General features: G+C 41.6%; 6 protein-coding genes and 2 pseudogenes across 10 annotated transcripts; 5 read left to right on the top strand and 3 right to left on the bottom strand.

Annotated features, from left to right (window-relative positions):
- Positions 1–3,932: 3,932 nt before the first annotated feature.
- Positions 3,933–5,286, bottom strand: LOC133883340 (AT-hook motif nuclear-localized protein 27-like). The gene has a single exon (XM_062322636.1). It carries the CDS (start codon positions 5,138–5,140, stop codon positions 4,331–4,333), a length of 810 nt encoding a protein of 269 aa, XP_062178620.1. The 5' UTR covers positions 5,141–5,286; the 3' UTR covers positions 3,933–4,330.
- A 6,893-nt stretch (positions 5,287–12,179) lies between these two features.
- Positions 12,180–14,354, top strand: LOC133883680 (cinnamoyl-CoA reductase 1-like). Of its 2 annotated transcripts, none has more exons than XM_062323056.1 (4): positions 12,180–12,302; positions 12,805–12,964; positions 13,087–13,276; positions 13,739–14,354. In XM_062323056.1, the coding sequence occupies exons 2-4, from the start codon at positions 12,916–12,918 to the stop codon at positions 13,869–13,871; spliced, it is 372 nt and encodes a 123-aa protein (XP_062179040.1). In that variant the 5' UTR covers positions 12,180–12,302; positions 12,805–12,915; the 3' UTR covers positions 13,872–14,354. The 2 variants fall into 2 exon arrangements, with proteins under 2 accessions (XP_062179040.1, XP_062179041.1); XM_062323057.1 differs by having other exon boundaries at positions 12,180–12,355; positions 12,860–12,964.
- Positions 14,355–14,528: 174 nt separating this feature from the next.
- On the top strand, positions 14,529–16,785 carry LOC133883678 (cinnamoyl-CoA reductase 1-like). The gene is made up of 6 exons (XM_062323055.1): positions 14,529–14,819; positions 14,926–15,095; positions 15,201–15,383; positions 15,938–16,100; positions 16,184–16,370; positions 16,452–16,785. The coding sequence occupies exons 1-6, from the start codon at positions 14,684–14,686 to the stop codon at positions 16,582–16,584; spliced, it is 972 nt and encodes a 323-aa protein (XP_062179039.1). The 5' UTR covers positions 14,529–14,683; the 3' UTR covers positions 16,585–16,785.
- On the top strand, positions 16,716–19,378 carry LOC133931126 (cinnamoyl-CoA reductase 1-like; annotated as a pseudogene).
- A 22,830-nt stretch (positions 19,379–42,208) lies between these two features.
- On the top strand, positions 42,209–46,132 carry LOC133883303 (uncharacterized). The gene is made up of 8 exons (XM_062322584.1): positions 42,209–42,656; positions 43,178–43,301; positions 44,416–44,542; positions 44,757–44,793; positions 44,889–45,114; positions 45,236–45,355; positions 45,430–45,525; positions 45,641–46,132. The coding sequence occupies exons 1-6, from the start codon at positions 42,420–42,422 to the stop codon at positions 45,322–45,324; spliced, it is 840 nt and encodes a 279-aa protein (XP_062178568.1). The 5' UTR covers positions 42,209–42,419; the 3' UTR covers positions 45,325–45,355; positions 45,430–45,525; positions 45,641–46,132.
- Positions 46,133–46,680: 548 nt separating this feature from the next.
- LOC133931125 (brefeldin A-inhibited guanine nucleotide-exchange protein 1-like) lies at positions 46,681–50,909 on the bottom strand (annotated as a pseudogene).
- Positions 50,910–53,863: 2,954 nt separating this feature from the next.
- On the bottom strand, positions 53,864–55,966 carry LOC133883301 (bZIP transcription factor 50-like). Its single transcript, XM_062322583.1, has 3 exons — positions 55,427–55,966; positions 54,691–54,911; positions 53,864–54,441 (listed from the first exon to the last, which is right to left on the bottom strand). Exons 1-3 carry the CDS (start codon positions 55,858–55,860, stop codon positions 54,194–54,196), a joined length of 903 nt encoding a protein of 300 aa, XP_062178567.1. The 5' UTR covers positions 55,861–55,966; the 3' UTR covers positions 53,864–54,193.
- A 3,695-nt stretch (positions 55,967–59,661) lies between these two features.
- On the top strand, positions 59,662–69,984 carry LOC133883300 (cell division cycle protein 27 homolog B-like). 4 transcript variants are annotated; one of them, XM_062322580.1, is made up of 16 exons: positions 59,662–59,992; positions 60,815–60,887; positions 61,073–61,182; positions 62,655–62,701; positions 62,791–62,888; positions 63,371–63,669; positions 64,149–64,295; positions 64,788–64,920; positions 66,478–66,689; positions 66,774–66,839; positions 67,340–67,459; positions 67,537–67,613; positions 68,020–68,139; positions 68,264–68,483; positions 68,598–68,879; positions 69,104–69,984. In XM_062322580.1, exons 1-16 carry the CDS (start codon positions 59,888–59,890, stop codon positions 69,155–69,157), a joined length of 2,163 nt encoding a protein of 720 aa, XP_062178564.1. In that variant the 5' UTR covers positions 59,662–59,887; the 3' UTR covers positions 69,158–69,984. The 4 variants fall into 4 exon arrangements, with proteins under 4 accessions (XP_062178564.1, XP_062178563.1, XP_062178565.1 ...); XM_062322579.1 differs by having other exon boundaries at positions 59,664–59,992; positions 64,788–65,028; positions 69,104–69,982; XM_062322581.1 differs by lacking the exons at positions 59,662–59,992; positions 60,815–60,887 and adding an exon at positions 61,260–61,343 and having other exon boundaries at positions 64,788–65,028; positions 69,104–69,982.
- Positions 69,985–70,302: the final 318 nt, after the last annotated feature.

Here is a 70,302-nt window from a genome sequence, read left to right as displayed (position 1 = left end):
TATAATTGTGCTGAACCACTCTTGAGGCTACCCAGTGGGTCGAATACTTCGGCTTGTATGCATGAACATAAAAGCTGCATCCAGAAGTTCTGCACTTGACACTGTACTTTCATAGATTTGAGATAGCAACAAATACCTCTCTGTGTGATGTCATTGCTCACCGTGCCATTGCATCCTTCATTTCAGACCGATTGGGGAACACCTAATTTAGGTGAATCATACTTGAACCATATTCCAAGGAGAGTCATGGTTATCTATAACTTGCATCCTCGCTTTGTCATGCAAGTTCCATTCTTCTAGGATAACAATATTAGAGCAGTCATCGTCTTCATCATCCTCATCATCACTATCATCTTCATCTATATTTACAGATTCTAATAAAGCTTCTTCCTCATGAATTGTGTTACGGTCTACATTCTCGAGCTCAGCAATGATTTCTTCAATTTCCTCCCCTTATCAGCCTGACCCTCATCAACCTCTGCCACCCGCCTATGTACAACAACCTCTTCCTCAGTCATCTGCATTTGTTCAACTTCCTCCGTCGACACTGCATGCCTACGTGTATCCTCTTCTTTCACTGGTGTTGCTGCACTGCTACTATCATCTGTTTCTCTTGGACATGGTTGCATCCGAATATTGAACTCAGTCCGACATCACTTGCATCACTCTAACTATTTCAACCACTTGTACATCTGATACACCGATTTTAACTTCCAACAAACTAGATTTAATGTACGAGTCCACATGCATTGCACCGTAACAGAATAAATCTGAGGGTCAAGCTGAAAGTATTGGGTGAACCACATTTTCATTTCCTTCATCCTTGTAACCTCAGGGTTTAGGTGCTCAAGGATGGTAAATGGAAAATTGCTCAAATCAACACCTGATAGACCGTTACGGGTTTAACCATTTTCATATAATACTCTAAGATTTATAGAGTTTAACATAATTGTCACTAAAAATATATCAATTAGAAATAAAAATAAATTACATTCATACATTACAACTACCTTAAAATTAACTAACGCAATGGTCATACCGACCCATCGTTTCTGGTCCTACAATGAAAAGTACTATAGTCTTTGTTGCCTAAAATCTAATCCATATTACTGTCCTAAATCTACAACGAAAATATCATTATTAAATAAACATATTACTAGCACCAACAAATTTAATATAATTAATTTGCAACGGCTTATTAATTAATATCATTTGATATTAGGAGTCTTGCGAATTTTTAAAAACATAATATTCATTGAATTTTAAAATTTTAACATAAATATTTGGTGTTGCATTTCTTTTTAGATCCTCTTTGTTTTATTGTTTTCTGTTGCAAATCACTAGTTCTAAGTTAAAAATAATTCAATAAATATTGTACTTTAGTGTAACGTATAATAATACAATCTTATAATATAATTTTACATATATCATCGTAACTAGAGTACCGATATCTAATTTTTACATGCACATATATTTTATTTTCTTAACCTAATATAAAATAATGTAATACAAAGATTTCTACCTAAAATAAACATTTACAAACGACAAATGATTTTTCTACTCCCTAATTCAATCTAAATACACATAGATCGATACACATACATCTAAAAACACAATTATAAAGAAAAGCTTTACCTCAATGATTTTTCTTCATCTTTCCCTTTTCCTTGTTCCTCCTTCTCCTACCTCTCTCCTTCTTCCTCCTCCCTTCTTCATCTTTTCTCTTCTCTCTTCTCCTCTCTGTTGGTGTTCGCCCCCTCTGCTCGCTCGCGCGACTCACAGAAGGCAAATGAGGCGGTGCAGCCATGCGGGCGCAGGGGCGGGGTGATAGAAGGGGCCTGGATTTTTTGCCGTCCCGTTTGACGAAAATTGCCTCCAAACTGCAGCCAAACACCCACAAGCCTTCTGTTGGCAGCACGTCACCTATTTTTATCATACAGTTTGACGAAAATAATGTTTTCGTCGTACGGTAGGATGGAAACATGTTTCTCCCAAACCGTTAGACGAATAGTTATTATTTTTAAATTTTTCTCATTTTCGATAATATTTCCGTAATATCCGTACATAAAAATAATATTAAAAAAATCGAGTCTCGTCGCTGCACAGCACGGAGCGCAGTAGAGCACGATGATGGCTGTACCAAGACTCGTACTTGGAAAAGAACAAAGAAGCGATGCTTGCAAGCAAAAGAGTTGCTTGCAAGCAAAAGGAGGAAGTGAAATCGTGAGAGATCGATAAAGCTGCAGGATCCTGCAGTCAATCTGGGTCCCTGCGGGATCAAATCTTACGGACACTTCTCCCCTCCCTACAGCAGACCAGCACTGCACTGGCCTATCTTCTCTGCTCTGGTCTTCCCCATGCACGGCTAGCTCAGCCAGCCTCCCAAAGAAGAGAGACACACACAGAAGACAGCAAGACAAAACCAGACACCATAACTGCTGTGGCTTCCTTTCTTGTGTCTAGGGCACAGTCGGTTCCTTGTAGTTTAACCCACCAATGGCATCTTCGGCCAGTTCCTTGCTTTCTTTCGCCCTCCTCGAATCACTCATCAGAATTCTTAGGCTTTTTTGTGGTTCGATCGGTAGATTTTGCCATCTACGGGGCACCTCTGTCTTTACTTTAAGATACTGTTTGTGTACTGTAAAGTTACAGAACACAGTGACCCAGGTAAACAATGGCAGTGGCAAGCTGTTGTTTCTTTACAAAGCATTCAGGCTATGGTGCTTTACAATGGAGCGAAATGAGAGTACCTGGAAAGAACATTCCAGCTTGGAGAGCAGCTCTGGGTGGTGAGGTTGAATGCCTACACTTGTTACCAACCAAGTTCAGCTCAGTTCACAAGTATCAAGCTTTATTGGTTGTTAGTTAAAAAAAACACTATTGGTTTGAAACATAGACATCAAGATAAAAAGGGGGACAAAGAGAGGAGAAAATACATGGTACACACTGGTGGCGAATCTGGTATCAACTATACCGAGGGTGCTAAAAAAAGGATAAGTACTTGGTAGTAGTATCATGCAAGGCGAGAACAAGAGAGGCAAATGCATACTGACCATTGAGGCATTGAAAAATGGAATACATGTTCCATTGGTTTCATCGAGTGACAATAAATTTGATCACCAATTAAGCCCTCTTTAGAGCAAAAGGAAAATGAGAAAAATTCAAGGGAATTAAATCTTATAGAAAAATGTCCTATGAAGCGCTTCTGAGCAAAGGTATGAGACAACATTCTAATGAAATTTAATTTATTGAAATGTGCCATTCCTTCCAAAAAAAAATCAGATGAATTCTAACATAATGTCCAAATCTATGGGGAAAACAATTCAATTATCTATTCTAATTCCTGTTATTCCGTATGATTTTTTAAGCCCAGTCCAATGAAATGTTCAATTCTCTCTTCTAATTCCTCATGGTCATTGCTGTGTTTACAATTTTTTATTCTGTGCTTGCATTTCTACTGGATCCATCCAAATGGTAATTTCTATGTTTACAATCTTTTGTTTTATGCATGTATTTGTGCTAGATCCATCTGTCATTTTCTATTTTTACGCTTTCTTTTACATTTCTGCGTTCAAAAGAGACTATAATGTGAGCTATGAAGGTTCGATGGATACAAACTTGTAGTAAGATACTAACTAGGATTTGGGCTAGGCAAAGTGCATACATTTTGCAAGGTCAATCACAAAGTCCACTGTACCAAGGGAAAGAACATAGGAAATATGAGATATATATCCAACAAAATAACAGGAAAATCAAATGAACTGCTTTTGAAAATTGAAACACATCACGATTTTAGATATGCATTGTGTTAAAAAAATGATTTAGAGAAGTAGATAACAAGAATGTACACTAGAAACATAAATGGGAAATTCAATATTTGCTAGAGACATAAAGCCGCACATCTTAAAAACGGAATCCCAATTTTTGTCAGTGTATTAATCAAATGTAGGCAAGTGCTACCAAAAATAAGAGAAATAAGGTGATCTAGTAAATGAGTTTCACTGATCTGCCTAAGCTAAAAATCGATCTCCAAGTACAAACCAAGCTTCTGAACAAGAACACTCACCTCGACTAACCACACAAAAACACCTGGTCTGCCTGATTTACTTCCAAGCAGCCTGCTGATCTAATGCTCAATGCATGAGAGCTTTGGTTCCTTCCGGTCATAACACTCCATTTTTCCACAAGAAAATCACAAATTGAAGGAGAAAGAAATTACAAGAGCCCAAGAAGGGCACCAATGAATCAATTGATTCAATTCCTTGCATGTTGCATGCAGTATTTGCCCAACAATTAACTTGACAAAATCTAGTTCCTTAGTGAATGTTGCTCATACCCCGCCTCCCCACGGGTATGGCGGCGAGCGGTGGTCGGCGTAGGCCGCGCCCATGGCCGGAGGTTGGGAGGGCGCCAATGGCAGCTGCGGCTGCGCCTCTTGCCCCGTGGAGGTAGCGGTGGAGAGGTCGGGCTTGACCTCGACGTCGGCGGCGTCGGGGAGGGGGAGGCGCTCGTAGACGGCGTTGGCGAATGTGGTGGCGAAGATCGTGACGGGCCCCGCGGCGACTAGGGGCCCCACAACGCAGCCGCCGACGACCTGGCCTTGGCCGGCGGAGAGCAGCACGGCGAGGCCGGACGCCTCTGGCGGGGCCGGGGGCGGCAGCACGGCGCCGGTCACGGAGAGGAGCTCGAAGCGCCCGCGCAGCGGCGTCGCCGCGCCGCGCACGGCGACGTCCCCGACCGCGCCCGACGCGCCCAGGACGCAGACCCCGCGACCCCAGCGGCGCGCGTACTCCGCGACGCACGCCGCCACGTCGGCCCCGGGGCCCACCTCGAGGACGTGCGAGTTGAGCGCGTCGGGGCTGTCGCGCGTGATGATCACCGGCGGCTTCGGCTTGTTTTTGGATCCCAGCGGCCGCCCACGCGGCCTCCGCAGCGGCACGATGGCCCCCGCTGCGCTCGGCTGCTGACCCTGCTGCTTGCCCTCCGGCGAGGCACCGGTGGCCGCGGAGGCTGGAGCCGTGGCAGCTGGCGCTGTGGTCAGCACCGACATGGACACGGCCTGCCGTTGCTGCTGCTGGTGCTGCGGCAGCGGCGGCGGGAAGTCCAGTGGCGCCTGCCACCACTTGTTGCTGCTGGCCATGCACGTACCCTCCAATCTGCCACCTGCTCTACAGTAGTTTTCCACAGCTTCTTGCCTTCCTGCCTCCTCTTCTTGGATCTTGAAGAATAGGAAAGAGAGAGAGAGATGTAGGTGAGACTGCTTGGCAGCTTTGGTACGTCCCTTCCGCTTGCACTTTGCGCTGCTGCTAGTTGTATCCATGCGCAGAGGAGAGCATGGAGCGCCTCGTGACGGCCGTACAGGTGGGGCGCAGCGAGGAGGCACGGCGCGTGTGCTGCGCGGATGCGCGACACCGTCGTCCGCGCCGAGTACGTGTCGCGCGCGGTGCAGCGCAAGCGCCCATCGGCCAATCTGTCTCCCGTAACGTTCGTCGGCCAGTCGTCGCATCTTCCGCGCCCGTTTCCTGCGACATTTCACTCCGTACTTGCGCCATGCGGGCGAGGGATAGGTTTCACACTTTCACTCTGTATCAATACTATATTCTAATGTGGCGGAATATACATATGTGTATACATATATATATATGTAATTTTCTTTTTCGATAAATTCTAGAAAAATGTCGAAATGAATATAAGTTATATTAATAAATCAGTTGAAAAAAATCTAAAATACAAAGAAAAATATCTAAAACTCAAAAAAATATGAAATAAATTTTTTTAGGTTAGTATTACTTTCACATACATGTTAAAACTATATGCATGCATAAAAGTACTATTATTTTCTCTATAATTAATTTAATATATTTAATATTAATAATTTTATAAATAAATATTGAAATGTACAAAATTTGTGAATTTAATTTTTTAAGTCTTCTTTTGTCGTGCTCTACACAGCAAAATAAAAACAAGCGCGGCGTAGACACGCCAATCAAACTAGTGGTTACTACACTCACTCGTCCAGTTTCACGTATCAGAAGATCTCTATCCACAGACAAGACCATCCAACGAAATCAGATCCCAGCCCTGAAAACTGGTTGAAGACAGTGAACGGCAAAATTCGTAGCCTCTTTAGGCTTTGTTTGGCACATGGAGAACACAATCCATTGGAGAAACAACCCAAGGGGAGATTGGGTTGATTCCCTCCCATCACCCAATCCCCTCTCACACAATTTGTTGGTCACTTGGTTCCTAACACATCATTTGGTAGTGTTGACATTAGCATGAATTTCGTACAGCACAAATACATATGTATACTGACTAATCTAATTACAAACAGGACACGACTTAATTTTTATAGTATGGATCACTCAGTGCATAACATTACAATGTCAAGAGCTTTACAAAAATAGTCTAAAAAATAATACAGTAAAAGGAAATCATCGAAAATTCAAAGAAAATTAAAAAGTTGGAAAATAAGCCCAAAAAGAAGTAAAATAGAAAACACCAACATGCAAGCGCATACATGAACACATGATAATACATGAAATACTTACATATGACTTCAAGTATTTCATGGTTCCTAAATGCAATGTGTATGACTCAAGTGTCTCAAGCGGGTGAAAAGAAAACTCTGCATGACCTAAACCCGATTATTCAATGTGCATATGTATTGAGTACATGGTCTCTCCTCATCTTCAAATTTAACAGCGCAGTTTTACAGAAATAATATCTATATCGGTCTTGAAATCAACACTACTAAATCCTGCAACTCTGCTTTCTTATCTAGGGCACCATAACTTGCAAATATGGCTGGAAATTAGGATTATTGTAAAAAAAAAAACTGTCAACCCAACCTTCAAATGATACAACCATCTACTAGTAGCAGGCATGAGCATAAAAAGGGAATTAGTTTCAACTGCAACTTCAATTCAAAATAAGCAGGCACCCGGTGCTGCCCTCTAAAAATCTTATTGAAAAGATAACATAATAATGGAGCAAGACTAAATAGAAACAGGATTATCTAATCATGGTAGATTGGGATGGTTGTCTAACCCTAACAGGAGGAGGGGAGGAGGAAGAGAGGAGGAAGGGTAAGAGAAGTACCAGCCGTCGAGGAGGAGAGTTGTCAGAATCACCTGGGAGGCGAGCATCGCACACATGACGAAAACGCGAGACGGTGAGAGCGAGCTCTTCCCATTCCCGGCCTCAACTAGGGATGCCTATTTCTCCCGTTGATTGGTGCAGATTGGGGCGGGTTTTTCCCTATCCACGCCGCAGCCAAATGCATTTATCGTCCGTGCCGAGATCAATTTTCACTTGTGTATTTTCTCCCCTGAGTGGCCGGGATTGAGCCCCAATCCCGATCATCTCTTGCCTTGCCAAACGAGGCCTTACATATGAATGGGCTCCCACAGATCTTGACGTGAACTGCTATCGTATCTTGCTAAAAACATCATACCTGGTTCACAAATTCAAAATATTTGGATTCTATGTATCAATTAGTTCAACTAAGAGTTCAAATTGTTTGAGGAGATGTGATAATGTGCTCCAATCCTTAGCACTTGATACTTCCCGTTAGAACCTTGTTTTTCTTTAATCGAGGAATGAAGATCGGGTGAGATTTACATGTCAGGTGGCTTGATTGACAAGATTGGTCTATCTGAGTTTGGAGCTAGCTAAAACAAAACTTTACTGCTGATGCTGTGTGCTAACCCACGGTATAAAAATCTGCAGTCCTACAATAGGATTATCTTGCTCACTAGTATATACCTGAGTACAAGTGGCCCTAAGCCAACTCACTGATCCAGACATATATTTTGAAGTAAGCCAGCAACATGCAGTATGCAAACCTAATGACCGAGGTTAGTATGCAGCACATTGTTCTATTGTTTCGATGATAGAATGAGTACACACAATCACACTTCATCAGAAGAGCAAGTCGGCAGCGACATGGTTGCTTTGCCATCCCCTTGGACGCCGACAAATCCGCGCGTCGTCGATGCTAATCCGGCGATCAGGCGGCAGCCTAACCGCCTACGTGCCCCGGTTAGCCGGCGTATTATATCGCCCGGAGCGGCGCCGTGCCGTGGCCCGGGGGCGAAGCCCATGTGCGCGGCGCGGTGCCAGATCAGCGGGATCATTAAGAAAAGTGCGCCGTGCCCGACAAAACTAAAGCACGCCCTGCCCTCCCTTAGAAAAGCGCGCTAAACCTTATCGTCATCAGGGCCCTAATCCTACTGCCGCCGAGGGGTTAGATTAGTGTTCCACCGCCGCGTCCATTTGCGCCGACTGGAGAGGGAGCTCCGAGCCCAGCAGCAGCATCGCTGCTGGATGATTTGCGCCTGTGAGATCTAGGCATCTGGCTAGTTGGGGTACCTGCGTGCCCGCGTGCTTGGAAAAAAAACTCTATAGAACCCTTCACAAGAAGATATATAAGAATTTGATTTATACTATCTTTTTCTTATGTAACGACTAGCACATGTAGAAGAGAAAAAAAAACACATGTCATATTAAGAGAGATAATCTTTTAAAAGACCTGATTCTATATAATTTCCTTAGAGCACAAATGAGCTTGACCGGTGTTACGGTGGATCTGAGCTAAATTGAGACCAAATCCCCGTCGACCATGCAGATCTCTGCTGAGGGGATTAACGGAATTTCAACCGTCACATCTGCAACGGTACGAAATGATCCGAATTCTAGTACCATAGTAGCACACTAGCACTAGTCGTGTGTGGATCTCTCTCTCTCACGCACATATTCAATCGAAGAAAAGTAACTGCTCATACGAGATGGTCTATTCTGCAGTTCTTTATATATGTCTTGCGTAGACTGCAAGATGAAAAACAAAATAAGACGAATAATAGCCCTGCTGCTTGTAAGCTCTCTATGATATAGTGATCCGTCTTCATGGGTCCGTGCTTTATTTTGTTGACAGTCAACTGCAGGCAGAAGGATGTATGTATATATATAAGCAAGCACAACATAGTTGTGACTACGTGGTGTGTCCCCCTTGCAAAGGAAAAGTCATTTCTTTAGGAGAAGACAATGTTGTCGTGTCTAATTGCCTATAGGAAAAGCAATCTACTGGTAGTATAATTGCTCGAAATGGCACGTCGATCTCGACAGGCCGAAATTCCCCGGGACTAATGAAGCCCATATTGGATATCAAGGTCAGTTGATATCAAGGCAGCAAAGTGCAAACCTGGGGAGGACGGATAGCGGCCCAGGGCTTTGTGAATGTTGTCCATGCAGAAGTGACGGCCTGCTAATTAGCGCGCGAGGAGGGCCCGTCACGCACGAGCCGACAGCACTCCCCACGTTAGGGTGTAAGTTTTGTATTTTTAATTTTTTTTATAAAAATTCATTGACATGATAGCGTTGTTTTCATTTAACTCACTCATAAAAACTTTAGTTTAATTTTACATCTACAAATTTAAAATATTTTTAAACATCTCTTAAATTTATATGTCATTTTAACTATCACGTAGGTGGACCATATGACCGTGATCCTATTATTGGCCTCCGTTAGCTCCTGTGCCCGCTCAGGCAACTAGAGTAGGCGCCAGCACCAGGAGCGGGATAGCTGCTGCACTAGGACAGCGATCCTCTGCGGTGGAGAAGGTAATGTATTTTACTTTTACTGTAGCAACTGAAACAGTAAAATGTGAGTAGAAGAACTGTAACATCTGATCTGATCCGTTGATTTTTATCTGATATTTGAGAAAGAGTCCTAATATATTTTATTGTAGCTCTCTGCAGTTGCTAGTTACAGTTATAAAGGATTCCGATCGGCTGCACCGGGCAGTGGCGTTGGGCCAATGGAGAAAAAGGGTAGGATGGTCCGATCTGAGGCAAAGAGAAACAAAATTAATTAAATAATAATCTAGATGGTTTGCGTACTTCTGAGGTGGCACACCCTGATGGCGGAAGAGCAAAGTCAGACTAGCATAGTACCATGATTTTAGTCCGCGGTTAGCCATTGGATTAAAAATGAATGAAGTGCTACAATAAAAACAGTCCAATATTTTTACAAACAGTACCCCACGCTACATCATTAGCCTGTAAATCACTGTTTAGCTTGTAAAGCCAGAGGAACCGATTCCTCTGATGGCATATTTAGTTGCCTGCACAAGAGTTGGTTCGTATGGGTAGATATAATGTAGGCTGTTTGGTTGTCTGGTTGTTGCTTCCATTCAGCCCATGCAAAATGCTCCTCCGAGCCTAGCTCTATGAAAACGGAAATGATTCGTGTTTTTGGCTGGCTTGGCTCAGTTAATAGTGATATTAATATATAATTAGTGAGTATTAACTTATATTAGTATATTTTAAATTGGATTAAGATTTAATATGCTAAATTAAGTATTACCGAGTGTATTTATGTAAAATAAACATTGTGTTAGCACTTGCTTTTTTATTTTCAATCTTATGCAATATATCTTTATACGACCACCAAACATAATTTTTTCTAAGTCAAACTGAACACATACAGTCAATCAAATAAATAGCACTACATACACACAGATTGACTCATTAAAGGGATGATTAGTTGCCGGTATGAATGGATCTCTATTTGGTGGATGTGTATAATCTCAGAGAGAAACGTGGTTTTGCCTGCATATATTGTTTCAGTCTAATCCGACAGATGTAATTATATGCCCGCAGTTTGACTCGGGTTCGAGCTTTCCTCCGTAACCTGTCTCCATGGATGCAGGCAAGCCAACTTGGGAATGTGGATCCACAGTTGTTAGGTTTCAGAGGTCAATCAAGCCAACTGACCATCTGCGTTTCTTGTATTTTGTTTTTTCTTTTGGAAGGGAATGTTTCTTGGAAGTTGAAAGAAGCCTTTCTTGTTCCAGATTTTGATACCCTAACAAGGTCTGTGATACCTCGTTGAGTGGAATGTATTGTCTTGAGGGGGAATCATAACAATTGGAAGATTCTAGCTTTAGTAGTTCTTTGACGTTCTAAAATTACTTGGATACAACACTCCCCCCGCGCCCCCCCCCCGGGCGAGGATACACAGGAGTAATTGCGTGTCATATCGGTCAAAGTGATAGCATGAACTGTTCATATGATCATAGCAAGCTAGGGAGAAACAACTGATGTAAAACAAAATTCACACAGGTTCTAGCCTGAACGAGATACAAGCTCAAACAACTGAAGAAAGGGTTCAGAAAGCTTCTAGCATAGTATACATGTCTTTTTCGAGAATATACAGGAAAGCTATACGTCTTTGCATTAAGGATAAGGTAAAGTTCAAATAAAAAATCCTGAAACACATAAGCAAAAAGAGGAAAAGAACACTGATAGCAGGCTTGAATAAATTCAGTGCCTGAAAAACAAAAACAGACCAAAAATTTCTTTTTGTTATGATGGACTAAAAGTTTTATTTAGTTATGATGGACCAAGAAATTTTTTATACATGGTGGTGATATATTTTGTGTGTGCTCTAGCCTCTAGGTGATAGCAAGAATGCTCATCTCAAGGTGCTGGGGAGAGGCTGCAGCTGCTCAGAGCTGATCTGTTGGACTTCAATAGTGTTGCATCAGCAGTTGATGGATGTGAGGGTCTCTTCCATGTCGTGAGCCCTGTCCCCACTGGCCGGTCTCCCAATCCTGAGGTGAATTTGTCAACAATATCTATTTCATAATTTTTTTAGAGTTTTGAGGTCAAATATGGGGGCATATCAGCACAGTGATTTACTAGAATGCAATTGATGCTATTGCTGGCTTCGCTTCCAAGCTAGCTAGAATATTACTTCACCTTCTGTGTAATTCTGATGGATCTAGTTTGATACCATGGACATTTCAGAGTCATCCTTAATGACCAATTCTAGTTCATAGGGGACATGATGAATTCATTGACTATCTACAAATATGCGTGAGATTTACAGCATTTTAAACATCCTTCAAGGATACCTGTGTTTTTCTACAAGCTTAGTTAACGACAGCAGACTTATCACTTGATTTGTCATTTGTGTTCCGTGTAGCATCTTTGTAGCTTTGCTATCTGGTCCCATGCTCATGACAACTATTGAATATTCGTTGTTTTTACCTTTGCTTAGTACTGTTATACGAATATAAGTAGAAATCAGTTAGTTTCTGGAAATAAGCATTTGTTATGGTACTGTATTCCTTTGTGCGTCTTTCGCAAAAAAAAAAAAACTGTTTTACAGGCATAGGTCATAGCTCCTGCTGTAACAGGCACGCTGAATGTGTTGAAAGCTTTCTATGAGACAAAAGTTAGGCGAGTTGTGGTGTCTTCAATTGTAGCCGTGTCCAACAATCCTAACTGGCCTAAGGGTAAGGTCTTTGATGAAGACAGCTAATCAGATGAGTACTGCAGAAAGAATGAGGTTATATAGTTTGACCCTTTACACAAGCAATTAATTATAGAATGAGGAGCAATTGTTGTCTTCAAACGCTAATATCGTTTTCTTATGAAACGAATGTAAAGTTTAAACTCCATGTTCCTTTTAGCGTATATTGGATGCTGAATTGATTAGCATAGCCTTATATCCATGATGCACTTTTTTTTATCTCCTTTGTATGGTTTTGGAACCCTTTGTTATTACTACAGGCTGAAATTTGGTTCTGACTCCAAAGTTCTTCATGCATTCTACCTCTATTTTCTCTTTGCATTTCCAGAAGTTAAGCCATGCTCAACAGAAAGTTTACGGTTTCATATAATGGTCTTCCACTAACACAGAAATTATTGCTGGTCTTGTGTTTGTTTGTGATTTAAATAACTTTGTGCTCTAGACTATCTACTTAAAAAGAAATCTTAGGAGTTGTTATTCTGCAGGATTGGTACTACCTTTCCAAAACTCTGGCAGAACGTGAGGCTTTTGCTTATGCAGCTAAGACTGGGCTGGACGTTGTAACTATTTGCCCATCACCGGTAATTGGACCCTTGATGCAATCTACAGTAAAATCGAGCAGTAAAATCCTCCTTTGTTTAAAAGGTAGGTGTTTTACATTATTATCTTAGTTTTCTCTTGGTTTACATATTATTCAATGGCTTGAGAGTACTTAATCACTTTAAGATCAAGCTTTTTCTGCGGAAATTAATACTTTTCTTTTGCAGGAGATCGTGAAACTGCTGAAAATAGACTCAGAAATCTAGTGGATGTTCGTGATGTTGCTGGTGCTCTTCTTTTCACATATGAAAAACCAGAGGCATCTGGACGATACCTCTGCAATTCACACTCAATAAAAGTATCTGATATGATAAACATATTGCAGACCTTGTACCTGACTTACGCTTATCCCAAAAAGTAAGTCCCTCAGCAAACATCTTTGTTTTGTTGTACATGTAAGCTAACAATTTGTCCTCCCCTACAATTTTTTCTGATCCAGTGTGGGAGCGGAATTTTCTATGTCCATCTATAATACATAATTAGGGTATGTCCTAACAAGAGAACGATAAATAACTTGTCACTGAGTTAGTGTACAATAAAAAATCCACTGCCTTTTCATGTCGTTAAATAATTCTTCAATGTGTTGCCTACGCACATACCATTTGGCAAGTAATAGTGTCAACTGAACAAAACATGTTGATAAGAATGTGGTGTTTAGCGCTGCATGCATCCTCAGTTCGTCACGATTTGGGCAACTTGGATTTTACTGTTCAACGATTCAAGAAACCACAGAATGCTTGTTCATCTTGTGCTTACCTTCAGTTTTACTCTCTCTTTGACTTGGGTGGAACTTTTCTTCTGTCTTCCAATGGTTTGTAGCTTTGTGGAAGTGGAAAACAACATTACCTACAGTTCGGAGAAACTTCAGAAGCTAGGGTGGACCTTCAGGTCTGTCAGAGAAACACTACGGGACAGCGTCGAATCCTACAGAGGATTCGGCATCCTGAATTGAGCATCCAACTGGGACCACTTCGTATGTTGTTACTTCCAACCTCTTCCTGGTTCTGTAAACAGTGGAGCTGAACTTCCAACATAGATTCATGTAAATAGTGAAACAGAACATGTCGGTGAAGATTCAACAAGGGAATGATGTGGGGAACAAGAGGTTCAGCACCATATTTTTTAGACTGTTTTATCTGTGTGCGTTTTGGACCAAAACAAGTAGCCCAATGCTGGCATTAAAAAGAAAAGTTTGTCCAATGCTGACGATATTATGGCTTGTGGCGTATTATCATTGCCAGAACTGTACTATTATGCACGTGTACTATCATGCACTGATGCCATACCTGAAGTAAGCAAACGCTGCGAATGATCTCTTACAGGCTGAGTGACAGACCGTACGTGCACCGCGGTGCTACAAAAACGCCAGCGGCCAGATGCGTGCGGTGTTCAATCCAAGAAAAAAGCATTCAAGAAGGGACGTTCAATGGAGGCCATGGCCAGCGCAGGGAAGAAGACGACGCGCGTGCGTGTGCACAGCGCACCTGTGCGTACAGAAATACTCTGAGCATACGATCCCACCCAGTGCTCTGCCCGGTACGCGCTATCCTCGCGCAGGATGTCAACTTGCGCAATCCGCAGCACCAGGTCGCTAGCGTTTGTCAACTCGCACAATTTGCACGAGCTCCATAGCTCCCCATCAATGTTCGGCACCACTAAACAAATCCACCAGTGATTAGAAAATTAGTAAACCAGCGGCCTTAAGATTTCCTCTCTTCTGGTGATCCAAAATCAGACGAGGGACTCGTGGATCCGGACGTAGCAATGGAAGGCGCGGGGAGGAGGAGGAGGACGACGACGGTGTGCGTGACCGGCGCGGGGGGCTTCTTGGCGTCGTGGCTCGTGCAACGCCTCCTCGCCGGCGGCCGATACACGGTCCACGGCACCGTCCGCGATCCCGGTAACTTGTTGCTCTTGACGTTGCGGCGGAATCACCTCTTCTCTCTCTCTCTCTCTCTCTTCTGGTGAACTGATGTGTGTAGTTGTGATGATCGGTTTGCGCGCAGGCGACGCCAAGAACGCGCACCTGGCGGCGATGGGCGGCGCGGCGGAGCGGCTGCGGCTGTTCAAGGCCGACCTTCTGGACCACGGCAGCGTGGCGGCGGCCGTCGCCGGCTGCGACGGCGTCTTCCACGTGGCCTCCCCCGTCCCCACCACCGCCATCACCAACCCGGAGGCACCTCACCTCACCCTTCTCTGCTGCTGCTGCTTTCTCTCTCCATGTTGCTCCTACCTTTATCTTTAAAAAAATTGTTGCTGATACTTTACCGTCGCGTTGCAGGTTGAGCTGCTTGCTCCCGCCGTGACGGGGACGATGAACGTCCTCAAGGCGTGCTCCGAGGCCAACGTCAAGAGGGTCGTCGTGGTGTCGTCTCTCTCTGCTATAATGGTGAATCCTCACTGGCCCGAGAAGGTCATGGACGAAAGTTGCTGGTCCGACATCGACTGCTGCAGAACCACCGAGGTGATAAAAAGCTCAATACCTTAATCGTTCCTCCAAGCACTAAGCAGCACACACGAATTTCACGTGAAACAGTTCAATCCCCTTAGAATTCGGGGAAATTCCCGCGCTCCAAACATGGCCTAAAAAAAATTGCGCAAAGAGTGTTATTGGATACGGACACATGTGTCGGAATCTAACTCGAATTTGGATGTTTAGTTCGGCAAAGAAAATTTTTACACTTGAAATGCAACTCAGAATCACGGGTGTCGAAATCCGACTTAATTCGGGTGTCTGATTTAGAAAAAAAATCAGATATAGGTGTCTAAGTAACACCGGTGCAAACAGCTTCTGCTAGTTGGCTGTTGCTATCGAGCAACAGTAGTAGATACTTGATAGGGATCTGAAAGGGACGCTGTTTAATTTGAGGCTGGAATTTTGTAGTTATCTCAAGTGCCAGTTTTGTACTGCAATTCTGTGATTTGAGCCAGAGTTTACCTTTTACATATCATACCTAATAAGAGGACATATGGTTTTCACACATTCTAATTTTGTCCCCCATCTTTCTCTTCTGTCAGAACTGGTATTGCCTGTCCAAAACATTAGCAGAGCTCGAGGCATTTGACTACGCCAAGAGATCTGGACTGGATGTTGTGTCACTCTGCCCGTCCCTGGTGATCGGACCCCTGCTACAACCTACACTGAACGCAAGCAGCTCGGTCATAGTTGATTGCTTCAAAGGTCTCTGCTCTCGAGTCTTACCAGTTCTGAACACATCCAAATGGGCCCCTGCCTGACGCGGTTGTTTTATGATCTCTCTGCAGGAGATCGTGAGGTGAAAAGCAAACTAAGGAGCTTCGTGGATGTTCGAGATGTCGCCGATGCTCTGCTCCTGGTGTATGAGACCCCGGAGGCGTCTGGACGGTACATTTGCAACTCACACCAGATACAAGTGTCTGATGTCGTAGACCTACTGAAGAGCTCATATCCGACTTGCAAATATGCCAACAAGTAAGCCTTGTGAAATCAGTATAAAAAAACAGTCGGTAAGCCTTGTGTCCTGATGAGCATTTTGTTCGAAACCAATGGCAGGTTTGTTCGAGTGAGCGACGAGCCTATTTTCAGCTCCAAGAAGTTGGAGACGCTGGGGTGGAAATTCAGGCCGTTTGAGGAGACACTCAGGGACAGCGTTGAATCCTACAGGGCTGCAGGCATCCTGGATTGAGCAAACAGAGTCCTGTCTTGTATGTCTGCCTTCGCATTTCGAAAATCAGAGTTGTCTTGTACATACATACTTGAGAATTGAGGTGAACAGTATTTTAGACATGAAAAGGGACCAAGCTTGTTGGTGTAAATATGGCGCTAAGGTTACTTTGCAGTTCTCCAGTTTCATAATCAAGTAATATTACTGTTGATTTTTGAAACATGTTTCTGAATTTTCCATAATCTTATTTTCTATTTTTTTAGAAAGGTGTGCGTGTCAAGATTTATAGAAGAAGTGCTAAGAAGCACGGAACTTGGATTTACCATTCAACATTTTGAGAAACCACCGAATCCTGGTTCATCTTGTTCTTCCCTTCAGTTCTACTATCTTCATTCCATTGGTTTTTGGTAACATTTCCGTCTGTACTTTGGTAATATTCACTAGATTTTTAGCGACTTTTCTAGGTAAAACTAGGAAATCAAGTAATGAAAAGGAGATTTGGGATATAGTGAACTTACAGGGGTGCAAATGCTACACAATAACCTGAAGAAGTGATCTTCAATCTTGGTTGATCTATGAAATTTTTCCTTCATTTTCCACTGTCCACGTTTTCACCAGCCTCTTCTAAGTTCGCACCCTCCCAAGTCAGAAATCTTGCGCACACCATATATTGAAAACTCAACTACATTAGAGACCCAACAAACAAATCAACAATACACTCTCGTAGAAGGAGTTAAGTTGATACAAAATCGGAGAAGTTAGAGTGCTTGATATGCTAGGGTGAAGATTCTATTAATTATTTGAACATAAATACTTTAAATGAAAAAAATATTAACTACAAACTTATAGATCTCATCGAAATTTACAAATTTCAATAAAGATCATCTCCATCTGTATTCGTATGAAAAAGTTACTAGCACGAAGATAAGCTCGTTTAGTTGCTTCATCGCCTCGTGGCTCGCGCGGCTCCTCCTCGCCAGAGGCGACTACGCCGTGCATGGGACTGTTCGGGATCCAAGTAAGGCAACTGACGCGGTCTGATCTTGTCCCCCTTGATCGACTTTGCACGATCCGTTTGCCGCAGTTGGGATCAGAGAAACTCACCGTGCGTGTAATCGATAACGCAGGTGATCTCAAGAACGCCCACCTGATGGCGCTGGACGGCGCCGGGCAGCGGCTGCGGCTGTTCAAGGCCGACGTGCTGGACTACGCCAGGGTGGCGGCCGCCGTCGCCGGCTGCGACGGCGTCTTCCATGTCGCCAGCCCCGGCCCGGCCACCAACCCCACGAACCCCGACGTATGTAACAGCTACCAGTTCAAATTCAACTGAGAACCACATATGCAGTTGCCCTCCCTCATCATGGCGTGGCCGGCCTGGTCCATGCATATGTATATGAACGTGCCATGCGTGCAGGTGGAGGTACTGGCTCCGGCGGTGACCGGGACGCAGAACGTGGTCGAGGCCAGCCGGGAGGCGAACGTCCGCCGCGTCGTGGTGTCGTCGGTTGGCGCGGTCAGCATGGACCCCAAGATCCCCGATGGCGCCGTCGTCGACACGAAGACTGCTGGTCGGACGAGGCCTTCTGCAGAACCACTGAGGTGAAGTGCATCCATGGCACTCGATCCAATCTTTTGCGGCCATAAAAATTGCTGTTTCCTTCAGCTCAATTCAGCACACCTTCAGCCGTTGATCTCTCAACCTTGACTCGCTTCAAACTCGTGAACTGTCATGTCATCAGATGTGGTATTGCCTTTCCAAAACGATGGTCGAACGCAACGTGAGGATCGAAATCCTCTGACATCTTAGTACGGTAAAATCACAGATAAACAGTACAATATAAGAAGATAAACAGTACCATAATTTTAAAAACTGTAGTATTGGTACTGTAGCATCACATTTGATCGGTCCGCCTTAAATCCAACCGTTCACGTCAGTTGGTGAAGTCGGGGATCCCATTCCCGCAACGCTCTGGCTTCTGGACGTTATCACTGTCTGTCCGCCGTCGGTTCTTGGGCCTCTGCTGCAATCCACGGTGAACACCAGCAGCTTGCGCCACGTCATGTGTTTGAAAGGTAGGTGTTTATGCATGTGTGCCTTCGCATTGCTGAACATCTACATATGCAGGATCACAGGTACAGGGCACAACTGCTTGAGATTTGATAAGCATCGATCAACCCATGCTAGCATTGCCATCGTCTTGATACGTACATTGATGCATGCGTGCTATCTTGTGCTTTGCGCAGGCGAAACCGCCGAAGAGAAGATGAGGAACATGGTGGACGTCCGCGACATCGCCGATGCTCTCATTCTGACGTACGAAACCCCGGAGGCGTCCGGTCGGCACATCTGCAGTGCGTATGCGATGAAGGTGTCTGAAGTGGTTGGCATCGTCAAGAGCTTACTTCCGGACCTGAAGCTGAACTACCCCAAGGAGTAAGAGTCTTTATGAACACATTAGTTCTATCAGATAGTGCATATTGCACGCACATGATTATATATGTATATATGGATGTTATTTGACAGAGTTTTAACTCTCAGCTCCACATCAAATTTAATATTTATAATCTAAAATAAAGTGGTTTAAGTTTATATTTTTAAACTCAAATAAAAAATAAAATAACTTATTCAAACATTTTTGATGTACCTACAAACCCTAATGATTCTGGTGATGGTCATTTGCAGGTTTGTGCAAGCTGTGGACGAAAAGGTGGTCAGCTCCAAGAAGCTGCAGACCCTGGAAGGAAATTCAGGACGGTGGAGGAGACTCTCAGGGACACCGTTGAATCGTACAAGGCTGCTGGAATCCTGAATTGAGCGTTTGAGATTTTACTCAAAGTGTAGCAAACGAAGGGGAAATGGGGGATAAAATCTCCTCGATCTAATGATGATGATGTGACAACGAAACCGTCGGGTTTGGAATGGAATTCTAAAGAAAGCCTTCCATATATACTGCATGAATTTGAAACTTACGATTCGTATCATAATCAGGTAATGAAGTGCAATTATCTTTGAATTTCAGAACAAAACCAAGCGCATCATCTGGAGTCCGTCCTCTTATACATATATGTACATTACGTCATTGCCAACAAACGCCAGGTCACAATCAAAACTCAGAAGGTACCTCTCTGAGCCCTCCCTGGGCCTTAAAATGAAGTAAAAATTGGATGTAGGAGCAGGAACAGCATTCCCACTAGAACTTGGTTCTTCCTAGCTGACAGTACTAAAAGCTTTGATGTTGTCCAATCTGCATTGTATGAAATCTGTCATAGGAAATTAGGAAATCATTCCAGGTCATCGTCTTTGATGCTATAAAGATGCAATGCTTCACCCTTAAAATTTCTCGGCCTAAACTAAATGCATTCAGCTTACCCCTTCCTTTCTCGCAAGCAAACACTCATTCAACTCCCCATTATAATCTTTGATCTTTACATGTATTTTCTTTCCTGAAGGGAGGATGCTTTTTCATTCTGGTCTCCCCTCAGAGAGAGAATGCCCGATCATCATTTGGTTGTGGCTACCACTGTTACCAAAACTATTTTTAGAAGCGGTTCATAATCCATTTTTACATACGTTTAACGTATCCACTTGTGATCGAAGGCCTATCGGTCTCTTTCTCATCTGCCTGTAGATATGTAGATTTTCACAGGCAGGCGACATAAGAACTCACATGTGGTATTCATTTCATTCAAAATTTAATATTAAGCATGTATTTTATTCCCTCTAGATTTTAACATATTTTCAAGACAGATTTCAACATAGCATATATTTTATTTCCTCTAGATTTCAACATATTTTCAAGACAAATTTCAACAACATTTGAAGCAACACAAGGTCAATATTTAATACAAATTTAATAATATTCATAAGTATAATATTTTTACATCACAAGCCAATTTACATTAAAGTTAAATACTTAACACAAGTATTATTTCATGTCCCACTCACAAAGTTTCGGATGACTAGCTAATTCACCTATGAGGTCAAAGAACATGCCACTCTTGTGAATGACAAGTGTATTATGAACCGGTATATGTCACGTTGGACGTTTTAGATATCTTCATCATTGAGCGAGGTGTGGGTACATTCGATTATCAGTGCCTGAAATAAAAACACAACTAAAAGAGCTAAAACACTACTAACAACAGAAATAGAACCAAATAAAAATGTGCAAGCGCAATTATGACTTACGTCCTCCCGGTTCGTTGTGTACCTCCCGTTTACCTTAAGAAACTGATAAACATAGTATATATAAAGAACGGTGTCAAAACCTTACTTATGGCACTTCAAATAAAAACGTAACGTATTCATTAGTTTAATAAGTCTCTTCATCATAAGATACAAGCATTAGAGGTGTGTTATTACTAAAAAGTGCGTATGAACCGTCATCGCATCCGGCTTGGCTGTATCGTGTATCCCACCCTTTCAGTATGTACCACTTGTAGTCCATATTTGAATGCCAATAAGTAATTACCAATTCATAAATGATTTATAAATTTTTATTTATGATGATTTTCTTTACCTCTGTATAACATCAATGAGATTTTGGTAGGATGATTTGGAGAGATTGACTGAGTCAAGGACCACGAGTGTGCTTGACTTAGGCATCAACATTATATAGATAAAGTGATCACTATATGAATACTTATGTTAGGTTCTTGATCGACCAATTAAGTTAAGTACTTACGTTAGGTTCTTGATATATCACATTTACTTGAAGTTGTAGGGAGCTATGATGTAGTCCTTATCTTGTATTTCTAGCATAACTCTTCCTATATAGGTTAACATATCAAGCATGTTTGATTTGGTCATTTCTCTTATGACCCTTGATTTCTTCTGGTTACTCTTCACCTTAATCTCGGGGGCACCAATCCTCAACTTTACGATCATATTGAGCTAGAAAATTCGTTGAGGATCAATAAATTCGACCGATAACTTCAACTTTTCTGTATTATTAAATTGTATTCCACAGAACAAGTAACTAGCCATTAGCTTTTATAGCATACATTGGTAGATATATGAATATATGAGTAGACTGTAGGCACTTACATGCACCACACGCTTATGAGATTGATATCGAGTTTGTCATGACGGAACAAAACGCGTATATCCTTAAAATCTACTATGAGATATGAATCTCCGCTTATAAAAATGTTAGCAGGGATAATAGCAGTGATTGTTAAGAACCACGCATGACATATCCTGATGTAACATTCGTGGAATCTTCTAATCTCTTATGGATCATCTTAGAGTTCAAACAACGGTAAAAATAGCTTGCCATTCTTATATTTCTCATAAACATACGGTGTAGGTAAGAAATTCAACTAAGATGTATTTAATATTTTTCCGATCTCTTTCGTGAGATCGCCCTTGGCTGTAGATTCCTGAGTGAATGATGCCTTTATTTTAAAGGACAGAAGCCACCTCTTCACTGGAGATATTATAGTCTTTTAGTATAGAGTAATCATGATAGAGACTCTTCGATGCTCAGATGAAAATGTCGGAGTGTCTGATGCTGGAGGCAAAGATGCTGGAGTTGTAGATACTGAAAACGGAAGTACTAGAGTAAAACATGACGTGAAGATGTCTAAGATAAGAAAGACGACTAGACGTAGGGATGAAGGTGGCTGAGATAGGGAGGCGAAGTCCAGGTCACGGCGTGACACACGCGACGCTGTCCGTGCATGCGTCTTCCTTTTATCCTTCTCCCGTCTTTCCAAGTCCCAACTGCTCCGTGGCAGGAGTTGACCGATTCCATCGCGTGTCCCCTTCAGTTTCAACTGCCTCTCAGCTCAGCTCTGCTCTGAATCACCTGAAGAAACATTTGGCAAGCGATCTCTCAGAGCAGGCTGAACTAGCTGCAATTATACAGTAGTAGCTAGCCTTGTCTAAAACGCAAATTGAACTGTTCCTTGCGAAGTTCATACGGAACAACGCATTCCAAACCGACGTAAAATCGAGATAAAAGCGGAGGAATCGGACTTATTTTACACCTAGGACTGGTAACGAACTGGGTTGTCATATGACGCTTGTCAAAGTAGGGGTGAAACTTGCCTACTTGGCGAAAAGCACCTGATTGAAGCATAAAGAAGTGTTTGAGCGAAGAAGCTTAAAGCTTTGTGGATAGTGTGATTGTGGATAAGCTTGCAACGATCATGGCACTTGGGTTGGGCCCCGTGTGTCCTCATAATTGCACCCCTTTTCATGGCAAGTAGGGAGTAGGACGGTGCGGAAAGCTTCCGGGAAGATATTCGCTTTTGTCCTTATAAGCTTAGTTTGTCCAAATTTCGATTTGAATTATTTATTAGTGTATTTGATGTATTTTAAGTTATATTTAACAATATGTGTCACTTTAAATTATATATTTTATGTTAATCTTTTATTTTACACCGTGTATAAGGATTGTGCTTTTGATTGTGCTCACGTGATGAGTAGTTCTATCCATCTCAACTCCACGGATTCAACTCGGAGGGTGAATTGCTGTTTCCAACACAAGTATTTTTCCTCTCGATTCATTCTTTACTGTATGCTTCCTATTTAGCCCTAATTTGCTAGCATCTACTCTCCATATTGGGCCTCCAAGTGCCACTGCTGGTAGATTTCGTCATCTTATATTCCTAGCTGACGTTGTTGCCTCAAGTTGCCACGTGCACAGTCGCTCCTCTCCAGCCATATGTACCTTGCTGACACATCTCCTCAAGTCACCACCTGTACTGCTGCACCACACCGATCGTGTCTACCCTGCTGTCGGTCCGACACCTATCTCTACAATGCTAGCGAACAAATAATCAGAGGATCAAATAATATAGATTGTTGACTTTTTGGATGATTAGTGGCGCCATAAACTCGGTACTATTCAACGCGATATGGAGAGACAGCTCTAACAACTTAAGCTCAAAAGGGAAGCATACAGCAAAGAATGAATCGAGAAAAAGAAAGTTTGTTCTGAAAATAACAATTCACCCAGATGAATATGTAGAGCTGAGATAGATGGAACTTCTAGTCATGTGAGCATGACCAAATGTCGATTCTTTAAATATGATGTAAATTAAAATATTAATATTAAATATATGGTTCGAAGTGAAAGTTATTATTAAAGGTAGTTCAACTTACACCAAATATACTAACACATGGTCCATAATGAAATTAAAAAAAATGAAAGCCTACTTTTCCCTGCTGCCACCGCGATGTTCTGGGGCAGTGGTTGTAGTTAATACGGACGAAACCAGGATTATAAGACAACCGGGGCCAAACAAAACCACATCATAAAATTCTATCTACGAAGTATCAGATTATGGCTTATCAGAAACCACTTATTTGCAGGTTAGTGAGCCCTTAGCCACTAATCCGAAGGAAGAAAGTTTGCTACGTAGAATTCTTTTTATACTGTAAAAGAAGTAAGAAGCATAGTCATCAGTAATATCCTCGAAAAGTATCATTGTGGCGGTTATAATGTGCTAGCCCCGTAGAATCGCGCGGACCACCTTGCTAGTTCTATCCGTTGACAAGGGCTAAATACTATATGCTCTAACAAGTTTTCACAACTTAGAGCTTTATTAGACAAAGTTTGGAGCATGAGTGGGGCCATTGCATTAGTAATTCTATGAGATAAAGAAATACTTTTGCTTGTATAGTATATACTCAATACAGTAAACGTGTATTCTATTTTAGCGACGAAAATTACTTCAGCTGCGAATTCATGAACTCCACTACAAGATTCTAAACAACAGTTCATATTGAAACGGAGCATGAAGTCAACCCTTGTGCATAATATTAATTTTAGAATGCGCGAGATTACAAGAACTGCTCAGTAGTTATTTAATGGTTTTCTTATATTAAAGGCCTGCTGCTGAATGTAAACCTCCTTTGAAAAATTGTAGAATGTGAAGTCTTGCGCAAGTGTCAATTCATTGGGAAATGAAAGAGGTGCCTCAGCAAGCTTTGTTGCGATAAAAATGGACAAAGGCGTGATGAAGATGAAACATTACATTTTTCTTCATCTGGACCATTTAGGTTCTTGCAAGCCGTGACAGTCAGTTGCATCAAAGCGACCCTTTTGAATTTAGGGTGCATATTTATGCTTGCAGCTGTTGTAGTATTTGCGATATAAGGAGCATATATATACATATTCCAGAAGACATATAATATGAGTAGAAGGAACCACAAAATAAATATATGAATATAGAAACAATGACTATCAAAATGTAATAACAGAACATAAACAATATATATCTGAATCTGAACTGAATGTCATGCTTTATTAAGGTGGCTCTCAGATCACTAATATCAGTTGGCCTCAAACCTTCAAAGATTTGTACCATAACTGATCTAATTAACATATCATCAATTAAATTAGAATATGAGATCACACCTAGATAGCATTCTTGATCTAGTGAGCTCTGAAAATGGCATACACTTGGGCAAAAGAACAGCACCTGTATAAACAGATGAATACACAACAGATGAACCAAAATGTCTATCAACAGCACAATCCAAAGATGACTGAAACATCTCAGAGACAGAAACGTTCCCATGGCATGCTGCGGTCTAAAGCAGGTCATCAAATCTCATAGCACAAACAGATCACAGCATAATGTTCCTGCCCAAGTATAGCGCTCCAGACAGTGACAGCAAAAGAATAATGCTAGATCCAAAAGACTGATAGTGATCTTGCCGAACAAGTTCAAAATCAGGTCACTGCCTAAACCAAACAGAGCATCAAGAATACATCTATTGTACTCAACATTCTAATTTAATCTCATTAAATTGGATCATCACAGAGCATGGTATAAAAGCATTCTACAGTTCAGATCAGAGAGGGAAACTCACAGAGAGAGTGATGCAAGTGAATCAGTCACAGAGGATAAGCACGGCGAGGAAGCCACTGCCCCAGAAATCCAATTCGCCGTCGTTGACGCCGATGTGGAAGACGGAGGTACAAATCCTCACCGCACCGCTGACGGCGCGTGCGGGCGAGCCTAGACAATCGCAGCACCAAAAGCTCCAAACAAAGAACTCCCTCACAATTCCTTCCTGAATCAAATCACAGCCCAAGCCCCGCACGGATGGACTAGCAGATGATTCCCAGAACCACCGAAGAAACCAGTGAAGAAGAACAGAAGTATATGGGGAAAAACTCATCCTGAGCAGAGGAGGTCGGCGCCCCCAAATAGCAGCCGCGACCAGGCGCCCTCCAGCCCCCGTTCCCGAAGGAAGCGGAGGCAGTTGCGCCGTCCGCCGCCAAAGCTCAGCAGCCGCCAGCCCCCTTCCATCACGCCCAGCTCTCCCAGGAATGCCCCGAGCATAAGAAGACCTAGGCATCTCCGATAGCCGGCCAGCCAAGGGGCTCGGCCCAAATAGAAGAGGAAGGCCCGACGGACAGAAACAAAATGAGCCCATTAAAGTTTTCAAGAAAATACAATAGCAGCTTCAGGGTAAACATTTTATTGCTCATCTATCTCGCTAAATAGTTAACTAGTTATACACCGGTACATGTAGATTTTATGGGAAACAATATATTTTTCCTATGACTCGTGATATCATCAATATAGCATTGCAAACATGGCAAATTTTCTTTACTTCAGAATTTTTTGATTGAGTAGTGCCGATAAAGAAATGTTGCAATTACGCGTACACTAATTAAGTATTGGGGAATTGCATTTTTTTTATTATATGTACGTTTAGGATCAAAACGTATACAAGTTCTGCTTTGTGCATAATATTTGTTGATCAACACTAACAATTAAAAGCAAGCTTGTAAATAGTGGCGATATGACGCTAGTGTCAAAATAGTGGCTGGCGCTAAAAGAATACAATAATATTGTAATTTATATTTTTGCTGATTTATCGCTAATTATAGCGATAAATCGTCTTGACGCAAAAACCGATATATCACCGATATATGTCAAAGTTGTATTTGGGTCAGATTTTTTGCCATTTTAGTTCAATAGAGCCCAACTCAATGGCCACATATACAAATGTGAAGTGCAGCCAGCCAGCCTAAAAACATAGCCGTCAAAAAAGCCAATCTACTTTTGCAAGGATGGAGATGATGATATTTAGATGGAGTCACTAGGGACATGTAAAATCTAGGCACCTAAGTAAGTGGTAAGTATTTCGGTGATTAATGATGACCGTATTATTATGACTAACAAATTTATTTTGAAAGGTATAAAAAATATAGTTCACAATTATTATTGGAAATTCTTGGTCCCTAAGTTGATTTTATTGGAAGATCAAATGATATGAGCATCAAGATTAAATATTTTCTAGTTCTAAGTGTTATAAGGAGATGAAGGACACTTAGAGTAGTATATGTCTCTTTTCTTAGTCTTTTGACCGTACTATAAAGAGGGCTAAGAGTAGTATCTTGACCTAATTAAGTTTAGAGTTGGTTAGATGCACACTTGTGAAGTTCTAGCACTAGGTAGTTCAGAGAAGCCACATGGTTGAGATGTCGAGAAGTTAGAGCTCAAGAAAGTTTTAATTAGACGAGCTCAGAAAAATTTATTCTCATCAGATAGTCCAGCACTCAATAAATTAAACTCATCGGAGTATTCTTGGAACAGGTTAGAGAGATGATAAGTACACTGGATGGTCTAGTGATCGAAAAGTTACTCTCACCAGACTATTTTTTATTGGAAAATCACAAGTATTACACGAGATGGTTTGGTGTTAGAGTGAAGAGAACGTCTTTGTATTTCATAGGAGATGTGCAAATTTTCAGAAGATGTAGTCATTACTGATCGGATGGTCCGACGTTCACTTAGTAACTTCAGCGGAGTAATTTTTCCAGAGAAGGTTCTCAACATCTGTTTAGCGTGGTTGCACACACGATGGATGGTCCGGCGTGTGAACCACTTCACTGGAGCATTTCAGAGTAGTAACGATTAGTGACAGCTGGAAGTGGCCAATGTCTAGAAAAGGTGCACACCAGATGGTCCGGTGGATGTGAGATAGTACGCCATTTTATCCGGTATTCACAGAAAATATGAGTTGTTGGGCAACGGCTAGATTTGGATCTCTAGCCTATAAATACCTCCTCATTTCGTCTCACTAACAACTCTTGTGAAACCAGATTAGCCTATACACTGTGTGTATCATCAAGAAGCAAGAGTGCACTAGAGTGATGTGCAAAGTTCTTAATGGAAGATTAAGGATATCATGAGTGCATAAAGAGTAGTAAGTGTGCATCTAGCTGTAGTGTGGAGCTCAAAATCGTATAAAGACTCAACAAGAGATAGTGTCACAAGAACATAAAGCTATACCAACTAAACTGAAGAATTATTGACGCATTTAAGTTCACATAGCCGAATCATGTTAAAAAGTGACCACCACATAAGCATACACTCATGGTGAGGTAAAAACATTAAAGTTAACTTCAATCTCAAACTAGACAAACAAGCATTCATGATAATAGCCTTTGCAAACACTCACATATGAAATCAAGACTTAGTTAGATCAAGTGATTAAAAGATATAACATTGAGGCACATTTTTTTTCTTTTTATCCTCAAGTTGCCCTTTATCCAAGCGAAGTGTCGCACGACTGGGTACGACAAACACCTTAAGGCCTTAAGACAATCGTATTAAATTACATTTGAGCACAAAAAACTCAATTGTTCAAGATTATTCAATTTGCACAGTATATCAAGTTTTTCATAAGATCAAGTCAAGTACTGTTTTTACGACACAAGGAACACATGTTCCACCAAAGTTCTATCATAAGCTAAACATTTAACAAAGATATACAACATTGTACAAAATTCCCTAATCCACTATCTTGAACTAAGAAGCCTAAAACACGATATTCATCAAGCTAGTCTTAACAGAAGCATTGACTAGGCCAAAGTAATCACGAACATGGTGATCAAGAATATAGCATTTTATAATCTATATGATTCATAAAATTACCAAATTTTATCTTTAGAAAAGCTATCTTACTTGAAATATTTCGTGTCAAAGCATTAAGATAAACCTAAGATTGAAAGCTTGCTCCACACAATTGTTCAACTTAGTCCAAATTCAAGTCTAGCAACAGAAAATGCTAAAGACATACAAGTCAAAACTCAACTATTATGATTATCTTACAAGATGATATGCAATGCAAATGCAATAAAAGTAATATAGAGTATATATCGCTAATCATCATTTATGGTGGGTGTCACTGATGAATGTGTTGAGGAGCTTCGCGCTGCGAGGTGACCTCCCCCTTAACCATCGTTGGTGCAATTTTGAAAGTAGCTAAAGTGGAAGTAGGGGCCGCAGGATCCTCTATCGCTGTCGAAGTGGTAGCAACCAGCTCAGGAGAAAGTATGGTAGAAGTAAGTAGTGGATCATCCTCATCATTCCCGAGAGCTGGAAGGTCACCATCTACAAAGATACTTTCACTCATCTCCCGATCACCTACACACTCAAGAACAGGGCTAGCACAAGGGGTTGATTCATCAAATGTCACATCATAGGACTCCATGATGGTGTTAGTGTCAAGATTATAAATCTTGTACAAATAACCATGAAGAGAATAGCTCAAAAAAAATTCATGGGAAGAATACGACTCGAACTTGTAAAAATTGCCACGCTTTAGGATGAATCATCAACAGCCAACTCTCAAATGTGAAACCTTCGACTTCCTCCCAAAGTGCAACTCATAAGAAGTCACATTCAAAACTGAGCGCAAGAAAATCCGATTGGAGATATAGCAAGCTGTGCTAATAGCCCTCGTCCAAAACTTTCGAGTCCTGTGCTCATCGAGCATCGTGGTAGCTATCTCCACCAAAGTGCGATTCTTTCTCTTAACTATGCTATTCTAATGAGGAACGTATGGGGTAGAAAATTGATGCTCAATTCCATGTTCAAGACAAAAAATATTAAAGAGATAGTTCTTGAACTTGGTGCCATTATCACTACGAATTTCTTTTAATGCACCAGGGAGTTCCTTGAACAATCTCAAAGCCAAGCTTAAAAAAATGTGAGAACACTTCATCCTTGCTCACAAGAAAGAAAACCCAAAAGTAGCGAGAGTAATCATCAACAATGACAAGTACATACCACTTTTTACCCATCGAATGAACCTCAGGAAGGACCAACAGTATCCATATGGAGAAGTTCTCCTGGTTGTTTAGTCATCACCAGATTGACTGGTGGGTGACATGTAGCGACCATCTTGCCATGCCGATAAGGAGCACAAATAAGGTTCTTCTCAAACTTGAGTTTGGGCAATCCTCATATCAAGTCTAGGACACTCAAACAAGAAAGCAGATAAAAAATCATGTGCCCTAGTCTTCTATGCCACATTCAAAGCTCAGAAGAAGGTTGAGCAATTAAGAATCTAGAAGAACCAACATATTCAAAAAAATTAGCTCCAAAAACTCTCCAAACTCTGAAAATCCGACAAATCAAAGCACCCGAAGAATCAAGAACTCGAGAAGTATCACGTTTGAAATGCACTTTCTAGTCCTCATCCAACAACTGAGATACAAAAAATAAATTGTATCTCAGATGCTCCACTAAAGGCACATCTTTGAGAGTGAAACTCTCATTCACCTTTAATATACCTTTGGCTTTCACCCTTATTTTTTGATCATCCTCGAAAGTGATGTACTCGTGTGTCTTCATCAAGTTGAGGCTAGAGAACCATGATGAATATCCAGTCATACGGCGCGAACAATCAAAGTCGACGAGTCACTTATTCTCCAAGCCTCCGCATGCCACCTACATATGAGAAGAATAATAGGTAGATGACTCAGTACTAGGGTAAGACAAAACCTCTTTGGAATCCAGTACTGGGTCATCTGTCCTGAAACAGTAGAAGCAAGTGCATGCAAATCAATACTATTAAGCTGAGGGTGAGTGCCATGATAGGGAAAACATGGTCCACCAAAGCGCTATAACTCAAAGCCTCTTACATGTCACGGTACTTATAGCTCCAACCCCCGACCCAACATAGTGTCATCAGAGGTTCCTGCTCTTTCAGCTTCTAGTCAGTCTTCAACAGGATCGCTCTCACCTGTTATTGATGCCACTGCCATCGAGCTCGATTTTTCCCTGTCTGACTCCGAGTCAAATTCTAGCTCTCAATTCGTGGTGCACCCTTCTTCGAAAGTGTCGACTCTTCTGTCTCCTCCAGCCCCGTGTGTTTAGATGAGTTCTTGTAGCATCTAGGCCCCTAGGTAAATGGTAAGTGTTTCAGTGATTAATGATAGTTGTATCATTGTGACTAACAAGTTTGTTTTAAAGGCTATCAAAAAAATTAACTCACAATGATAATTGGGTATTCTTGGTCTCTAAGGTGATTCTATAGACTATCATAGGATATGAGCATCAAGATTAAGTATCTTCTAGTTTTAAGTGTCACAAGGCGATGAAGGACACTTAGAGTAGTATAAATTCTATTTCTTAGTCTTTTGACCATACTATAAAGAGGGCACAAGAGTAATAGCTTAGCCTAGATGAGTCTAAGTGTCCCTCTTTATAGTATGGTCAAAAAATTATAAGGAGGTGGCTCGACTGGCTGTTGCTGAGTTGGGACTATCGGCTATTAAGAGTCCTCGAAATTGAGGGGTCCAATAGTCAAAGGTGTTGTCAATGGAGTAAACACCAGCCTCTGCGAAGTCTTGGCAGGCTGTGAGAAGACTTCGGTAGAGAAAAGTACTAGTAGTGGAAAGCCTAATATTGGAGTATACAAAAGACCGCTAACACTGCCTAGGAGAGGACTTGGAGCTGGAGCTGGTGCTCTAGGTGCAGCTGACAACTGTAGACTTGTATGCTAAAACAGGAACGAGAACATTCGAGCGTTGCTCTCTCTGTCCGACTAAAGTGCTGCTAACATAGCCTGCTGCTGCTACTAGATCGACTGCATAAGCACCATCTACTGCTCCTGCTCCTGCTGACGCAAAGAGTTGGCCTGAAGCTTTGCCTGCATCTCTGCCTGAACTACCAGCTGTTGCTGCATCTATTGAATAATGAGAGCAAGCTCGGAAGACTGAGCAACATGAGGTACAAGAGGTATTGTTTCAGGTGCTAAAGAAAGTGGAGCTGAAGTCTGCGGTGCAGCCTGAGAGGAACCTCCTACCTCGGCATCGTGAAACCTAGCAACTGGCAGGAAGTACTCCACGTCATCTCAGTCACTATCACTGTCCAGGTCAAAGAACATCTAAGGTAACTCTGCCTCGGTCTCAACTAGGGTCTGGTCCTCAGCTGCAACTCTCTCTCTCTCTCTCTCTCTCTCTCGACAACTGGGACTTGCTCCTAAGCATGAAACATAGCACACTGACCATAACGCTTATTTCAAGGAGCAGTAGGAATATACTCCCTGATGTAACTCGACGACTGCTCGTAGGCCTAAAGGAACTCCAAGAATTTGATAGAGTGAGCAAGCATATGAGATATGAAGTGGGCATACGGCTATTGTCTGGCCATAGTAATCTTGTCTCCTATGATATCCTCTATCTCACACAGTATCAAGTCTACAATGTTGAACTGCTGGTGTGTGAGACAGAGGATATCATAGCACACGGGATGAGTATTGCCATACAATAGCTGTGTGCCATTGCTGTAAGCTGGTGATTGACTCATCATATCTGATTCGTGGCAACAAACTACACCTCATGGCCATATGAATAGCCTTAGCCTCAGGTGTATGGATGTCTGGCAAACGAGGCGAATCTGGGACGAAGGGCTGCCTGAATAGAGGTCTGATCTCGTCGTCTGTAGGAAAGACACCACCAACAAGACCATGACGAGGGGAGTTGGCGTTTGGATGAACGACCTTGTGAAGGCCTTTATGACTCTCCTAGACCCCCAAAGCCTAAAGAATGTTGCTCCTATACAACCTCATATGTTCTCCCTCAAACATGAACTAAATGAAGTTGCGCTTTGGCTCAATCCACACTGTAGCATAGAAGACTCTGACTCGCTACTCAACATATATGTCCACATCTGTAAGTAGAGCTAAGAGTCCTGGGAAGATGTCAAAGAGAGGTCTCAAGTCAACTCCTCCTACAGCCAACTGCATGTAGTGCCAGTTGAGCGTCTTATGCTTGCTCAAACTGACATTCCTCCTCAAGTAAGATGCATGAAAACTCTCCTATAGAAGGGTCCAAAATCTGGGATTTACCCTCTCATCTCTGTACGGGGTAAACCACTCCTCGACTAGCACAAACCTCAGCTTCTTGATTCTTGGCGACTTGAAGGACGTCAAGTCACGTAAGTAAATCTCACCTTGTGATAGAGGTTGCTGCTCTAGCTGCTCTTAGGGATGCTCCCCCTAAGGCTCCTCCTCCTCCTCCTCCTCCTCCTCTGTCTTTGGCTCCTAATGAGCCCTCTTCCGGGTACCTGACATGTCTGAAGGCATCAAGCTTGACCCTGTGGCAGAATGAGTGCGGGTGGACCGACGCGATGAAGAGCGATCGTATCTAATATGAAATTCTCGCTGAGTATTAGATGCATATGCAACAGGAATGGCATGATCCCATTATTTCTATGCCTTTGACTTCTTTTTCTTCGGCTGCTTAACAGCTTCACTCTTGTCACAGTGCTTAGGGCCCATCTGAGAGATAGAATTGACAACTAGATGAGCAAACGCTTTGGGTTTTAAAGAAAATTGAGTGAATTGGACCCAAATTTGAATCCTAAATAAGAACTTGATATGGATTTGGATGAACATGCTATGGATTCAAATTTATGACACTAGAAATAGACCAATTTGCAAAGATTTGACTCTAGTTGCAACAAATTGATCAATTTTGGTTCGGGTTTAAGTGAATTTTGCAAGAAATCATCTAGGATTTGAATGAATTGAGCAATTTAGGCATAAATTTGATCAAAATGTCCTAAATTCATGACCTTTGAACTCAATTACAACATATTAAATGAGTTTGAGCACTGATTGAATAAAAATTTTAGAAATTTGCATGAATTTGAATTTAGGGATCGCAAATTGATGAACCAGTCGAGATTGATACTCACCATGACGATATGTAGAGAAAAACAACAGTGATGGAGTGACGACAGCGACTAGTCCACAACGGCGATGATGCTCTATGCGCTGAGCGAAGGCGCATGACGGTAGGATAGTGGTGGCCTTTGGTGGTGCGACGAGTTGCAGGGGCGAGTGGAGGAGCTTGGCGGTAGAGCTTGACGTTGACACTGGAGAGACGGAGAATTGGCAAGAGAGAGGAAATCGGATGGTGGTTTATTGAACCAGAGAAGGGAGAGGGCAGCCAAGATGAATGGTTACATGACAGGTGGGACCCATGACAAATGCGAACGTCAGAAGGTCCAGCAATAATCCATCTATAAGCCAAAAATAGCGTCGGACCAATATTTGCAGAGAGCTTGCAAACTGAGTCAAAAACCAACTTTCACACGCCGGAATGTCCGCTGATCGAAGCACTAAACGTCGGACCTTTTCAAAGCAAAAACTGACTTCTGAACACTGGATGGTCTGGTGCTGATATTTTTGTTCTCATCGGACTATTTTTCTGTCCTTCTGATTTTGCTAACATTGGCTAAGCACTAAAAGGTCTGGTGATGAACTTGAGCTAATACTGGACCAATTTCTTGGAAAACTTGCAGCCCTGGGAGAACAGAACACCAAAAGGTTTGCTGAGAAGAAGAAACTAAATGCCAGACAATCCAGTGCGGGGAAAAAGACTCCGCTGAACTAAAATCTCTTACTGAGTCCAAATTTCAACTGAACACACAACAAAAACACATATTTGGACTAGTTTGAGTGAAGACCTTGCCCTCTCAAACACTCATTTGCAAATATTTGCCCAAAAAGGTTATACCATACATAGTTTTTGCAATAGGCAATAAGAATCAAAAAGGAGGGAGAAAAATGTATGAGCCATATTACCTATGAATTAAAATATTAAGGCTTTAAATTCGCTAGGACATGACTCAATAGGCATGAATCACTAACATCTACTTAATCACACTTATAGAGGTGTATGTTCACATTGAGAGCGAACAATAATTTCAAAAAGGTGATATCCTATTTTGTGATCTCTATACCGCTAATGCACATGCAATGAAAAATAAGAGCATGAATTTAAATATGAGTGCAAGCTAATGACATGTGAATGTATAGCATAAAATAAATCTATCTTATCATATTACTTTCCTTCTCAAGCTTCTTCATGGTGAACCCAACAATATGCTTTGAGAGAAATAAGGGGACCACCATCTCAAGCAAAACTCATGTTGACCACTATCTTGAGGTATCACAAGCAACTATCATCAATACATCTATATAATAAGGTATCACATGACGTTAGAAGTATCTATCACGTTCAACTTACTTCGCAATCTACAAAATGTAGCTTTATCTAGAGGTTTTATGAAGATATCGGCTAATTGATCTTCTGACGTTACACCACTAAGAGAAATATCATTTTTAGCCACATCATCTCTAAGGAAGTGATGACGCATATCAATGTGCTTTGTGTGAGAGTGTTGAATGGGATTGTTTACAAGTTTTACGACACTCTCGTTGTTGCAAAGGAGCGGAACCTTCTCTAAATGAAAACCAAAGTCTAACAAAGTTTTCTTCATATAGGATTCGAGCACAACATGCTACAGCTGCTATATATTCGGCTTTCACTTTGGACAAAGCTACAAAATTTTGCTTCTTGGAACACCATGAAACTAGAGATCGCCCTAGCAAGTGGCACCCACCCGAAGTACTCTAGCAATCCACACGACATACGGCGAAGTCCGAATTCGAATAACCCAAGAGTAAGAAACTAGCACCTTTAAGGTACCACAAGCCTATGCTGGGTGTATGCTTTATGTATCTAAGGATCCCTTTAACCGCACTAAGACATGATTCCTTAGAATTAGCTTGAAAACAAGCGCACATGTATACACTAAACATAATATTAAGCCTAGATGTTGTAAGGTAAAGAAGTGACCCAATAACATAACGATAAAGCTTTTCGTCAAATGGTTCACTGATTTCATCCATGTTGAGATATCCATTACTAAGCATTGCAGTCTTGATTGGATTGCTATCATCTATCTTGAACTTCTTGAGAATGTCCTTTGTGTATATCTCTTAATGGATGAATGTCTCTTTTTTCAATTGCTTGATTTGAAATCCAAGAAAGTAGTTGAGCTCGCCAATCATTGACATCTCGAACTCTCTAAACATCATGTCACTAAATTTCTTGCAAAACTCTTTGTTATTTGAACCAAAGATAATATCATCAACATAAATTTGACACAAGAAAAGTTTATTGTCGATGATTTTTGTGAACAATGTAGTGTCCATCCTCCTAATACTAAATCATTGGTTGATAAGGAAGTCACGTAGGTGTTCATACCAAGCTCTTGTGGCTTGCTTGAGCTCAAAAAGTGTCTTGTGCAACCTATAGACATGATTAGGATATCTAGCATCTTCAAAACTAGACGGTTGTTCAATATAAATGAGTTCATTGATGAAGTCATTTAAGAATACACTCTTCATATCCATTTGATAAAGCTTAATGTTATGATGCGAAGTAAATGCAAAAAGAATATGGATGGCTTCAAGCCTTACCACGAGAGCAAATGTTTCGTCAAAATCCAAACATTTAACTTGTGTGAAACCTTGTGCGATAAGTCTTGCCTTATTGCATACCACCACACCATGTTCATCTTACTTGTTATAGAAGACTCACTTGGTTCTAATCATATTCTTGTCTTGATTTCTCTCTTCAAGAATCCAAACTTCATTGCGGGTGGAGTTGTTAAGTTCTTCTTGCATTGCCATCACCCAATCTAAATCCTTAAGAGTCTTATCTACATGTGTGGGTTCCAAACAACAGGCAAACAAGTAATGTTCATAAAATAAAGCATATTGATGAGAACGTGTTCTTACTCCCTTAGATGGACTCCTAATGATTAGTTCGATGGTGTTATCCTTGGAAATATACGTTTGCTTCACTTGTGGTTCTTGAGGTGTATATTGAGGTGGTCCAATATCTTGAGCTTGAGTTTGAGCTTTCTCTTGAGAGATGTGTACATCATGTGATGAAAGTGGTTAATCATCCTTCTCGTCATCTTAATCTACTTGGGGCGCCATGGAGGTGTGTGGAGTGGAAGTAGAAGGTAAATCTTCATCATCCTGTTTTAACTTGATATCTCCATTTACCACCTTATTTATTGTGTCTCTCAATGATTCATCACCTACATCATCACTGAAAATGCCTTATCCTTGGGAGCTATTAGATTCATCAAACTCCATATCACATGTTTCCTCAACAAAACCAATGACATTATTGAATACTCGATATATTTTGAAGTTAGATGCATAACCAACAAGAAAACCAATATCATAACGATGCAAACTTTCCTAGACATTCTCTTTTCTTGAAGATAAAACACATACACCTGAACACCCAAAAGTAGGAGACATTCGGCTTCCTCCCAACAAGAAGCTTGTATGACGTCTTCTTCAATAGTTGGTGGAGATAACTCGATTGAATGCATGACACGTCATGTTGATTGCTTCAGCCCAAAATTTCACCGGTGTACCATACTCATCCAATATAGCTCTTGCAAGCATGATCAATGTCTTGTTCTTCCTCTCCACCACGCTGTTTTGTTGAGGGGTGTAGGTTGATGAGAATTCATGCTTGATGCCTCTATCATCACAAAATTCTTCAACTTGAGTGCTCTCAAACTCCATCCCGCAGTCACCCCAGATCTTCACAATTGTGGCCTTAACTTCATTTTGAGCCATCTTTGCAAACTTCTTGAAGCTTCTAACAGTCTTGCTCTTGTCATCTAAAAAGGAAGTTCAAGTGTATCTTATATAATCATCAGCAATAACAAGGCAATAGAGATTACCACGAAGACTTTTATAGGTTGTTGGTCCAAAGAGGTCCATGTGTGTATTAGCTCCAAAGGTCTTGATGTAGACATCATGGACTTGCATGAATGAGATATTGAAACTTGCTTCCCCGTTTGACAAGCACTACACAACTTATCTTTCTCGAATACCACTTCCTTTAAACCAACCACCATTCCATTTCTGAACACCTTCTTGAGTTGACTCATTCCAATTTATGCAAGTCGACGATGACAAAGCTAACCTATAGATATCTTGGTGAAGAGACATGTTGTCAAGCTAGCTTCATTAGAGGAAAATTCACAAGATAGATATGTCCATATCTTGAGCTAGCTTATGATGCCATTGAAGATTAGATCATTATGCTTCTTGCTAGTTATGACAACATCAACATCACTAAATAAGCATGTGAAACCTAAGTCATATAGTTGAGTTACGGAAAGTAAATTAAAACTAAAAAACTCAACTAAAAGAAAATTAGAGATAAAGATCATTAGAGATTGACACCTTAACCAAACCTACCACATTTATCTTAGAGTTATCACCAAAGGTGACTTTGTCATGATCGCTCACTTCATCTTCTAGTGAGGTGAACATCTTTATATTGCCATTCATATATTGTGCACATCTACTATCAAGCATCAAATGCTTGCTATCGGCTTTGTAGTTCACCTACACATGATCAAACTTATGGTTTAGATACTCAAACTAGTTTAGTACCTTTGACATGAGTTATAAGACTTTGGACACCCAAAGTTACCTAAGAAGTTTGCCCTTAGCTTAACTTCTAATGAATTTAGCCATAACTTTGTTATTTTTAAGCTTATGCAATAAGAAATGATTATCATTTAAAGTAGACTTGTATTTAGAAAGCAACGTAGGGAGGAGTTTAGTATGAATTGGACACTCTCTTGTGTGGTGATCGGTGACTTCACAATATTGGCAATATGAATCAACTTCCTTGATGAAGCAATTCTTAATCTCTGATGACTTAATGATATTTTCCACCAGTTTAGGGAAGCATCTAAGGCTTCTCTTGTTGTAGTACAATGCATTCTTCTTAAGAATTTTCTTAAGCTTGTACTCCCTCTTAGTCAACCGTCTTACACATGAATTGAGATTTGCAATTTTATAGTTGAGCTCTTGCTCTCTTGTATGGTTAGTCTTAGAAGATGATATATTATCATATGAAGAGGAGCATGGTATGTTAAGAAGGTCATCATAAGAAATAGATGTATTGGCATTAACAACATCAATAGTACGCAATTCATTTAATCTAGGATCAATGACATCATAAGCTAGCTTAAGTTCTTAATATTTGCATTTCAAGTCTACATGCTTAAGTTTTAGCTTCATGTTCCTAGCCTCAAGAGACTTGCTAGATTCGACAACTTCATCATGTTTATTAAGAACATCATTGTATTTAGCAAGTGACTCATCATGACTAGAACTAAGTTTAGCATTAGTCTTTTCAAGAGATTTGATTTTAGCTTTTTTACTTCTTGATGATAATAGCATAGTCATTTATGAGTTTAGATAGATCATTAGGAGAAATATCATCATCATCATTACTATCATCTTTCTCACCACTCACCTTGTTGTTACATTTTGCCATGACAGAAATGATAGAGTATTGTTCAACATGATTAAAAGGAGATTAATCATAATAAACACACCAATCAACAACGAGCGACACTAAAGCCCCGTAATGACAATGCAGAAGATGATGACAAATAGGAAGTAGATCGCGCGAATAGTAGACGACGACGAGGAAACAGATCACGAACAGTCACGTAGAGCGTTTCCAAAAAACCTTATTCACCATCTCGCGGTTCAGGATTCCAAGGACGATGGCTTTCATAGACTTGCTCTTCTGATCACCAGTGCACGCTGACGCAGCGGGACAAAATAGTCTACCTGTGGTGGTGTAGCAAAGAGAGACACAAAACCCTAACGTGTTGTATTCTCATATGGCAGCGACTGACATATATATATATAGAGAGAATCGATTAGTACAATCGTGCCAAGATTGGTTTGTATATATATAACCGTGTTGACCATTATCCCACACCTACGTAAGACCGCACCTGCGTAAGCAATTGGACCCTATTTTAACGGATCATTCATGCAGTGTTGTGCGCTCGCGCGCCTTGTCCCGGCGAAGCGAGTGAGTGCGCGTGTGTTCCCCTGGTGCTCTCATCCACGCATACTAAGTGGGTGGAGGAGACACTTTATTTTAGATTGGTCTCTCTTCACATTTATTAGCAAGGTAGGACTACATAACTACAACTTCCTCTCACATATTGGGCTTTTAAAATTTATTTGGAATTACCAAATATAATGAGCCAAATCCATATATTGTAACAGATCATGGATCGTTTCCCTTCCCACAAAGGCTTTTCTAGTTATTTTCTTTAGAAGCAGATGAGTAAACACCCATCTACCAAGATGAGTATGTTTGGTGGAGATAGCACAAAGTCACATAAAAAACGTGTTCAATATTCGTTATGTGAGTATATACATATGATGATATAAATATGTCTTTTTCTGAGTTGTATTGTTGTTTCTAAGAAAAGTTAGAGGACACAGGCAAGGGCCACCTATCCAGCTATGATAAGGCCAATGGATACTCTTGTACCCCTTCCTTCCCTAATGAAATGCACCAAAGCACGAATCTAAACTTGTGTTCTCTAGAGAAATATAGGTCCTACCCGAATATATCCTCGTTGTCCTTGTATTTTTTATGACCATTCTTTATATCATATACTACCGATCGAAAAAATTAAGTTGGCACCAAATAAAAAACCTGTTATCAACTCATCATATATAGAAAATTGACAAGAACACAAACCACTTTCTATCCTTTGGATGGATGGAAAATCCTGGACTTTTATAAGCCACAAACGTAATAACGAAACGTGTAGTTCCACCTCATTCTAGCTATCGGATGGATCCAGTTTGGCTATAGAGCGGTTCATGAATAAATTTTAATCAATCAATTAATTATTTTGATTGAATCAAAATAAATAGTTAGTTAATTAAATTATACTAGCGTGGATCTACGGATATATATTAGTGCTTCATATCCATCTCTAATGGATAGGATTGGATGAAAAGTTCGAAACTCATAAGCTAGTTTAGCTCGTGTCTGGCTCGGCTCGGCTTGGCTTGTTCCAAAATCTAATGAGTCGAGTCAGAGTTTTAGCTCATTTAGATAACGAGCCAGCTCGTGAGCAGCTCGCAAACCAAACGAGTCAGCTCGTGAGCAGCTCGCAAGCTAAACAAACCAGGAAGCTGTCAATATAATATTGTGCAGCCCAGTAGCCTATTTGCATAACCAAATATATACCCTACTCCTAGAAACCCTAACACAATATCCTATTTCCATTCTCCCGCAGCCGTCACAATCGGTACTCGAGGGATGAGAGCTCAACCGCTCAAGGCATGGACGCGAGGGCTGCGAAGCCCAGGCGCTAAGCCGCCAGCTGCCGACGACTTGGTGAGCACTGAATCAACAACACCATCCTCCGTCGATAGTAGTCCTCAGTCCCCCATCCATAACGTCCATACCGTCGACCACTCAGATCCCTATGTACCTCAGCTGCTCGACATCATCGTAGACCTATATATATGTCATTGATAGTCCTCCATCAGCCAAACCAAACTAACTCGCGAGTCAAACAAGCCGAGTTAAATTAGTATTTTTACTCGTTATATTAACAGACCAACTATACCAGCTTGTTATTTAAACGAGTCGAGCCATAACAAACCTAGCCAGCCCTACTAATGGATCATCGAGTAAATTAAAACGCTCGCTCATGATCGCTTTCCATAGATAGAGAGGGCACGACAAAAACCGCTTTTGGCGCACGCTCTCTCCCTTTAACCACTCCAGGGACAAAATCAAGCACTTCACCCACCAGACAACGAAAGAAGCAAATCGAATTATAGGGACGCAATGCACGGAAACAAACAACTCGGATAATTCTGTTCTGTAAAAACAAACAAACAAACAAAACATACACACATAGTAACCGTGTGTGTGTGTGACATGAGTGAGGTCGTTGGTCGTGTGGTCGCCAACGTCGTCGTCCGCAAAACTTTCTACTGCGCAAGAAACACGGAGCAGGTGGGTCCCACTCACAGAAGGCAGGCCTTCACATATGCAATTTTGCTGTAGGATACGGCTTGTATATGGATTTTGCGGTAGGACACCCATGTCCTATAACAAAGATATTTTTATAATTCATAATTTATACGTAGTGTTTTATAGCAAATATTTTTTTAATATCTCATACGTAATATCACGTAAGTGCAGTGTCCCATAAAAAAATAATCATTTTTAAGTAAGCACACATACTCATATCACACTCACTTTCACATATCTTCATGTCTTAGTACACATCTAAATTAGATTAAAAATATAATTTCATACACCCACGTACATTCACATCTTAGCACAAGTCTAAATTAGATTGGAGATATAATTTTATATAGCGCAGATATGTATTTTAACCCTTAACATATATATATATATGCTTATATTATTCCCTCTCAATATTTAATTAAGAAATACGAACAGCCCTGCTGAATTCTAGAACTAGAACCTGCAGTCCGCTGGTCTGTATCTTCCGTCCCCTCCCAATTCCGGATCTCTCAGTTCTCATCAAAAAGAGAAACAAAAATCCCCATCTCTCCGTCTGCCCCGTCCGTCCCTCTCTCCAATCAGTACGCGCGCGGCGTGTGTTCGCGTCCCACTCGCTTCTCCGCCCGCCCCCCCCCCCCCCCTCTCCCGCGTAATCTAACCGCTAATTATAACCGCTCATCGGATTAGCACGAAGACCCACCTCTATAATTACGCCACCGCGCGGGCCTATCAGCCCTAGCTAGCCAGCCAGCCACAGCCAGCCTCGCTGCGCTGCTCCCTGCTCGTCGGGTTGTGTTGAATTGGCGCCGCGGCCGCGCTGCCCGTGCGTCCAGGCTGCGCTGCTAGGGTTAGGGTTTGCGGGTGCATGCGCGAGGGATGACGCCGCAGCGGTCGCCGGCGGGGCATGTGGGAGGGGGAGGAGGGGGCACGTCGGCGCTGCACTACCTAAGCGGGCCGTACGGGGACACCACGTTCACCAAGGTCTTCGTGGGGGGTCTCGCCTGGGAGACGCGCAGCGAGGGGCTGCGCGCGCACTTCGAGGTCTACGGGGACATCCTCGAGGCCGTCGTCATCACCGACCGCGCCACGGGCCGCTCCAAGGGCTACGGATTCGTGAGCAACCTTCCCCTGCTCCATCTTGCTGTGTTACGGTTTGGGGTGTTTTTTTTTTTTTTTTTTTGAGGTGGGGATCATGGCGGAGGTCCGATTCTGGAGCTGAAGGCTGTGATTTTCTGTACAAAGGTGGGTTTTGGGGTTGAATTGGGAGGTTTTGTGACCGGGGGCGGAGGCAGCTGTGGCAATCGGCAGGGAAGCTCTTGGAAATTCGGGAGTTTTGTGTTCCTCCCCGAGGAAATTTGGGGAATTGTTGACTTTGCGATATAACTGGGGATATACTCGGATTGGGTTAAAAGTTATGCTGTTAAGGATGTCTAGGGTTTTCCAGCTGCTTCCAACGTTTTTATGGCTCCAAATTGGGATAACAATTAGCGTTTTCGTCATCGCGTGAATTGGTGAACTATTTGAATTTGAGGAGGGGAATATTGAAGTAGTTTACTTTTGGGGGTTCGAAATTTGGGGAGTTACAGCTTTTCCTGATTTTTATGCATCTTAATTTTGTGTGGAGGCGTGTACAGGTGACCTTCCGGGACCCAGAGTCAGCGAGGATGGCCTGTACAGATCCGTATCCGGTGATTGACGGGCGGCGCGCTAATTGTAATCTTGCCATTCTGGGGCGACCTGGTCCAGCTGTGCCTTATGGTAGGTTTGATAACTTAGTTTTTTATGTCCTAATTGCACAATTGTCAAATGCATATATAATGGTTTCCTGCCACTTAAAATTCTTGGTGTAATGTAATTTCTTAATCAATGCCTATTCCCAATGTATTGGAGTCATCATAATCATGAAATTTTCTATGATTTCAGTCACAAAGTTACTGCTTAGTTTTTTGTACTGGCTCTTCTTTTTAACCACTAACTAATAGTCTTGTCACTAGTTCTAAAAGAGGGAAAATGACTTGTCATTTGAGTGCTAGTAGATATGTCATTTTTTGCCTGATTGTTCATAGTGCCAAAGAAGGCTATAGGATCTTCTACAAGCTCATTTATTCAAACGAAGGGCGAGCTGTAGAAATAAACAAGATGAAACAAAAGAAGCCTGACAGCTACTAGTCCTCTGTCAACTATGTTTGTGGAGAGATAGTACTGTTGGACTTTATTGAATGGAGGAATAGATAACAAAAGGAGGACTACGGGCTGGTGGGTGGTAGAAAGGGTGGACAATCATCATTGCCTTTAGATAAAAATTGTCCACTTACGTGTCAGACATCTATTTCATAGTCTGCAACTTGCAATGACAGACATTAATCATCACAAGATCAAGCGCTGATCCAAACGTAAGCATCTTTGCTTGCTATGGAATGCAAACCTTTTGTGAGATGTGTATTGTAAATCCATGGATCTTCGTGAATGTTTAATAACAAGTTCTTATAATAAGGGAAAATTACAGTGGTGGTTAGCAAGAAAAAAGTGTATTATATTCACAAAGGATTTTCATATTTGCTAGAAAATTAATGGCGTAACAAGCCTTTTTTATCTCAGATAATCATGATAGGTAGACCAAGACATGTCAGTAGAAAGACAAATTGCCATATAGCTGAATGATCCATGCACATTCCCCATGTGAATGTGCCAATAAATTTACTTTTATTAAGTTTCACTGATATTTGTTACTTTGCAAGACTCGGCACCAAAAACATGTTGTTACAAAGCTTTGTTACTGGTTTATGCATGCATCTTCGCCTATTTTAGGCTGTGTATCTATATATTCATTTGTTATGATAAATTTTCTCCTTCCTTTTTAATTTGGTTGTAGCACCTATAAGGCCGGTCATCCCTTACAATGGAGGTGTGGCGGTTCCAGGGGGCATGTATGTGCAAAGCCCAACATATCAGCAGCCACCATACAACTACTCACAGGCCTTTGTATATCCTTCTTATGGGTATGTTAACAGTTCATTAATGCATTGTTGGCAAAGATCATGCACAGCTAAGAATTTGATCTCCTGTTTGGTTATGAATATCTGGCACGATGATTAAAGTTGTATCTAGTCTGGAACTGTATGATTTGGATGGTGTGTTCCCCTACTAGAATATCTTCTTATTTCCAGTGAACAGCCTGGCTGCTTAAGTAATGACCAATTGTTTTCAATGCAGGCCATCAACATATGGACCTGAATACTTATATCAGCAGGTGGAGAACTCCTTAATCTTTTCTCCATAATGTTTCTTCCTGTATAGAAAATAAATGTTAAATGTTGCTCATGTGTTTTGTTTTTAGCTTTGTAGAATGCATATGGTCCATATGTAGGACAGCAGTATGTTCCGGTATATGGTGGACCCAGGACAGTAGGCCCAGCAGTTTACCAGTATGGGCAGTTTGGCCAACCTGTACCGAGCAATCATGCTTATTCACCTGGTTATGTACCAAGTCATCTTCTGCCACTATCAAATCAGAATGTTAATGCTGCAAATGTTGCGCGCATACCAACAGTTCAGCAACAATTTCCTCCAGGCAAGAAATCTACTGTTGATATTGAATCAATCAGGCTTGTGCAACAATATTGTTCAATTGCTCAGGACCACCCCATTTTGATCTTCAAATAATTCTAAAGGTGCTTCTTTTGTGAAAACAGGAGCTCCGCGACCTCAGCAACAGCTCGTGATCCCTGCACGTGCTCCACAATTCCCTCAGAACAACATTTCTGAACAAGCTTCAGGCTGACAAAGGGATGCTATGAAGTGACAAATTTGAGGTGTGACTGCCTCTTTGATGCTCCTATTTCTGTTCCGTTAATTTGTCGTAACATTTTGCTGCCCCTCTCTGCAGGTATCCTATAGTCTGCAGCAGGACTAAGAACAGCAGTACTGCTAATTGGGCGGCGTGCTTCTTTTCTTGCAAACTGTTATCTTTTGCATTCTAAAGGTTGGTTATTGCATCTAGCATTTATAGCATGCCCTTGTACTGAAGAAAAAGAAGATCTGCAGGAGTATACTGCATCTATGTTGGATTGATTTATCCGTTTGTCGCCATATTTCAGGTTGTCCTTGTCCATGGTTACCTGAAATCCTCATAATGTGAATGTCGAGCTGCTCCGTTGGATGGGGCAGGAAAGTGCGAGAGATGGAAGATGAAGCCACTCTTGCTCTGTTTCTGTCAGTGTCTGTACATTCCCCATCTGCCAGAAATTCTGATAGCTGGTGGTCTGCATGGACCAAAGTGGATGCCGGAAATGGAGTCCGGACTCCAACCTGTGTATAATATAGCTCATGTAGGTCCAAATCGTAGAACAGGTCAATTCTTTCAAATTGCTGATGCATCTGGTTGTGTATATCCATTCTCCTTGTCGTCCTTTTTTGGTACCATCAGTGCATGTGTACATGTTGCATTAGGGCATAGGTCTTTCAATGTCATTGTGTCCTCGGTCGGTCCTGTACATTATTATTCATAAACTGAAACTGTATATCATCTATATGAACGTGTAATCGAATAATAACAATCCTATCCTTGAAAAGAATGTAATTTGTTGCTAGTTACAACTCATGTAAGAGCGGTGGTGTGCAACGTCATTGGTTATTCGCTGCATTGAATTGACAGGTTGCCCACTTCGGACCCTTCGAAAGTTATGCAGTCAACGGCAAGCACATCTCGTGCTGATGGTTAAACCAACAGATCCCAGAGCTAATATGCCTAAGCAAATATTTTCACTATATTATTCATCTGTCGTATGAATAAAGAATTACCTACGTAGGCCATGAGCAAAATGATGTTCATATCTGAGTAACATCTAGATCTAGTTTGGTTTCACTTTCACAAGAAATTGCAAAGCAGTAACTTAAAATGTCTTCCTCCTAGCGCTGCCGTTAACACGTCGCGCTGTACTGTACAGTATACACTCGGCTGAGGGATGACAATGGTGGAACGGGAGCCTGAAACCTTCTGCATTTTTGGGCCACGAAAAAAATACCTCAGTGCATATCAGCCTCAAAAGAGTCCACAGCCGTGAATAATTATGTGTGCCCACAATGTATAGATGATGCAGATCACTGATTGAAATAAATGTTAACAAGGATTGCCTCCTTAGACGTCTCCCAGAATCTGCAGCATCTGTTGTGTGACCCTGCAAAAGAAGACAATCAGCTCAATTGATATGGAGATTGTAACGCCGTAAGAGAGCGCCCAGAAACCAGCGGGAGATTTCACCTTGGTACTCGACGATTCTGAAGGAGAGCGGCAAAATGGGTTGCCAACCTATAGGTACAATTCCCCTAGGTTAATGGACTACAACTAAAATGGGGTCACAAAATTGCACACTTAACAGGTGAGAATTTGCTATACAGGTATCATGGGGCCTATTATTGATTGGAAGATATTGTATAGGGCGTATTGAATTTCTCCAGAGCTATACTCAGTGAATCTGCTTGCTGAATGTCAGTTTCAAATTTTCACTAAGATAGTCACAAATCGAATAAATAGTGTCGCGACCGTATAATATGTTCCACACAAATTACTTTACATGGAAGAAACATCCTAAGGGGTGACCATCCTAAACGAGACGATGAACTACATAAAAAATGGTCAAATGGTTATTCCTGCTACAGTTTCTTCGGATGAAAGATTTCTCGCATAAATAGTGCACATGGATCGAGAGCTTCATTTCCGGAGGAAGCGTAGCTATAAAAGTCAATGACGATATCGGCCATTTTTTTCAAACAAAAAAAGTCTTCGTCAAGGGGATTCCCTTTCTCCGATTCTATTTAACATCGTTGGTGATATGTTAGCAATACTAATTGAGAAGGCTAAAAACATCAGATAAGTTGAGGGAGTTGTACCCCATCTGGTAGACAATAGGTTATCAATCCTTCGATGTGCTGACGATACTATTCTATTCATGGTCGATGACCTAGAAAAGGCCAAAATACATGAACCTGCTACTTTGTGCATTCGAGCAGCTTTCAACCCTAGAAATTAACTTCTACAAAAATGAATTAGTCTGCTTTGGTGCGACTCAAGACAAAGCCAACCAATACGCTGAGATCTTCAGATGCACAAAGGATGAGCTACCATGCGCTATCTAGGAATCTCAATTCACTACTAGAAACACAGGGACTTGGATTGGAAAGGAGTAGAGGAACAAATTGAAAAAATATTGAGCACCTAGAAGGCCAAGTACCTAACCGCGGGTGACAGACTTGTCCTTCTAAATTCAATTCTTAGCAGCCTACCTGCATATATGATGTCTTTGTTCCTAATCCCATGTAGGGTACTAAAAAGGCAGGACTACTTTCGCTCCAGATTTTGCTAGCAAAGCAATAATCATAAAAAAAAAAGTATTGTTTCATGAAATGAAAAGCCCTTTATAAACTCAACATGCATGATATTAATATTGAATCCTATTTACTTGTAGTACCATGTTCTATATATTCCTTGTTATCTAGTTGTCAGTAGTGGTTATGTGGGGTATCTTATGCTTAGCTTCACACAAGGGTATAGATGGGTTGATGGTTAAACATAACTAATGAACTATGCAACTATGAGTTGGGAATTCTGGTAGTGGTACAGCAACATAGATTCTTAGGCATGGAGCAAAGTAGTGTTGTTGTTGATGATGGTTATGTAGTTGGTTTAGTGTTTGCTCAAGTGACCTAAGAACCGGTTCGTGGAGCGACAACTCAAGAAGTATCGTACCAACCACGATACCTGATATGGGGCAGACCTGGCCTATTAATTAGTAGATTCTAGTTTTTGTGTGTGCCAAATGGAAGAGTGGATGTTTGACGGCTAATGCTAGAACCATTTAGTTAGTGGTATGAGATGTGTAGTGAAAGGGAAGGGTGAAAACCTGCTGGAAACTACAAGGCGTAAAAGGAGGTTTCTTGGTGGCGTGAAAACCACTTTCATGGCGGTGAAACCTAATGGGCATGCACATAGTGGATGAAACTTTGTAACAGCCTTACGGTGACATTCCGGGCAACACACCATGGGCGTGTGTTAAGTGTTTCACAGACATGGCAACAAGGTATTCACGACTCGTGAGGAAAGCTGGATAACTTTTACAGAGTGTAAAATCTGATATATGAGTCATGCTCACGGTCATGAGAGACTTGGATCCTCATATGATTAGTTGGATGGGTTTGGTTTGGGTTTATTAGTTGGATGGGTTTGGTTTGGGTACTATATGTGGGATTCAGGGAGTTGGGAATTATGTGGTGATATTTTTAGGAGTTGGAAGTCTAGTGATGACTCACCTAGTTAAAAAGGATGCTTTTGCAACTCTTTCGTTAGCATGGTTAGCATTTATGCAAATTTAACCTATTATAGTATGTCCCTTTATTTAAGTTTGGATGTTATTTATTTCCCACACTTGCGGAGTACGACATGTACTCACACTTTCTATTTCCATCCAAATGTAATTCAAATGATGCTCAAACAATAAAGTAGAACTAGACTACTATGTCGATCAAGATGAAGATTGCTAGGCTGATGGACCCCCGGTCAATTACTTATAGAAGATGAGTTTCGCTGTGTTTAGTTTGTATGCTTAGTTAAAGACTTTGGGGTGTATCTATTTTGTTTAAGTTAAACGTTGTAATAATGGTACTGTGTGATACACTGATGAAGTCATTGCATGTATGAAACTAAATCCTAGCATACATGTAGTTTACATCTGGTTTTGTCCCTTTATAAAACTGGGTGTGACACTATACTATTCATAGGCGTAGGAACCAGGAAGACATGAGAAATTGTATCCCTCACGATCAGCACGATCTATGTATAGTGATAGGCAACCGCCGTAAGGAACGCTGAGAGGACGACCGTCGTTATTACGACCATAGATCTCTAGGACGAAATGGTCAACGTAACTCCCCTAGTCGGAGGAACAGACGTGATAGTCCTCCCTCACCTCATCCTAAGAATTCAATGAAGGCTGCGAAACTTTCATACATGAGCTTCGTTCGATACGGTGGCCCAAGAAGTTTAAAGTGGGCCCGATCCAGAAGTGTGATGGAAAGATCAACCCTAACGAGTGATTACAGATCTATACCACGGTAATTCGAGCAGCGGGTGGCGATAACAAGGTAATTGCCAATTATCTACTGACCGCGCTCAATGGACCTACCAGGTCCTAATTATTAAACCCATCTCCTAACTCGATCCGATCATGGATTGAGTTGAAGGCTCAGTTCATAGCCAATTTTCAAGACACATTAGCTGTTGTCCCAAAAATCCAATCACCATCCAGTGGCCATCAACGAGAGTGAGACGGAGATATAATACCTCACCGCACCGTGTCTGCGCATGCGAATGAGCCTCGGCACACACAGCACCGACAAGCACCAACACAGGGGCCTTGCCACCCAATCTCTTGCAGCTCAGAACCACCAAACTAAAGACCGAGCTCCACGCGGCTCTAGCACAAGAGGCAATTCCCAACACCGAAAAGAAAACAAGTGAGAAAAACCAAGAGAGAATGGAGATGATTTCCAAATCTGCACACAGAGAAGGGAGACCCGGCCTATACGTGCAGCCACGCCCTCCAGCATCTCCCAACCCTCAAAGGGATCGGGAATGCAGTTACGCCGTCGCCATCACTGCCGCACAACGGCCACCACCGCCTCTCTCCCTCTCTGCTCTCTTTCCATTTTCCCGTGATATACCCTAGCTGAACCAAGCCACCGGTAACAAAACACCACCATATGGGCCTAGAAGCCAAAGGGGCCAGCCGGTCCACCAAGAAAAAAGGCCCGAAACATTAAAATTTCATGTTTTTCTCAACACTAACAATGGGAAAAGGCACGGCAACATTCTGCTAAAGGTATCCCTCTCGAGATTGCCCTGTAATTTCATCACTTGAAGGACAAGCGAAGTCCTAGCAGCCAGTTCCTCTTTCTTGGCAGCGCTCAGCGGCACCGCACAATGTAAAGATGGATCTCCAAGAGAAGCTTCATCAGATGGTTCGTGCCCTGCAGTCCTGCACACTTCAGATATACGCGGTATTTTCTCGCAGGCATAAGTATTTGTGATTCTGTGTTCATTTCTCTCGACAAGGATGGATAGTTATGTTGCAGAGCTTGTAGAAGTTTGAGGTAACTCTGGTAGGGCTCGTTCTCGAAATGGACAGTTGCTGGCTCAGAATTCAGATACCTCCAAAAGGGAGCGTGCTTTATGGAATTTCATTAGCAAGGAAGATTCGGAGCTCACTTCACTTGAATGCGTCGCAATAGTGGATACCATCTCCAAAGAATGCTAATATGCTCAGCAGAAAAATATTTCCTGTTCTTCTCGTATAATTTAATGATGCTCTGCATAAAAGAGGTGAGCTCATCGGAGGCACAGGTGAGAGTTCTGCTCTGCTGTTTGGTGGTGCTCTGGAAAGAGCGTAGAAGGGGAAGGGAAGCAGAGAGATGACTTGAAACAGATCAACGGAGAAGACTGCAAGTTTTGGAACGCTGTCGGGGTGTCGCGTCGAGTGCTTGCTTAAGGCTCTCAAATTTCTTATTTACATCCTACTCCATTTGAGTTCAACTAGCAACTGAATTTGTGTTCCACACACCATCTAAAAATATACGAAAGATAAATATTAGACGTCTAGATATAAAAAATAAATAATAAGAGATTTAATGTATTTTTAAATATATAAAAATTAAATATTAGATGTTCGGATATGAGAGATAAATAATATGAGATTTAATGTAATTTTAGAATGTGTAACGGGGTTCAACTTTATACGCTAACTGTTTGATTAATTTTAGTGGACGATAAAAATCGATTAGATCTATCATAACTCATACATTTATAAAAATCTAAATTAATCTGAAATTTTAAAGGACTCACAAACTGGTATTCTATGGGGGAAATAACTTAGTATAACAGAACTCGAAACTTCACATTGCCCACGTGGGAAGGAAGCTTATCAGATTCATTTAATTGCATTCCGATTCATGCCGAAGGGACTGGTAGCAAGAATTACGGAGTAGGTGTAACGAATCAGGGATCGATGAATATCACCTGGGAGTGATGTCGGATGCGAGTAAATCTGAGATGCATGGCTGTGATAAGCCCTCTGCCCATGGTTTTGCATTTTTCCCAACTTGGTCAAGTACTCCACTTGGCTTTGTGATGTAGTTTAGGCTTACATTTTACTATACAGACCCATTTAGATCGCTAGAAATTTCATAGATTCCTATATAACTAACTACTTTCGCTCTGCGTCATAAGAAGGAAGCAGCCAGCTTCTGTCGAGTTGATTAATAATCAGTGTAGAAGTACACTTTGCGAGTCTCATTGCTCATCATGCACGCAAAACCCTTGGACGAAAAGCATGGGATGATGGGACGCAATCTCGGCAGACTGCACGCACTCTGCTCGACTGCTCTGGCCACGCCCAACCGTTTCTCTTCGCGGGTGAGATTTTCGTTGGGAAGAGATTCTCATTCCCTTTAGCGCTTCAACGGTTTCCTTTCAAGATTTCCTTCACGATAGTATTCTCAGAGTCATTTCCTTCAGAATTGGATTCTCTCTACTTTTCTTTTGTCATTCCTTTTAGCGCTTCAACGGTTTCCTTTCAAGATTTCCTTCACGATAGTATTCTCAGAGTCATTTCCTTCAGAATTGGATTCTCTCTACTTTTCTTTTGTGATTCCTCTCGAAGGAAAATTATTGGAGATGAGAGAAAATAAAAGGAATAGGAATGAAAAAGAGAAATAGAAAAAGAATGAAATAAAAGAAATATGGTTGGGATGGTCTTACTCCATCGATTGTTCGTTGCATGCCGGGGTTGTAGCCAGCTCGATTTGTGAGTTGTTGACGGCGGCCGGGCAACCTATGATCTGAGAGCTGCACGGCGCCCTCTTCTGCGAGCGGCGCAGCGCGGACGCGCATTCCCTTGAGCGTCTGGCGCCCTGGCAGGCAGGTTGGCTGATAGCCTGCAAGCAGCGGCCGCGCGTCCCCGCAACAAAGCTGATCCTCTGCAGTAATGCACCGATGCCGACATCCGCATCCCGATATCTACGGCTTCCTACGGACGTTCGTCTGACGAGAAAACGTCGTCTCTCTTGGTTGCGATTTGAACAGTAGTCCTGGAAGCCAACGGCACCTTCAAATGGAGGGAGTTTCTGAACTTCCCTCGGTTTATTTTCAGCTCACCTCAGATTCATCTCAAGCATATATATATATATATATATATATATATATATATATATATATATATATATGTTAGCCATCCACATTGCTCAAAATTGTATAAAGATTTTTATAAAAGATACCGCAATATTTTTACACGGTACATCCGAGAACATATCACCCACACACACCCCACTCACTCACACGCATACATGTCCAATACACACGCTACCAATAGATTGGAGGTCTTACACCCTGAGTGTACGAGCACAATTCAACTTAACCCACACGTTTGTGTGTACGCTAAACCTAGATCGAGACCTATCCCAAGAACAATTGGAGGTTAACACTGTCAGGTGAGCACAAACGCTGAACCTAGGGTCCGAACGTTGGTGGGCAGACTGCTCATCGAAAAACCTTTTTTTTTAAGGTACAATAGAACGCACTTCACGCACGTACACTACACTCACACCGCACGTATACACACGTGTGCTTGTCAACACATATTTTAGAAGAGATTGTGAGGCCCGATGCCTCCGGTGCACGGGAACGCATAGTATCTTTGAACACGTACATGTGTGTAACTTAGCTTAACTCGAGTTAAACCCAGACACAAGTACGAGGTCGCAAGTCGAACTCCTGACCGGTCGCTCGTTCACGAGGGAGCTACCACCGAGCTATCGACTCGTTCACCTCAACAGCAAGCCTTGCCACCCGAGCTGACGCTCAGTCTCATCACAAATATAGTTGGGTAAATCATCTGTAGGACATCGAAGGAGTTCTGGAATCCAGATGGCTCGGAGTGAATGCGAACTTAGAACCTATTTGGTAGAATTCTCACTGATCTAAATTTTTTACGGAGAGTGATTCTCTAGGAAAATAATTTTAGCTGAAAATAATTTTTTAGAATAAACTATATGAAAGAAGTGATTCTATACGAAAAGTGAATCAGAGAAAACTGTTTTTTTTTCTCCATCTTCTAGTTCATTTCAAATAATCATTTTCACGGATTCCATTCAGCGAGCTAAAAGCTATTGTTTAGCAAAACTCCTCTGATTTCAACCAGTAAACTACTCTGCAAGCTCTACCAAACAGACCTTACTTTATAACAAATCATAAAAGCAGAACTTGCCCAATGTCATACAGTTGATTTGTTCTTCGAAATTTGCATAAATTGTGAAGAACGAATTGAAGATATATTCAGGATCCACTCATCCACGGTCTAAGCACGGATAAATTCATACTGACTTTTTTTTATCCCGACTACTATCCTGGAGCGACAAGATGACAAAACAGAAAATAACAAATAACTCCGATTTCAAAACTATTCTGGATAGGATAGGGATTATAGAACAAAGAGAAGAAGAAAAAACAACATAGTCCATGGATATCGGGTGGCTGCAGCATGACGCTGGGCATGCTAAGCCTAGCAAGTACACTACAGACTGGAAGGTTATAGCAAGCTGAATCCCTAGCAAGCAGCAGCTGCATGGAATGGTAAGGTATCTAGCTTGATCTTCGCCCTTGTGCCCTTGCAACGCCTTCCATGGAGGATTAGTTCCAGTATCTCTGGTATTTCACTGCTTGTCTTTCTGGCTACCGTCACGAGATCTCTTCCGGTGCTTCTTGGAGCAGCCGGGCTTCGGTTGGGTAGACCGGGCATTAGGAATAGGCACACGATGCTCACCAGCCAAAGCAGGGAAACCAGCGGCAGGGTTTCTGCAAATAGGAGACCAGTGCCTTAGCATTAAGAAGATTTACCAAGTATCATGCAATATTCGAACAAAATCCAGTTGAACTTGCCAACTTCCACAATTCACTTGCTTTGTAATTAGCTTACTGATCATATCCAAGATTTCACGAGAGGACAGGATGATAGTAAACAACAAGTTTATCCAACTTGAGGAAAATATATGCTTTAGAGAATGATAAAGACTACCAGAGGATGATATGTTTGATGTGTCTTACCCGTGAGTACGGCAGACTCCTGCATGGCTGTGTGAGCACCAACAGGCCTATCCTTCAGCACGCTCTGGCGCAGTGCCATGTTTTCAGCTGCGTAGCACTGGAGTGCGTAGCTGAGGCGGCGGCACTCGGCCTCTAAATACTTGCTCTTCGTCTCTAAATCCTTTATGTACGTCTTCTTCCTCTCCCTCGATTTCATGGCAGAATCTCTGTTCCTCATTTGCCTGATAAATTCAATACGCAGTTCCCTTTTATATACAAGACAAAATGCCCAACTAGAATTGCAAGCAGCAATGTCAAAGAAAAAAAAAACATCTTCACTTCATAAACCAGATTATCCCCATCTTATGACCAAACCAAGATGAATGTTTGTGCAAACATAGCCCTTTCCCCCAAATCCTCGCAGACACTAACATGATCAGTGATGCAAAACTGGTAATTTTTGCGATTTACACATACATAGCATAAGACTTTGAATGTAATACTGATCAATCGCAGAAAATTCTTCCATGGTTCTGTTCACGCTAGACACCAACATAACTTAAGTTTATCCAGGATTCACATTTTCACACCTAATACTTGACCATCATTGTGAATTCGATCGAGCATGATTCTCTACTTACAACCTTACTAGAGTGCCCCTTCATAAATTTTACAAACAAGCAGGATCACACAAAACCGCAAAATTTGCAGAAGAAAAAATATCACGTCTTGCAACAACATAACAAATTTGGCATACCTCCTCTTCTTCTTGCTGACGGGATCATCGCCATCTACCTCGACCTTTTCCGCCTCGGGCGTCACCTCCTCCTCCTCCCTCCCGGAGTCCCCATCCGTGCTTCCGCCCGCCTCGCTCTCCTTCCCCTTCTCCTCCCTCTCCACCTCCCCGCCGTCGTACAGCGCGTCGAAGAACTCCTCCACGCTGATCCCCTCCACCACCCCTCCCACCTCCGCCTCCCCCTCCTCCATCAGAAACCTCTCGATCTCCGACAGCACCTCCTCCCCAGGAGGATTCGCCCGGGAGGTCACCGACTCCGGCGACCCCGCCTCCGCGTCGTGCATCGGCGGCGGAGGAGACGGGACGACGAGGCCAGAGACGGCGGCCGGCTCCACGCCGGAGAAGGAGGCGAGGAGGGCGTCAAGGTCGAGGTTAGCGAAGAGGTTGGCGTCCATGGAGATGGATGGGGATGGCGATATGCTTTGTCGTGGTGGCCTCAGTTGCGCGGCGGTTTTATAGCGGACTCCAGCTGTCGGAGCTTTTGCTTCGGGAGGAAGGAGACTAGAGGAGGGGAAGGTTCCCGGCAGTTTTGGGGGCGGAGGTGGGGTGGGGGCCACACGGGGTGGTGCCGTGGCCTGGCCAATGGGAAGGGTGGAATGCGCCAGGTCAGCTCGCTGCCGGATTTCTGAGCTTTTTTATTTTTATATTTCGAAAATAAAAAGTTATAAAGGTAGCCTTCCGTTTGAACGAAGTTGTAAAAATAGGTCGTCTTCCAACAACGGGCAACAGTATCATATTTTTATATTCTTTTATACATCTATTTTTTAAAAAATTTATTCTTGAAATATAAAATAAAAAAATTCCGGGTTTCGTTGAGGGGCTTGGGCAAGGTTCGTGAGGTGGGCCTAGCGTTGATAGGCTGGAATATGCGATGTATACTGTTTATATGTTATGTGGGCCTAGATTGCGTAATTACTATCACGGCTGTAATGCTAGAATTTTTTTTTAAATTAAACAATTACAAATATATATGTCGTCTTAAAAAATTACAGATTTAGATTGTCGTGTGTTGAGAGCATTGGAACTTAATATTTTTTATTTTTAAACATGTCGTTTGTTGAAAAGACAAAATGTATGTATATTTGTAATTTTTATTTTAAAAATATTAAAAAAAATGTAATGCTGCATGATAAGGCCCAATTGATTTGTGATAACTAAGGGCAGGTTCTTGTTGCAATAACTTTTCCTTTTTATCAAGACCCTTGAGAAAATCCTTCGAAAAAATACCCTTGAGAAAAACATTCTTAGAAAGATCCATTGGCAATCTGAGTGCAACACTTATAACTCGTGTCTCAGAAAATGTAGGCTGCCACACTGTGATCGCGCGCCGCACTGCTTCTTCTTTGACTTAGAGCATGCACAATAGTTTGTCTCTTAAAGTAGTCTTTACAGCACTCGGAAGCAACCCGCTGCAATGTATTTTTATTGAGAATTTGTTATTATACTATGTTTAAAAATAACAGGTTATCTTTGATAACAACAGTAATACCAGCACCAAATCATCCGATGAGTAAAGTATCACCAACTAACCATTGAAACCCCACTCAATTATATTTTGAATACTAGATTGTACAGTGTATCTTTCACTTTCATCTCTGGATTATCTGGTGTGTTGTCTTACTCCAAGCCGAGCCACTTCTTCTCTGTACAATTAGTTCGGTGTGTAGATCCTCTAATCATCGGATCTTTCGGTGTGTTGACCTTCATCTTCTTTGACATCTTCCTGAGAAATACTCTGGTGCGTTGGCTTCTTCATTGCTGGGCCATTCGGTGTGTTGAAATATTTCTTTCCCTCATTTGCGTAGCTTTTATTAAATGCTCTAGTGTATGCATCCGGTATGTAGCACTCTGATCACTACACCATCCGGGTGAGGTCTTCATTTTTCTCTTCTAAGTGAAAACACTCCGATGTGTATAGCCTTCTGAGCATCAGACCATCCAGTGAATATAACACACCCGGGAGGAATACTCCAGTGTGTATAAAGTCCTGAGCACCGGACCTTCCGGTGTAATCAATTTTCCTAGGATTTCTTCCAATTCAATCTAACTTTGTTTCAGCTACGGTGGCTTCTTCATATGTTTCATCTATGAAACATACTAACATATATTTTTGACAAACATGTTAGTCCTAATGACTATATTATTATTAATCATCAAAATGAAAACCATGACCTAATAGGGTCATTTTCGCTACAACCGAGTATCAACTAAGGTGTCAAACTGCAACTGGATGATCAACTTGATTGAAAGTGATCAGAACCTCCGATCACTTGAGGTATCGAGTAGACCCAGTTAGAACCAAATTGACCTCTCATTCAACCACCTTGTACTGCCGCTTAGATTTATACACGGCGGATCCTCCGAAGATGTGTGCTAGACTTTGGTCAGCCTCGTGGAAATGGGGCTCATCACTGTTAACATTCGGATTGACATGTTTATTATTATGCTCAGCAACAGCGGCCTTGAACTTTTCATCAATCTTCTTTTTGATGACATGACATTCATCGAAATCGTGTTGGCTGGTTCGATAAACGGGATACCACTTCCCTCCACCTCAACTCAGGCCTTTGTTGTCCCGAGTGTTACACAACTTACTCCTATTGACCGCGGTTATGGTCATATCTAGGACCTTGCACTTGTCACCCGGTTTGTTCTTCTTCCTTCGAGGGCTCGAACTTGTCCTTACCAGATTGAGGGTTCTTGGCGTGTACCTCGGATCATATTATGCATGTCGCTGAACTGACGAATGAAATCTCGAAGTGACTCGTCCTCACTCTGGTTCAGCTGATGAAGATCATTCTCCGTTCATAGGCGCTCAAATGTACATTGGAAGTTGGCTATGAATTAAGCCTTCAACTATGCCCACGATCGAATCGAATTAGGAGGTAGGTTCAACAACCAAAATCTGGTAGATCCATCAAGCACGGTCAGTAGATAATTGGCCATCACCTTGTTATCACTGCTCCTGCTTGAATAATTATGGTATAGATCTGTAACCACTCATTAGGGTTAATCTTCCCATTATACTTCTAGATCGGGCTCGTCTTGAACTTCTCGGGCCACCATATCAATCGAAGCTCGTGTATGAAAGCTTCGCAGCCTTCATCGAATTCTTCAGGAGGAGATAGGGGAGGACTATCACGCTTGTTCCTTTGAGCAGGGGAGTTACACCGACCATCTCGTTCTGAAAATATGCGATCATAATAACGGTGGTCGTCATCTCGGCGTTCCTCACAACGGTTGCCTATCACTTTACGTAGATCGTGTCGATCATGAGGAATGCGATTTCTTAGGTCTTTTTGGTTCATGCGCCTATGAATAGGGCAGTAGAGTCTGACCTGTAGGACTGCGCTCGACCCCGACCGCCCGAGCTACCCATCTGGGATCCCTCAACTTGGAGATGCTTGGGTCCGTGGTTCCTCAAGCCGGGGCCTTACCGACTGGAGCACATAGAGTTGCTAAGATTGTATGCTCGAGCAGCTTAGATCTGGGTCGTATCGCGTAGGGTCCTCACCTGATTGGCCATAGGGTACTACGTGAAAAAAGCACAAAAATAATGGATCATAATTGTCATAGGTGACGAGTGCCGCTTCGAATCTGCGAGGCTAGGAAAAAGGAGGGCTTGTAAGTTTGATAAGCGGATTTAAGGTTGGTGATGAGTAAAATACGGGTAAAATGAGAAATCTTGGTTTAAAATCTGGTGTTTTATAAAAAGTCTAAAACATGGTACAAACTGATAATATGGCCTTAAAAGCTAATGTTTTACACCATTCAATCTAAAAACTCTGTATCGGCTATTTGCCTTCGGTTGGATTTGATGACATCCGATGTACGTACTCTGTTCCAACCGTTCAAAGAAACTAAAAATGAAACATCAAAATTTCTACATGAGATCAGTTTAGAAGTACTAGATAATTTTTCTCCCGTACAAGCCTAAAACGAGAAAGGGGCAAATTGTATATTTGCCACTAGATCCAACCATGGCAAACGCTGATCCAACCGTGGCAAAGGCCAACGTTCGCATTTCACACAACCTGCCCAACACCACACTTCAAAAACGAAGACGTGTCCCCACTTGTCACTGACCCGCCGCCGCTCGCCCTGTAGGCCTGTGCCCGTAGCGGCACATAACTTCTCCCTGTAGGCCTGTGCCCGTAGCGCCGTACGCAACTCACCCGCCGCCGCTCGCCCAGCCACGCCAGCGAGGCACCAGCCGTTTCAAACGCCGCGGCTCCACAGGCACACAGACCCACGCACTCGGAATCGTTCGAATCCCAAATCCAAAACGCACCCGAACGAAGCCTCCGACAGTTCGACGCCGTCTCGATTCAAATCAAACGAGCCTGCTGCGCCTGCGCTTCCACGACCACCTCCGCTCCCTCGCCCGCGCTCGCCGCCTCCACCGCCGTCGCTGGGGCGGTGATGGAAACCCTAATGGTGGGCCGCGTCCACAGCAGCCTCCGCCTCTTCATGCACCGCAACGCCGTCTTCCTCTGCGAACGCCTCTGCGCGCAGTTCCCCTCCGAGGTAAGCCGCCGCCCTCTCTCCCCCGGCTCCTGAACGAGGCTAGTGCGGCTCGATTTTGGTGCGGTGGGGGCTAGATCGGCAGTGCGGTCGGCGATTTGGCCGCGGGTGCTCACCTGCACGGTGCGACTTGGTGCCGTTTTATGATTTTTAAGTGTTTTAGGATGCGTTTGGAGCTAGAGCGGTGGGATTTGCGGTAGAGTTTACTGGGAGTTAGAATCACAGCGGCTTCCTCTAGCTTTTCTGGCAATGGTTTGAGTTTGTAGGGGGCTGAAGTAGTGTGTACGATTCATCTAGGGTTTATGGAGAATTGGCCTGGAGAGGGGAATTTACCGCCTAAAACTGGCGGCAGTTTCACAGATAGTGGCTCTATGTTACAGTAGTAAGTAATAGCTATGGTGCCACGTTATGATGTTGTGAGTTTTTCCTTATTTCAATCTCTGGGCGGCAATTATTGTAGCCATTCTAAGATAACCATTGGCTTAGATCCTATGTTTATGACATTCCCACCCCTCTTTCTGCAATCTTATAGTTGCCTATGCATGTGGATTTAGAGTTTTATTTAGGTTTTCTCTGTAGTTTTTGAGAATTCATGTGAGATGAGGTTTGTGCAACTCTAACAGAAGAATTTTGCTGTGTTTAGTGCTCATTGTATATGTGTTCAATTTCTTGACAGTGAGTAACCTGAACCTAATGCCAGCTTTCCTGTCATAAGACTTATTTCAGTTTTCCTTGTTAAAGAAAGAGTGTAGTTTAGTTTTAGGCTGGTTTACAACCAGGGTTGTATATCGCACTAAATGTTCTTGCTCTTTCTCGTGTGCACAGACCAATGTGCAGTTGCTAGCAACTTGTTACCTCCACAACAACCAGCCATATGCTGCATACCACATTCTGAAAGGTAATAGCATCTGATCACTATTGTGTAGAAGTGCTATTAAATGGTTTGAGAGTCAAAACAATATGAACATATTGTCTATCTTTTGGACTTATTTCATTTTCCTATTGTGTGCTTTTTACATTTTTTTTCTTTCGGTGTGAAAGTAATTTGGATCATTGATGTTTTTTTCCTGATGTGCTATGAAGGGAAGAATCTGCCAGAGTCCCGGTATTTGTTTGCCATATCATGCTTCCGAATGAACCTCTTGCGTGAAGCAGAAGAAACTCTGTGTCCGGTCAATGAACCAAACGTGGAGGTATGGAGCATGTCTGTGAAATGACCTGTTTCTGAAAATATCTCATCCATTTGAGTAGTGTTGTTGCTGTTGTGCAGAGGGTATTGTAGCAGTGGGGTATTATTCTAGTGGCAGTACTGCACAATAGCAGCTGCGTACTATTCATGTGGGGTCCGATGGCGGTACGTTGGTTGAAAATTATAAATACAAATAGTTATTTCCTTATAGTACATCTCGTGCATTACATATAAGTTTTCTTAAGTTAAGGGATTATTTATAGGGACGGTTCAATTTGACCCCTAAATTTAAACTTAAGGAAACTTATCGCTAATGCATGCAATATATCTATAGGAAAACAAACCCAACTAACAAGGACACTAACAAAGAGATAAGATTTGCTAAGTATAATATATGCAGTAATGAAATATGCGCAAAGTCTACAAGTGGAACGGGGCACTTGAGGAAGCACATTGCATGTTGTAAGAAAAAATCCAAAGTTTCTACTGAAACAATGTAATTTTCGGAGCATAGGTTGTACTCTTTTTTCTTTCTAGTAGAAATTTTTTTAATGAGGCAACCAATTAATAAAGCTCATTTTATCTATTTTCCTTTTTTTTGATTTTTTGAGTTTTTTCCTATGTTTTTCGTAAATTTTATTGAGTTTCTCTGAATTTTTCCTTTTTTAATTTTTTCTGATTTTCACGTCCTAACGTGCTTAGCGGGCCAAATCAGGCACATCGGGCCTACTGTGCCACAGGTCGGCACGGCACGGCCCGACCTTAGGTGGGCCGTGCCTTGGGCTGATTTCTCAGCACGCGGGCTAGCACGGCACAGCTTGCTTGGTTAACAGGCCATGCCATTTCCAGGCCCTGGCCGTGCCATGCCAGGCCGTCCATTTGGCCAGCCAGAATGGTTGTTGTAGTGACATAGAACAATACCTCACTGCTACAGTACCGTTCTAGTATTGTCGACACAACAGTTGTGGTGGACAATGGCTTTCACAAAATATCGTTTTGTAAGAAAGAAAATTCATTCTATGATGTCTTGTGGTTTCCAAAATTGGAAAACAAAAAGGGGATGTATAACATGTTTGATCGTTTGTGAACTGAGAACTCCATAGGTGCTGTGGTGAGCAGATTCCCTAGTAGCACTAGAATAATATCGAGCGTGATTGATATGTCTTGCCTGACGAGTTTTTTTGTCCCAATTATGTTATAAAGTTCAAAGCCATATATTTATGCCCCCCCCCCCCCTCAGTTATTGGAAGTTGTTGATTTTTATGAGTAATGTACTAGAGAAGTATCGGCATTGCAAGATAAATGCTTGGCACTGCATTCAACAGCGAGAAAACATTTTTTATTCTACTGGGGCATGATATTTACCTGAGGTTCCTCCCTAACTATTTGATTGAGAAAATAAAAGCAATCACATCTTTTTTTGCTTTTATTCCTTATGGTCACCTGTCACTTCTATTGTTTTTATCCTTCATGCAGGTTCCAAGTGGAGCAACGGGATACTACCTTCTTGGAGTAATTTACAGGTTCATTATTCATGGATAACTGAAGCTGTGTTGCAGCATATTGTGATTTTTGGCAGAGAGTTCATTATAGTTACCTCATCTGCCTGTAGGTGCACTGGCAGAATGTCAGCCGCAGCTGAACAATTTACACAAGCTTTAACTCTAGATCCTCTTTTATGGGCAGCATATGAAGAATTGTGTATGATAGGTTGGTTCCTTATTACAGCCATATTTGAAGTTCTTTAGTAGATTCATACTAATTTTGATACATTAGAAGTACTTGCATCATCGCATCATAACTTTTGAAAGATTTACAAGTAGCGATGAAAAATACTATGCTGATTTTGCACAATGCACCTTCCTAAATATCCTACTTGTGGTTCTTGATTATGTCCTTGCGCTGTAGGTGGCTGTCTTAGTTCTAACTTAGCATCTGAAAACGTAGAAACTTCTGTAAAATCAGAACACTTGGGTGTCACTGCAGCAAAATTTCGTATACAGATATGCAATCAATCATTATGGATCAGCTTTTATTGTTACTAGACTCCTTGATATCTGGTGTGCTATATATCACCCTTTACCTTTCTGTAGCAGTTACAGTTGGTTCAATAATCATTACTTGCAAGGACTCATCCTGATGTAATGCTTGAAGTAAAAAACATACACTAAAAGTGTGTTACCATCTTGTAGGTGTTGCTGAAGATGCAGATGAGAGTTTTAGCGAAGCAACTGCTCTACGTCTCCAGCAGGAGCAGACATCCAAGTCAATTCTGGACAAGTCAAACTTTGTCAATGGGAATCGAGTTCTATCTTCCAGTGTGTCTGCAATCCTCGGGGATAGTAGCCATAAGCAAATCAAACAGCTTCATGCTAACAACACAGCAGAAGTACCTGTTTATACTCATGTAAGAGCACCTGCATTGCATGCGCAGAACAGCGTACCCTCTAATGTAGCACAGTTTGACACCCCATCACCAACAGCAACACAGGTTAGTAGAACTTGTTTGATTCTTCACTCTGTAAGATTTCTGACAATGTGGATTTGAAGGATTAAATGTAATCAACTGTTGGCACAATCATGTTAAGCAGCAGTAGTGTCTTATGTTTCACATTGGTTGGCACTGGCAGTGATTATTTATGTTAGGCCGCCAAGCATTGTCTGTATCTGCATACTTGATCTATCCAGATCTATCAAACTTTTTTTCTTACATTTTTCTTTGAAACAGTGTAAGATCTGTATGTCTTGTTAACAAGGTTCTGAAGATAAAGAGCATGGCTTGGGCATGTCATAGTTATTTTTACTAGCAGTTGGTCGTTTATTGTAGGGAGGGAATTATAGAGTATTGACTATTGAAACATGTAACAGTTTTGAGTCAGTAGTGCTAGGAGACCTCATTTATTTGGTTATGATGTTTAGTTCGTAAATTTTCCATGGCAGAGTTCCATTTTACTTAATTGAATCTTGCAGAATTCTGGTCTTATGCCGCCGCCACTCTTTAGGAACGTCCATGCTTATCATAATACAATAAGTAGTGATACTCCTGCCAAACAAAAGGCTAATGCAGGGAACCAACCACTCAGAAGAAAATACCTGGATGAAGCAAGGCTAAAGAAGGTTGTGATCCTGTCTCGTCATCAATTGAAATCATTGAATGCTGCTCCTTTGTAACTTCTGTACTTGTCTGTTGTCTTATCTTTGGAACTTCTAGGGGTTTCTCTTAATTTTTATGGCCTATGATTACCTACTATTTTTAGCTATTATGTTCCTGTAGTGTTGTGCCCTATAATAGTGGGATACTGGGAACCAAAAATATTGCTATATAATCCTGAATATTTTTCTTTATCATTTCATCTTGTAGTCACAAGTTTATTCATGATATAATATGCAATGGGAGTGAAACTAGTTAGCTTAATGATCTTTCTTTTCTTATTATTCTTGTTGGAATGGCCTGTATAATCTAGCATACGATCTTTGTTTTATTGTTCTGTTAATTTTAAGCATGTCTCTACACCCTCCGATATGTTCTTTCTTTTGATAGTATACTGTTCCAACTTCACATTTCAATTTTTTGCTTATGATGATACTAGACTTGAGAACACTTTTCAGGTTTCTGGAAGGCTGTTTAATCAGAGTATTGATTCAGTACCTCGAAGAAGTGCAAGACTTTCTCAAGATACTACAATAAATTTGAATTCAAATGTCTCTCGGTTTAGAGGGAATGGAATTGATCACTCGTCAGGTAAATTGCGAGTAAACTCGTCCACACCATCCAAATTGTGTTCAACAGCCGTGCGTTCCGTGCAAGTTAGGGAAGGAAAACCACGGGCTACAGAAAATTTTAATGAAGGTGATTATCATTTCAATGTGGACGATTCATCAAATTATATAAGCGTAGCAAAATGTGGTTGATGTGTTGTTATATACCTGTGCAATCCTGATCTATCTGCATATTTTCCTTGATATTCTGTTCCATCTATGAGTTTAGATTTGCATATTGTTTTGCTGTTTCTTCTGCCATATCTGTATGATGCATTTCTGTTTGGGAATTGCAATTATGATGTCAAGTTGTACAAAACATAATTTTTCTGTTTCACTAACAACCAAGCATAAAACCACCTACCGAATTTGTTGTTGTTCATTGGTATTGTTATAGGGATTTCTCCTATTGTTGTTGTTCAAAATCATACTCAGCTACTCCCTCCATTCTTTTTTATTTGACATCCTAGAATCTGTGCTGTCAAACTTTTGAAAGTTTAATAATTAATATGTTTAAAACTTTCACGATTGGCTACATAAAATCATATCACTAGATTTGTCTTCAGAAATGCGTTCATAAAAGTACTATTTTATTAGTATATACTATATAGTAATATAAAGTTGTGATCAAAGTTAAGTCTCCAAGACCGCATAAAGTTAATAACGTTGAATAAAATAGAATTGATTGAGTATAATACTACAAAAAACCATCTGCTTTCCCTTCAAGCATATTCATGTCTTTATATTCGCAGTTTTATTACATAGCATACGAGCTGCAGAATTGTTTGCCTGTTTTCTTTGATGTGGCATGATACTTCGCACATGTTTGTTACAGAAAGAGAATGACCCTGAAAGTAAATAAGGTGTGCCTGCAAAATTCATATATTTTCTGGTTCTATGCTAGTATAAACTTTCTCACTCCTTTTCAAAAACATCTTGATATGGATTGATTATAGGAAGGGGGTAGCAGATAGATAGATGAGTTCGTCCTCTCTCTAGAGGCTCTGAACCTTCTTTCTATCTATTTTCTGCTTGATTAACTCTAGTGATCGCATGCTACATATATAGACAGCTGATCGACTAACAACCTTCTCGATTCTGCTAACAAATCTTATCTTAACAACTCTATCATATCTAATAGATTTTGCTAAACAACCTGTAGTTCAACTAAACTAAGGATAGAAGTGGCTTATCTCTAACTAATTGAATCTGGAAGTAACTGACGCTACAGTAGCACGCCGCTACAGTACCAACGCACTATTATTCTGACGCTTATCTGCTAAACCGAGTCCATATCACATCTCCCCATCAGTATGATTAAATGCCGAAGGCAATTTCTTTTCACTACAAATCCTAAATGGACCTATAATTTTCCCCTTCCCTGGATCATCTCCCCTTTTGGTATAGCATGTTTGTATTGTTTTGTGTGATTGCACTTTCTTGGTATGCTGTTTTGCATTAGATACCGCTGTACTGGATCTGCATTCTATGCTCAACCATCTTCATGAATGATGAAAGTGATTTCCCCCCTAAATATTAGGAAGCAGATACGAAGTTGTCGATGAAATGTGCACAGAGAATATATCAGCAACATCATCTGTAAGTATAGCTGATGGAAGATGCTTTGGGCAAGATAAAGCTGAACGCATTCTGTCGCGTGAATCCGATTTGGCAGTTGGTATCAGGGAGCTATTGGGACTTTTGCGAACACTTGGGGAAGGTTTTAGGCTTTCTTGCTTGTTTAAGTGCCAGGTGTGGTATGCGATGTTTGATTTACTGACACTACCCTTGTATCCAGTGATGTTACTAAATTGATTTCTTTCACCAAATGATCAGGAAGCATTGGAAGTCTACAGAAAACTGCCAGAGCCACAATTTAATACTGGATGGGTTCTATGCCAGGTACAACCCATGCAAGCTTGTTGGAAAATTCCATACATGCTTTTGAATCTTGCAATGAAAATCTTTGACATTCAAGTCTGTATTTTAACACGTGACTTAGGTGGCAACTTTGTTTGCTTCCTTTGAATTTGAACTTGTGAACGACTTGAGTGAACCCTGTGGCATAATGAATTCATGGCTGTCTATTTATTGGAAATCTAAATTAATAGTAGTCTATGTTGCCTTTTGATCTGTTATTCGAGTCAATTTGGAAAAAAGACATTTGTAAACTTACAACTAAAGCATCGACTTTTGATAGTGCACATGATGAGTCTCTTAATGCTGTCAGATATTCTGTCCCTTAAAAAATTGGCTTTACTTCATAAAAACTGTCATAATATATTTGGTATTACACATATTTGTAAAGAGAGCTCTGTATATTTAGGTCTGTATATTTGGGTCTGTATGTTTATTTCTTTTGGCAAGAAAAAGCTTATTTTTCAATTTGGTCAACTATGCAGGTTGGTAAGGCATATTTTGAATTGGTTGATTATTTAGAAGCTGATCATTACTTTGAGTTAGCGCATCGACTGTCGCCATGTACGCTGGAGGGAATGGACATATACTCCACTGTTCTCTATGTAAGTGAACTCCCTGCAGTTTGACTTGGCTACATTATTACCACATTTGTCTCCAAGCTCCCATGCTTCTTTTGCAGCATTTGAATGAGGAGATGAGACTAAGCTACCTTGCCCAAGAGCTTATCTCCATTGATCGACTATCTCCTCAAGCATGGTATACCTTTTATCCTCTGAAAGTGAATAACCATGCGGGGCCCTTTTTTTGTCCCAGTATTTCAATTTTGTTTTCCCCCCTCCATCTTGACACCTTGCACCTTGTAATGGTAACTGTTTTCAACTTAGACGTGGGCTTACAAAAAAACTAAACTTGAGGAGTCTGCTGTGTCCTGTGTTTGTTGTGTGTGTGTGTGGGGGGGGGGGGGATAATATTTACTTGGTATTGTCTTGGTTTGACCATTTTAGATGTGGGTTTGGTGCCTATGCAGTGCAAAACAGCTGGACGAGTCTAGGGAGCAATTTTTAATCTTCTGTGGGAAATGCTTTCGAGCTGGCCCCTTCTGTTTCATATTACGTAACATAATGTTACATTTTCTAATGTATCTGTCTGGAATGTGTAACAGGTGTGCGGTGGGGAATTGTTTTGCCTTGAGGAAAGATCATGAGACTGCTTTGAAGAATTTCCAACGTGCTGTACAGCTGGACTCAAGATTTGCATATGCTCACACTCTATGTGGCCACGAGTATGTTTTGGATCCCATAAATATTTTTTCTATTTTTATATTACTTCAATATATTATAACTGGTGCAATTTGAACTTCATCCTGAATGAGGAAATGAGACTAAGCTACCTCTGTTGAACTGTAGGTATTCTGCATTGGAGGATTATGAGAATAGTATTAAGTTCTATCGATGTGCACTTCAGGTAGATGAAAGGCACTACAATGCCTGGTATGGCCTCGGGGTGGTGTATCTTCGCCAGGAAAAGATTGAGTTTGCTGAGCATCATTTCAGAAGGGCATTTCAGATAAATCCTCGCTCTTCAGTTCTTATGTGCTATCTTGGGATGGCCTTGCATGCTTTAAAGGTTGATGTCATTAATCGACAACAATAAACTAGTTTTTGGTTTCCAATTTCCCCTTCAAAATCATCTTCTGGGCAATGGTTAAATGAACCTTATATTTGAATGCAAACTTGTCAGAGGAATGAGGATGCATTGAAAATGATGGAGAAAGCTATATTTGCTGATAAGAAGAATCCACTGCCCAAGTATCAGAAGGCTTTAATCCTTCTAGGCCTTCAAAAATATCCGGAAGTTCTGGATGAGTTGGAGCGGCTGAAGGAGATTGCACCTCATGAGAGTAGTATGTATGCGTTGATGGGGAAGATCTACAAGCAACTCAATATTCTTGACAAAGCTGTTTTTTGCTTTGGCATTGCCCTGGATTTGAAACCACCTGCTGCTGACCTTGCTATAATTAAGGTATGGCACAATCATTTTTCCTTATCCCATCTGCCTCCCTCCACCCCCTTTTTGTTTTCCTCACAACTCTTCTATTCCAGCTTATCTCTGTGTCTCGTCCAAACAGTGGTCCAGTAATTATTGCTAGTTGAACAGTGACCTTATTAGTTTTCATTAGACGGAATTCATTTGTTACTATTATTGTACTGCTCTCATTTGTTACATGCTTGTCTGATGTTTGGCAGTCTGCAATGGAGAAAGTACACCTTCCAGATGAACTGATGGAGGATGACCTTTAAGCTCACTCTATAAAGCACAGTGACAAAGAAACATTTAGGTCTATGATGGCCTGCTTGTGCTTTAAGAGTTCCTGGCCTGCTTGTGCTTTCCGAGTGGAACTCGGATGTTAAGGAAGAAAGCGCTTCATGCTGATCAGATTTTGCTGCTCCGACGGATTCTCTCGCGAGGCGTTACTGTACCATTAACCATCAGTTTTGTAGCTTTAGTTGTAACCTGTAATCAGAGAACACATGCACAGCAACTGCAGTAGTTTAGAACTGTGTACAAGTTGAGTGTTGGCAATGAGGCATGTATCATTGCACAATCGTCAGGTTAGCAAAGGAAATCGTTGTCAAATAACAGCAATTACCGGAGGACGAAGATCCTGCTGATTCAAGCAGATCGCGTGTCACGTCAGCTGACTCTTGTGTCATATTCAAGGTTGAAAGCATTTCTGCACGAGTAAAAAATTTCGAGGCGGCAGACGAAAGGATGCTTCGGTGAGTCAGCCTCGCCCCACTGTAAGTGATGTGGAGATAAAGATAGGCCTTATGTGCAAGCAAAGTGTAACTTCCCGTTCTATTGCTAGTAGCTTTTATGATTGCTGGCTTGCTGCTTATCGGGGCATCATTAAGCTATGATTAAGAGGAGAATGTTGCAGAGATGAGCATTTTCTGGAAAAGTTTTACTTTTGCATGGTGCAATGTGATACACTTGTTTATTTACGTGGACTTGGAAATGATCTGGTAAGATCTGTTTTGGTCCCCCCGAACATGGCGGCTCATCTGGTGCACAAAACACGAGGTGTCTCTTACCATTTGAAGCTACATTGCAGCGAATTATTTCACATTATGAAGTGGGCTGGTAGATCTCGCTCGATGTTTTTACGTAATGGTGAGTTGCATCGAGCAATCGACTGGTGTCCTTCCTAAGTCTTTTATGGCCTACATAGTGAAAAAAATGGAGCTGAAGTGAGTTGCAGAAATCATACAATTTCTTTATGTGATTATATCCCTTCTGTGACAAGTATTCTAATCCGGGCCTGTAAGTACTTCACTTAAATTTTGGGGAGAATTATGAACTAATTCTGCATCTTCCTCGACAAAAGCTTAATTTTCGCTTGGAATCTGGGAATTTCTCCTGGATTATGAGGGGTTTTAAACTG

This window comes from Phragmites australis, chromosome 10 (assembly GCF_958298935.1).
Source record: "Phragmites australis chromosome 10, lpPhrAust1.1, whole genome shotgun sequence".
NCBI classification, from domain to species: Eukaryota; Viridiplantae; Streptophyta; class Magnoliopsida; order Poales; family Poaceae; genus Phragmites; species Phragmites australis.
The sequence above is the reverse complement of the archived record's forward strand: the minus strand, read 5'-3'. Positions and strand labels throughout refer to the sequence as shown.

What these genes read in the sequence shown, in the direction of transcription:
- LOC133883340 (XM_062322636.1), bottom strand. Translation starts at nt 5,140, where the DNA reads ATGGCCAGCAGCAACAAGTGGTGGCAGGCGCCACTGGACTTCCCGCCG.
- LOC133883680 (XM_062323056.1), top strand. Translation starts at nt 12,916, where the DNA reads ATGCAATCTACAGTAAAATCGAGCAGTAAAATCCTCCTTTGTTTAAAA. An exon ending in AATCCTCCTTTGTTTAAAAG is followed by an intron (nt 12,965 to 13,086) that starts GTAGGTGTTTTA and finishes TTTCTTTTGCAG; the next exon opens with GAGATCGTGAAACTGCTGAA. An exon ending in ACTTACGCTTATCCCAAAAA is followed by an intron (nt 13,277 to 13,738) that starts GTAAGTCCCTCA and finishes AATGGTTTGTAG; the next exon opens with CTTTGTGGAAGTGGAAAACA.
- LOC133883678 (XM_062323055.1), top strand. Translation starts at nt 14,684, where the DNA reads ATGGAAGGCGCGGGGAGGAGGAGGAGGACGACGACGGTGTGCGTGACC. An exon ending in ACTGCTGCAGAACCACCGAG is followed by an intron (nt 15,384 to 15,937) that starts GTGATAAAAAGC and finishes CTCTTCTGTCAG; the next exon opens with AACTGGTATTGCCTGTCCAA. An exon ending in ACTTGCAAATATGCCAACAA is followed by an intron (nt 16,371 to 16,451) that starts GTAAGCCTTGTG and finishes AACCAATGGCAG; the next exon opens with GTTTGTTCGAGTGAGCGACG.
- LOC133883303 (XM_062322584.1), top strand. Translation starts at nt 42,420, where the DNA reads ATGACGCCGCAGCGGTCGCCGGCGGGGCATGTGGGAGGGGGAGGAGGG. An exon ending in GCTCCAAGGGCTACGGATTC is followed by an intron (nt 42,657 to 43,177) that starts GTGAGCAACCTT and finishes AGGCGTGTACAG; the next exon opens with GTGACCTTCCGGGACCCAGA. An exon ending in CTGAATACTTATATCAGCAG is followed by an intron (nt 44,794 to 44,888) that starts GTGGAGAACTCC and finishes TTAGCTTTGTAG; the next exon opens with AATGCATATGGTCCATATGT.
- LOC133883301 (XM_062322583.1), bottom strand. Translation starts at nt 55,860, where the DNA reads ATGGACGCCAACCTCTTCGCTAACCTCGACCTTGACGCCCTCCTCGCC. An exon ending in GTCAGCAAGAAGAAGAGGAG is followed by an intron (nt 54,912 to 55,426) that starts GTATGCCAAATT and finishes TGAATTTATCAG; the next exon opens with GCAAATGAGGAACAGAGATT. An exon ending in GGAGTCTGCCGTACTCACGG is followed by an intron (nt 54,442 to 54,690) that starts GTAAGACACATC and finishes TCCTATTTGCAG; the next exon opens with AAACCCTGCCGCTGGTTTCC.
- LOC133883300 (XM_062322579.1), top strand. Translation starts at nt 59,888, where the DNA reads ATGGAAACCCTAATGGTGGGCCGCGTCCACAGCAGCCTCCGCCTCTTC. An exon ending in TATACTCCACTGTTCTCTAT is followed by an intron (nt 67,460 to 67,536) that starts GTAAGTGAACTC and finishes CTTCTTTTGCAG; the next exon opens with CATTTGAATGAGGAGATGAG. An exon ending in CTGACCTTGCTATAATTAAG is followed by an intron (nt 68,880 to 69,103) that starts GTATGGCACAAT and finishes GATGTTTGGCAG; the next exon opens with TCTGCAATGGAGAAAGTACA.